The sequence below is a fragment of the Nicotiana tomentosiformis genome, chromosome 2 (assembly GCF_000390325.3).
Source record: "Nicotiana tomentosiformis chromosome 2, ASM39032v3, whole genome shotgun sequence".
NCBI lineage: Eukaryota > Viridiplantae > Streptophyta > Magnoliopsida > Solanales > Solanaceae > Nicotiana > Nicotiana tomentosiformis.
The window spans coordinates 29716246-29788334 of NC_090813.1; the positions used below are offsets into that span (position 1 = coordinate 29716246).

Consider the following 72089-nt stretch of genomic DNA (forward strand, 5'->3'; position numbering starts at 1 on the left):
AATAGGGCACTACATATCACAGTGCAATTTGAGGATAAATTTATCGACAGCATCCTGATAGATGGGGGTTCGAGTCTTAATATATGTCCACTGACCACTCTGAAGAGGTTGGGTAAAGGCCTGCATGAGATACGAGAAGAAAGCATGAATATGAAGGCGTTTGATAGATCTCAAAGAGCCACAATCGGAGAAATCAACCTCAATCTACAGATGGGCCCAACCTGGTTTGATGTTGAGTTTCAAGTGTTGGATAAATCTGCTACCTACAATCTATTGTTGGGACGACCCTAGATATATGCCGCTGGGGGCTTGGCCTCTACTCTGTATCAGGCTGTGAAATTTGAATGAAACCACCAGGAGGTGATCATCCACGGAGACGGAAGTAATCCCATTTATACCAATTAGAATGTTTCGGTCATCGAGAATAGGAAGAAGTTAGGTGGAGAAACATACCATCACATTGAGCGTGTTAGTGCAATTGAAAAGGACAAATGATGGAGCAACAAGATAGAAAGAATACTGCTATGGAGAGGGTATAAACCTGGCAAGGGTCTCGGCAAGAATCTCCAAGGGATCACCAAACTGGTCATGGTACAACTTTCGGACTTGGGTACGAATATACTTGGCAAGAGTGCCAGGATTGGTCGCCACCATGGTGCGGTCCTTATTATCCGCTGGGACAATCGGTACCATATTTTCACCAGATATTTCATCAAGCTAACATGATGTGGGGGTCTGAGGAACATGAAGCCTTAGCTGGCATAAGGAAGCTGTTTCTGTATGACGGGGACATGGATTGTAGTGCGATAGTTGAGGAGAGGGGGGAGGAAGACATTACCATTCAGACCGTTGAAAAAGGAGTTATTCTCAAGAATTGGAATGCTACACCATCCTGGGCCCGTCGAGTTCCTGGGTAGCCTGAAAATTAGCATCAATTATTTTAAAGTAATTTTTGAGCATCTAAGACATTTTCAGTATTTTGTTTTGAACGTATTTTGTTTTGAAATAATTGCTCAAGTCATCAAGCCATACTTGTTGACGTTTTTCAAATTTTTATTAATGCATTGCTATTTTTAGTATTTATTGTTATTCTTTACATTTTCTCTCTACAGCATTATTATTACCTATCCCGATGAACCTATGATTGTGACATGTAATGAGGCAACGCGACATAAGGATAATGATTCAGAGGATCTAGAAGACGACATAATACCTGAGGAAATTGTCAGAGAAGTGAAAAACATTGAAAACAAGCCTAAGTCCAACTTAGACGAGACTAAGACAGTTAACTTAGGGGACTCTGAAGTGGTCAAGGAAACACGTATAAGCATTTACCTATCACCATCAGAGAAGGAAGAGTATGTTTGATTCCTAAAAGAGTATGAAGATATCTTTGCATGGTCCTACGATGATATGATTGGTTTGAGTACATCCATAGTGGCTCACAAGCTACCTACCAATCCCATATGTCCACCGGTAAAATAGAAGCTCAGAAAATTCAAGTCGGATATGAGTTTGAAGATAAAAGAGGAGATCACCAAGCAAATCAAAGCCAAGATTCTCAGACTGGTTGAATATCTGACTTGGTTGGCCAACATTGTGTCGGTTCCGAAGAAAGATGGAAAATTCAGAGTGTGTGTTGATTACCGAGATTTAAACAGGGTGAGTCCCAAAGATGATTTTCCATTGCCCATATACGCATACTGATCGACAATTGTGCCAAGCATGAACTCCAGTCCTTTGTGGATTGCTTCGCAGGGTATCATCAGATCTGGATGGATGGAGAGGATGTTGAAAAAATAGCCTTTATCACACCATGGGGAATGTACTGCTATAAAATGATGTCGTTTGGTTTGAAGGATGCTGGAGCCACTTACATGAGAGCCATGACAACATTTTCCATGGCATGATACACAAGGAAATAGAGGTGTACGTGGATGATATCATCATCAAATCCAAAAGAAGCACAGATCATATAGCAGACTTGAGGAAATTCTTTGATCGGCTTTGAAGGTACAATCTGAAACTGAATCCTACAAAGTGTGCCTTCGGAGTCCCTGTCAGAATATTTCTAGGATTAATCGTCAGTCGTCAAGGGATTGAATTGGACACGTCAAAGGTCAAAGCTATCCAGGACTTGCCACTGCCGAATAATAATAAAGATGTGATGAGATTCTTGGGGAGACTCAACTATGCCAGCCGTTTCATAGCACAATCAACTGTGATCTGTGAGCCGATCTTCAAAATGCTGAAGAAAGATGTTGCAACAAGCTGAACTGAAGAATGTCAGAAAGCCTTCGACAAAATCAAGGAGTATTTGTCTAAACCACCTGTTCTGGTCCCACCAGAACCAGGAAGACCTTTGCGGCTTTATTTGTCTGTACTAAATGGAGCTTTTGGTTGCGTTCTGGGACAACATGATGAGACTGGAAGAAAGGAGCAGGCAATATATTATCTGAGTTAGAAATTCACACCATACGAAGCCCGATACTCTTTGTTGGAGCGCACCTACTGCGCTTTGACATGGATAGCTCAAAAGTTGAGGCATTATTTCTGTGCATACACCACATATCTCATATCAAGGATGGATCCGCTGAAATACATCTTCCAGAAACCCATGCCTACAGAAATGTTAGCAAAATGGCAGATATTGCAGAGTGAATTCGACATCATCTATGTAACTCAGAAGGCGGTCAAAGGGCAAGCATTGGTAGATCATTTGGCAGAAAATCCTGTAGACAGAGAATACGAACCATTGAAAACGTATTTCCCCGACGAAGAGGTATCATTCGTAGGAGAAAATATCACCAAAGCATATTGGTTGGAGAATGTTCTTCGACAGAGCTGTAAACTTCAAAGGAGCGTGTATCGGAGTTGTCTTAGTATCAAAAACTGGCCGACACTATCCAGTATCTACTCAGGTTTCCATGTACCAACAATATGGCAGAATATGAGGCTTGCATGTTGGGACTCAGGTTGGCCATTGACATGAACATTCAGGAGTTACTGGTGATTGGAGATTCCTATCTTTTGGTGCAGCAGGTTTTAGGAGAGTGGGCTACCAAGAACACCAAAATATTACCATATATGCACTGTGTACAAGAGCTGATCAAGAGATTCACGAAGATAGAGTTCAAACATGTTCCGAGGATTCAGAACGAGTTCGCAGATGCATTGGCCACTTTATCTTCCATGATACAACACCCAGACAAGAACTTCATAGATCCTATCCCAATAGGAATTCATAAACAATCCATTTATTGCACTCATATTGAAGAAGAAAGTGACGGAAATCCGTGGTTCCACGACATCAAAGAATACTCGGCAAAGGGGGAGTATCCGGAACACGCGACTCATACTCAGAAGCGCACACTCCGAAGATTAGCCAACCATTTCTTTCAAAGCGGAGAAATTCTGTACAGAAGAACTCCAGACCTAGGATTATTACGGTGTGTCGACACCAAGGAAGCATCCAGATTACTCAAGAAAATACATGCCGGAACCTGTGGACCGCACATGAATGGCTTTGTCTTAGCCAAGAAAATACTAAGACCAGGATATTTCTGGATGACTATGGAAACAGACTGTATCAAGTATGTCCTGAAGTGCCACCAATGCCAGATAAATGCTGATATGATACGAGTGCCACAAAATGAACTCAATGCAACAAGTGCACCCTGGCCTTTCTCCGCTTGGGGCATGGATGTCATCGGTCTAATCGAACATGCTACTTCAAATGGGCATAGTTTTATTCTGGTGGCCATAGAATATTTCACAAAATGGGTCGAGGCCGCATCTTACAAAGTTGTAACTAAGAGGTCGTCGCAGATGTTATTCGGGATCGCATTGTTTGTCGATTCGGAGTGCCAGAGTCAATCATCACCGACAACGCCGCCAATATCGACAGTGATTTAATGAAGTCCATGTGTGAAACTTTCAAGATCAAGCATAAGAATTCCACAGCATACAGGCCACAGATGAATGGAGCCATAGAAGCTGCCAACAAAAACATCAAAAAGATACTAAGGAAAATGGTAGACAATTACAAACAATGGCACGAGAAGCTGCCATTTTCTACGCTCGGGTATCGTACCACGGTTTGCACATCAAATGGGGAAACTCCTTACCTGACGGTCTATAGTACGGAAGCGATTATCCCTACAGAACTAGAAATCCCTTCTCTAAGAGTCATATAAGAAGTTGAGCTCAGCGACGTAGAATGGGTACAGAGCCGATATAAATGATTGGCTCTCATCGATGGGAAAATAATGAATGCGGTATGTCACGGTCAACTCTACCATAGTAGAATGGCAAGAGCTTTCAACAAAAAGGTCAGACCAAGACAATTCACACCGGGGTAGTTATTGCTAAAACGGATCTTCCCACATCAGGACGAAGCCAAGGGGAAGTTCTCACTCAACTGGCAAGGTCCCTACATGGTTCATCGAGTACTAACAGAAGGAGCACTCATACTTGCAGAAATGGACCGAGAGATTTGGCCAAAACTTATCAACTCAGATGCAGTCAAGAGATACTATGTTTAGGATTGTTTACATTCCTTTACTTGATGTAACTGAACTATGCTTGACCTGATTCCCGTTTAAGAGGGGATACATAGGCAGCCATGTGGGTTCGGTCACATCTTAATAAACTCTTCATTTTCCCCACAATCAGAAACTGGGGCAAGATCGCAAGTTCAGCCAACTTCGTCATATGCGAAACAGCCAAAAGTATTGTCGGAAGTATGCATCTAAACTGGGGCAGAATTTTGAGGGGGGGCTCAAAATTTTAAGGCAAGGAGGTCGCAATGTCTCTAAAATGTGTCATAGTCACCGGTTCATCTAAACTATTTGATGTCGCATAATACTACATTTCAAATAACTATACTTATCAAATGCATTGCATATGTTTCGAAAAACAATTTCTATGACAGCCAGATATTGCGTAGGGTAACTCAAACAGGATCCCAAGACAGGAGCAAAGGCCAAGCAAGAATACAAAAGCACGAACCGACCTTCGCCCTCACAAAACTCATGATTTTTCTTTGGATGCAGGCACGATAAAACAACATTATCCGCAGATACATCAAGTCACTAACTTCATGACGACAAATTACCTAGCGCAGACACTTCCAGCTATGAAATACTTTACTTTGTCACTGCCTTCCCTTGCATGAGTTTGAGCACTGTCTCCCTAATTGCATAAGGCTAAGCATTGACTTTCCTTGTATGAGACTAAGCATTGTCTCCTCTTCTTGCATGAGACTAAGCATTGTCTCATCTTCTTGCATAAGGATAATCCCTGCCTTTCCTGCATGAGACTAAGCATTGTCATCTCTTCTTGCATAAGGATAAGCACTGCCTTTCCTGCATGAGACTAAGCATTGTCTCCTCTTCTTACATAAGGCTAAGCATTGCCTTTCTTGCATGAGACTAAGAATTGTCTCCTCTTCTTGCATAAGGCTAAGCACAACCTTTCCTGCATGAGACTAAGCATTGTCTCCTCTTCTTGCATGAGGCTAAGTATTGTCTCCTCTTCTTGCATGAGCCTAAGCATTGTCTCCTCTTCTTGCATAAGGCTAAGCACTGCCTTTCCCTGCATGAGACTAAGCGGTCTCTCCTTTTCTTGCATGAGGCTAAGCATTGCCTCCCTAATTGCATAAGGCTAAGCACGACCTTTCCCTGCATGAGACTAAGCATTGTCTCCTCTTCTTGCATCAGGCTAAGTATTGCCTCCCTAATTGCATAAGGCCAAGTATTGCCTTTCCTCGCACGAGACTAAGCATTGGTCCCTCCCCCCCCCCCCTTTTTGGCATAAGGCTAAGCATCGCTATTTCCTTGCATAAAATCACATACTATCTCCACTACGCTACCTAAGACCTAGCACTATTCCTCTGTTCGCCTAGGGCTAAGCACTGCCCTCATCTTACACAAGACTAAGACTTGTTTTGTCTCACCTTCACATGTGACCAAGCGTCATGTTTTTCCATTTCATGGGCTGAAACATCACCGTTTTGTCCAAAGGTGTCATAGTCTGAAGGCATCATCCTCATAGCGGGGAGACACCATGCCATGGCCTGAGGATCTCTCAATATTGCACATCATAATTCAAAGGTGTCATAGCCTAGAGGCACCGTCCTCATAGCCCGAGTACACCATTTCATGGCCTACAAATCCTTGTCATGCGCTTCATGGCCCAGTACGTCATGGTCTAAAGATATCATCCTCACCGTCCAAAGACAACCTTCATTATCCAAAGGGAATTTGCATCATGTTTTAAATTTTTGCAATAATCCATATATATATTCGCATGTACCGTATTTTAAGTTTTGCAGGTAATCCATGAGGTAACCGTTCTACAAAACGGGAGAAATCTTCGCTCCGGTTTCCGTTCACAACGTTCACATCCTTCAATTGTTTCAAACGCAACCGACCACCAGCAATTGATCATGTTTACTCTATGAGCATTCAGATATTTGCTCTATGATACATTCGTAACATTTTAGATTCACATGTATGACTCTGCATAAATTCATCTGATACTATCCTACCCAAAAAGAACCCTCTCCGAAATATGCGAACACTCTTATAACAACCCCATCGGTTTTGTTCATCGTTGGGTCCAAAACTATACACGGCCTGATTCCCGTAACACCGGGGATATGTAGGCAACTCAGGAACTAGGGTTCGGCCCCCATTTTTCAAATCACATCATTCCTCACTCAATTCGGCCAAAATTGGTCATCATTTGCTTTACCCGATAACTCTTTCATCATTCCCGGGTAAAAAGGGGCAGATGTTGATACCCAATTTTGCCCTTATATTTTCTAGAATAGTATATATATTTTCAAAACATCATTTGGCATAATTATTTAGTTACAAATCTATACAAGCATTTTTCTATAATTTTTCATAATTTTCAGAGCTTTAAAATTGATTTTCCTACATTTAAATTACTTGAATATTTATTAATTACTCCTTTCAACTATTTTGTGATGACTTAATTACCTAAAATTATTATTTTACATCTATAATACTTGTTTCAGATATTTTACTCTATTTTTTATAATTACATTAGTATTTTTAGGTCATTTGCACAATCTTGCAATAATAGCATGTATTTTACAATTTTATTGCATTTGTCATTTTATTTAAGGTCAAAATTATATCTTACATTCTTATAATCTTCTACTTTTATTTTAAAATATTAATTTGCATAAATATCATTTTTATTATTATTAATTTAATTATTTTATTTAAATTATTTTTCCATTAATTTCCTATTTTTAAAATCTGGCCCAAAATTAGGATTAATTTCGGACCAGACAAGCCCCAAATCCTTAGCCCAATCCAAACGATCATTTTATCCCCAATCCAGTCCAAAAAAACCCGACCCAGCTTGATAGCATCAAGGACAAGGATAGAGTTATGGAAGCTCCAAGGCCATTTATAAGATCTCAAGCTAAAGAGTTGCACTCTAAAGTTGCTAGACATCAATGGAAAATAAAGAAGCTTTTAATTGTAGAGGAAGAGATCAAGCCCAAAGTAGATGAATTATTCAAGTTTTACAATTATGTGGTGATCCAAATTGAAGTCCAAGAGGAGGAAGATTGGGCCATCAAATCAGTACTTGAAGTCCACCAAAGGGGCTGAAAATGAGCTTAAAAGAGGTCCAAAATGGGGTCTTTCAAAAGGATCCCAATTGGAGTCTAAATCGATGGCCCAAACTAGTAGTTTTTAGGTCCAAATCTGCCCCAAAGGGATTTGGCCGCCCCCACCTAATTGTAATGACTTTTCTTACTTCTTAGCAACCACCCTACCTAATTGTAATGACTTTTTATGCCTTAGCAACCACCCTACCTAATTTTAAGGACTTTTTGTGCCTTAGTACTCCTATAAATAAGGAGTTCTTCTCATTCATTGAGGGACTTCATTATTGACTAGTTCTTCTCATTCATTGAGGGACTTCATTATTGACTAAGTATATCATACTTTGAGAGTTCTTTTGAACCTTAATTACTTGTGCTTTGAGATTTATCTTTCAACCTTTACTAGTTCATAGTTCAAGGTAGTAAGATTACTTCTCTATTGTGATATCTTTGATTCCTTTGTGGTATTCTTAAAAGGCGATTAATACTAGTTATTAATTGTTGTCTCAAGTTACTCGTAAAGCGGTCAAGATCCGAATCTATTGTTTTGATTTGCTTTTAAGTAAAGGCATTTGATTTCTTCAATAAATCAAGACGTTGTTGCTTTGATCTTGTCAAGGCTATAGAACATGAATTCTTGGAAGTTCTTGGAATTCTTTCCTTGAATTTTCCCATATCCTTTATTTTCTACCCTTTAGTTCTAGTTGTTTAATTCCTTATTGTTATTGCTTCTGCATTCACTTTTCAAATTCTTACTCTAGTTTGGAATCCCGACCTAGTCGTTATCAAGTGGTATCCGAGCGGTTCTATCAGGGTTTCGTTCTTGATAATTCTGGGAATTTCTTGAATACTAAGAGCAAAAAAAAAGTTTAAAAAAACGAAAATCAGTTTAAAAAAAATAATTTCTTGCTCTCCTGGAACTTTCTTTTGTATCTAGTTTGTTTCCAAACACTATCAAAGGAAATAAGAAGAGGGGATCCTAGATTATAAAAGATAAGACAAAAATTTAATTTTTCTTACTCTTTCTAATCTAAATATATAATCCTTTACTTTTTGTTCGTGTCTTATTTCAACCGAGCCTAATAGTTTTAGAATTTGGTTTTTCTTTTATTTGTTTCCAAAAAATCTATATTTTACTACTAAGAACTTTATACGAGTTGGGTTTAACTATAAATCTACAAAGTATTTTGTTCAAAGGTTATTTCGAGAGAGAAAAAATAAGGCAAAGTGTGTAACAATTGAGGAAAAAGTCAATTTGTCTGATACAGTTTAATTATTTAAGATGTCACGTACAGGTAGTGATAATGAATGAAGGGTTCTTCAAGAAGCCGAAATCAAAGCAAGAAATGATTTTACGGTGCAAGTTATGCATCAACAATTCGAAAGATGGAATTTGCAACTCCAAGAGATAAGGGACACCATTGCTGAGCAAAATGATACAATAGCTGAACTTAGAAGGGAAAATAATGTTAGGCACCAAGCTAGGAGAAATGTACCCTTTGCACCCATTGTAAATCAAGAAAACCCTATAGATAATTTTAATGTTGATTTTGATAGGGTGGGAAGAGATAGGAGGGGACAAAGAGGTAGAGTAGAAGATGATAATATAAGTAGTATAAAGATGAAGATGTCAATCTTTCAAGGGAACAAGGGATCCAGACTTGTACCTTGATTGGGAGAAAAAGGTTGAAGCCATCTTTGACTGTCACAACTACCCTGGGGGTAAGAAGGTTAAACTTGCTATTGTTGAGTTTTCTAACTATGCTGCTATTTGGTGGAAAAAGCTTACTAGGGACAGATTGCAAGAAGGACAAGCACCAATTTCTACTTGGGTTGAGATGAAGAGGGTGATGAGAAAGAGATTCATACCATCACACTTTCAAAGAGAGCTACAACAACGCCTTCAAACATTGAAGCAAGGGTCCATGTCTGTGGATGAGTACTTTAAGGCTATGGATATGGTTATGATCCAAGCTAATTGTATGGAGGAAGAAGAGGCTACAATGGCTAGGTTTTTAAATGGTTTAAATAAGAAAATAACTGATGTAGTAGAATTACAACAATATATAATAATAGATGAGTTAGTTGATTTGTTTGTAAAGGTAGAAAATCAAAATAAAAGAAAACAAACTAGCTCATGGAAAGGTCGGTCAAACGCCATCTCTAAGAAGCCATGGTCGAATCAAGAGATGAAGAGTTTGTCTAGACCTAAAGAAGACAAGGATAAAGGTAAATTTGAGAACAAAGAGGGAGGTAAAACCTTTAACCCTAAACCTTTTACATCTTCTAGTTCTATTCAGTGTCATAAATGTAAAGGAAGGGGACATATGATGCATGAATGTCCAAGTAAAAGAAACATCATTCTTAGAGAAGATGGAGGATATGAGAGTGAAAAAAGTGAGGGAGAAGAAGAGAGAGATGTGAGTAATGATGATGATATAGAACTGCCTAATGATGACATGATTGAGGTAGTTAGGAGGATTATGACTATCAATTTAGGAAGCAATAGTGAAGAACAAAGGGAGAATATATTCCATACTAGGTGTGGGATAAGGGGAAAACTTGTTCTATGATCATTGATAGTGGCAGTTGTGCTAATGTGGTGAGTTCATACTTTGTGGGAAAATTGGGACTTGCATGCATGAAACACCCTACTCCCTATAGACTCCAATGGTTAAATGATAGTGGTGAACTAAAGGTAAACAGACAATGCATGATTTCATTCACTGTGGGTAGATATGAGGATGATATTCTTTGTGACATAGTCCCTATGCAAGCTTGTCATATCTTACTGGGTCGTCCTTGGCAGTATGATAGGAATATTTTTTGTGATGGAAGGAAGAATAGATATTCTCTTGAGCTAAATGGCAGGAAATTTACTCTTGCACCTTTATCTCCTTCTCAAGTATTTGAAGATCAAAATAGATTAAGGGAAACGATGGGAAAACCAAGGGGAGGGATAAAAAGTGATCTTGAGAAAAAAGAAAAGAAAGGAGGCCAAGAGTTAGAAAAAAAGAGAGATGGCCGAGAGAAAGAGAGAGAGAGGGAAACAATTTGAGAGAAGAGATAAAAAGGGGCTTGAATGAAAAAATAGAAAGTCTTGGTGAGAGGAAAGAGGCTAAGGAAATAAAAAATAGAGTTTTTATATAAAAGCCAAAGAGTGTTTAAATGCAATAAAATAGGGGTTACCCATAATACTACTTACTTACAAAGAAGCTTTGATTAATTCTGAGTTACTAACTTCTTCTTTACCAAGTAGTATTTCTTCTCTTTTGCAGGATTTTGAAGATGTCTTTCCTGAAAATATTCCTAATGGATTGCCACCTTTATGTGGCATTGAGCATCAAATTGATTTTGTGTGTGGATCACAAATCCCAAATAAGCCTGCTTATAGGAGTAATCCAGAAGAGAAAAAAGAGCTTCAAAGGCAAGTTGAGGAGCTGCTTGAGAAAGGCTTTGTGAGAGAGAGCACGAGCTCTTGCTCTGTTCCCGTCCTATTGGTACCCAAAAAGGATGGAACTTGGAGGATGTGTGTGGATTGTAGAGCAATCAACAAGATAACGGTAAAGTACCGCCATCCTATTCCTCGTCTTGATGACATGTTGGATCAATTACATGGATCCAAAATCTTTTCTAAAATTGATCTAAAATGTGGTTACCATCAGATTCGAATGAATCCTGGAGATGAATGGAAAACTGCTTTTAAGACCAAATATGGGCTTTATGAGTGGTTAGTTATGCCTTTTGGCTTGACTAATGCACCTAGCACTTTCATGAGATTAATGAATCATATATTTAAGGATTTTCATGAAAAATTTATTGTTGTGTACTTTGATGATATCTTGATCTTTTCTAACACTTTAGAAGAGCATGTAGAACACCTAAAACAAGTTTTTGAAGTTCTTAGAAAGAAACTCTTATTTGCTAATCTTAAAAAGTATACTTTTTATGTGGATCGTGTGATTTTTTTGGATTTTGTGGTTAGTTCTAAAGGAGTTGAGGTTGATGAAGAGAAAATTAAAGCAATAAAAGAATGGCCAAAACCTAAGAGTGTAACTCAAGTTAGGAGTTTTCATGGACTTGCTAGTTTTTATAGGAGGTTTGTGAGAGACTTTAGCACCATTGCTTCTCCTTTAACTGAAGTTATTAAAAAGGATAAGATTTTTACATGGGGAAAGCAACAAGATGATGCTTTTAACTTGTTGAAAGAAAATTTATGTTCTGCTCCATTGTTACAATTGCCTGATTTTTCTAAATCCTTTGAAATTGAATGTGATGCTTTTGGCAAAGGAATAGGTGCTGTTTTGATGCCAGATTCTAAACCTATTGCCTACTTTAGTGAGAAGTTGAGTGGAGCCACATTGAACTATTCCACTTATGACAAAGAGCTATATCCTTTGGTAAGGGCTTTAGCCACATGGCAACATTACTTGTGGCCAAGAGAGTTTGTCATTAAAACTGACCATGAATCCTTGAAATACTTGAAGAGTCAAGGTAAGCTTAGTAGAAGGCATGCTAAGTGGGTTGAATTCATTGAAACTTTTCCTTATGTAATTTCTTACAAACAAGGGAAAGAGAATGTTGTTGCAGATGCACTTTCAAGAAGGTATGTCTTAGTTTCTACCCTGACTTCTAATATGATGGGTTTTGATCAAATCAAGGGAATTTATGCTAATGATGTTGATTTTGGCAAGATTTTTGCAGATTGTAAGTTGGGTCCTTTTGAGAGGTTTAACCTCCAAGATGGGTTTCTCTTTAAGGAAAATAAGTTATGTATCCCTAATTGCTCTTTACATGAAGTATTTGTAAGGGAAGCACATTGTGGAGGGCTTATGGATCACTTTGGAGTCCCAAAGTCATTAGACATACTTGCTGAAAAAAAAATTTGGCCTGGAATGAGAAAAGATGTTGAAAAAATGTGTGCACAGTGTTTGGAATGTAAACAAGCTAAATCTAAAGTGTTACCACATGGTCTTTACATGCCATTACTTGTTCCTACTTCACCTTGGATTGATATTTCTATGGATTTTGTGTTAGATTTGCCTAGAACAAGGTATGGTAAGGATAGTATATATGTTGTGGTAGATAGGTTCTCCAAAATGGCTTGTTTAATTCCTTGTCTAAAGACTATGGATGCTTCACATATTGCTGATCTTTTTGTAAAAGAAGTTGTCAAATTGCATGGTATACCTAGAACTATTATTAGTGATAGGGATGCTAAGTTTTTGAGCTACTTTTGGCGTGTATTTTGGGGGAAGTTAGGCACTAAATTGTTGTTTTCTACTTCTTGTCACCCACAAACTGATGGACAAACTGAAGTAGTTAATAGAACCTTAGGAAACATGTTGAGGGCTGTTTTGAAAGGTAAATTAACTTCTTGGGAGGCTCACTTACCTATGATTGAATTTGCTTACAATATAACAATCCATTCTTCTACAGGTATGTCTCCTTTTGAGGTTGTTTATGGTTTTAATCCCTTCACTCCCATTGATTTATTACCATTACCTACTAATGATATTGTTAATCTTGATGGTAGGACAAAGGCTGAGATGATAAAAAAAATTCATGAACAAACAAGGCTTGCAATTGAGAAGAAAAATGAGCAAACTGCCTTGAGAAAGAATAAGGGTCGAAAATAAGTTATTTTTAAACCTGGAGATTTAGTTTGGGTTCACTTTAGAAAGGAGAGATTTCCCTCCAAAAGGAAGTCAAAGTTGCACCCTAGAGGAGATGGCCCATTTCAAGTCCTTGAAAGGATTGGAGACAATGCTTACAAGTTGGACCTACCTGGTTAGTTCCAAGTAAGTGTTACATTCAATGTTGCTGACTTGTCTTTGTTTGATGTAGGATCGAATTCGAGGATGAATTCTTTTCAAGAAGAGGGGAATGATAGCATCAAGGACAAGGATAGATTTTTGGAAGCTCCAAGGCCATTTACAAGATCTCAAGCTAAAGAGTTGTACTCTAAGGTTGCTGGACTTCAATGGCAAATAAATAAGCTTTTAATTGTAGAGGAAGAGCTCAAGCCCAAAGTAGATGAATTATCCAAGTTTTCTAATTATTTGGTGATCCAAATTGAAGTCCAAGAGGAGGAATATTGGTCCACCAAATCAGCCCTTGAAGTCCACCAAAGGGGCTCAAAATAAGCTTAAAAGAGGTCCAAAAGGGGGTGTTTCAAAAGGATCCCAATTGGAGTCCAAATCAATGGCCCAAACTAGTAGATTTAAGGTCCAAATCTGCCCAAAGGGATTTGGTTGCCCCCCACCTAATTATAATAACTTTTATTACTCCTTAGCAACTACCCTACCTAATTTTAAGGACTTTTTGTGCCTTAGTACTCCTATAAATAAGGAGTTCTTCTCACTCATTGATAGACTTCATTATTGATTAAGTATATCATACTTTGAGAGTTATTTTGAACCTTTGTTACTTGTGCTTAGAGATTTATCTTTCAACCTTTACTAGTTCATAGTTCAAGGTAGTAAGATTACTTCTCTATTGCGATATCTTTGATTCCTTTGTGGTATTCTTGGAAGGCGATTAATACTAGTTATTAATTATTGTCTCAAGTTACTCGTAAAGAGGTCAAGATCCGAATCTATTATTTTGATTTGCTTTTAAGTAAAGGCATTTGATTTCTTCAATAAATCAAGACGTTGTTGCTTTGATCTTGTCAAGGCTATAGAACTTGCATTCTTGGAAGTTCTTGGAATTATTCCCTTGAATTTTCCCATATCCTTTATTTTCTACCCTTTAGTTCTAGTTGTTCAATTCCTTATTCTTATTGCTTCCGCATTCTCTTTTCAAATTCTTACTCTAGTTTGGAATCCTGACCTAGTCGTTATCACAGCTCTTCTTAAATACCAGTTGTTGATCAAAGCAATCAACAGCTCACAACAATCCTCCCCATTCTCCTTATATTCCCTCACCCAAACCCCAATCCCCATTTTCTAAAGACATTCGCCTCTATTCTTTGTCACGCCCTTCTCCCTCACAAACCCTAGTCGTCACACCCCCAATTATCTCTGATTTCGACCTTAATATGGAATTCTCTTACAATTTGCCTTCTATATATGCTCCATCTCCGTGTTACTTACACGATTTTTGTATTACTTAATACTTGCCTATTTTTGGCAAGTACCAGACCTGGAATCATGTGGAAATCGTCTTCAATCTTAAAGATGTAGACGGTAGATACATTTATATCAAGGATATATGGGTCCGATTAGCCAAGATCTCTGACCAATTTTTGATTTCTGTCAACTAGGGTTTACCTAATTTTTCTCTAATCTGACTTTTACTGATTCTGCATGTTATTTTTTCCTTGTTTATGTTGATTTTATAGTATTTCCTTGATTTGTTTATTTGATTTCTACTACTATATAAACAAATCCCCTTTCCCCTTTGAATGAGACTTTTAATTACCCGGATTCACTAAAATAATCAAAGCTATTACTTTATTGTGCTCTTATTATCTTGTTCTATACTCTGGTTCTTGGCCAGCTGAAAGCCAAGGCCACCGGAATATGATTTTTAACTTTTCTTGGTGCGAGCACTGCCCGGGGTTCATTTGAAGCCCTTGGGAACTCTGACGCATTAATAATCTGGGTTCTTGCTCTTTGTTGACATTCAGAGCACTGTGGAATTCGTTCTTTCTTTTTGTCTGTTTCTTCAACTGATAACTGGTTAGTCTCGAGGCCTTACGATTTCATTCTTCTATGTTTATGTCCTGCATATTCACGCCTCTGAATTTCATGACCTACTGTGTTCTTAGACCATCTCTGTCTGTAACTTTACTAGCATTAAACCTGCCTTACGATCTGAACCTCTTTAGCACTTGATATTTACCTAAAATTTCCAATTTTGAGAGATGTTATTTGAATATGCTTTTCTTGAATAATTTAGACCCTCTTAAGTTTATTTAGCCTAATGTATTGGCACCTGAATGTCTACATTACTCTTTGGCATTAGTTTGCTTTCACACTCTACTTCGAATTACTGCAATGACTGCCTCACATATGTAATGTGTTATAATCTCTGACTTGCTCCTCTGCTATTGTGTCACTCGGCATGTCTTTGGCTTACTTGATTCCGTATCCCTTTACTAATTATTTGAGACTTTAGAGTAGCTATCTTAATTTGTGTTTCCCTACCATGTTTGATATTGTTTTTCTTCACGATGTAAGTTAGCATGTCTGTCTTTTGATTTGTGATGGATACTTAGCATAATTTGGATCCTTAAGCTTTAAACTTTCTAAGTTAGTGCCCTACTTAGACTTATTTGGTATTATGCACCTTTGTATGTTAATCTTGTAATCTCGGGAAACTTGATTCTCCTCTAACTCTCTCAATGTGTTTTCTTCCAATATGTTATTTCTTGCTAAGTGTTAAACCTGTAATAGCAACATGCCTCTAAGTCTTGTTGACCCTCTTAACTCGCATGTTATGTGTTTTAAGCAACTTTGCTATGTCTGCTTTCTAAAATACAAGTGCATCTCTCCAAATTATGTCCCTTAATCACTATTCTCTCACTCTCATTGGTTACTTACACTATTCTGAATCTATCACTCTTGGCCGGCTGAAAGCCAAGGCCATTAAGACTCTCTCTATTCACCTCCCTAGTGTGAGCACTGCTCGGGGTCCATTTTAGACCCTTGTGAACTCTGACACACTAGGATTTGGGGTTCGTTGGCCACTCTCTTTACTACTGAGACCTTAGCTGTCTCTGACACTCAGTTCTTTCCTCATTCTATCTACTGAATATGCAAACTGGTTTGTTTAAGTGATTTCTGTGTGATTCAATGTTTGGGTCGTATGATCAATCTGTGGCTGTTTGATTTGGTTTGAGTTCCTCTATGGTTTCTGGGTTGTGCTGATGAATATAGTCCCATGTTGGGATCTGGGTATGCTATTTGGGAAGAAGGCGTTTGTTGAAGGCCCAAGCAATACTGGGTATCTTCCTTTGGGGACTGCTATAGGCCTACTGTTATTGCTTATATAATATTTTGTAATTACATTCATCATTGTGTCTGTAATAATTTTGTAATAAACAATTGGGGTGTTAGTGAAATCGGGAAAATGGGCATACTCTAATGTTTGCATGAAAGGGTAGAAAACATGCCTATAGGGTTCGTATGATCTACTTGTTATTTTATCTAACCTGTCGTATATGCTATTCAATTTTCACATACACTGGTAGAAATCATGCCATTAGGAGAATCGCACACTCACGCAACCTGTCTACTATTAATAAGGATATCCAAAGGGACGGGCCATCCCGTCCCGTCCCGTCCCGGTCCCTCGTCCAGTCCCGGCCGGGCCCGGCCCACTTAATTCTAAACGGGATGGGCCCATGTTAAACGGGACACGGGATGGGACGGGATGGCCATTTCGTCCCGTTTGTCCCGTCCCGTCCCGCCTGTCCCGCGTCCTTTTTTGTTTTTGAATTCGAGTCGTTGGGCAACGGCTTCAATTGCAAAAATAGTCATTCCCAATGGCCAAAAACGGCTATAATTGGCCTCCACTACCCCAAAACATCCCTACCTCCCCCTTTCCCCCCCCCCCCTCTAAATTTTAATATAACCCCTATGTTTATTAAATTACACTTTGGCCCTATTTTCTACTATAAATACCCACATCCTTCTTTATTTTTTCCACAAAAATCAATCATTCTCTCTCAAATCTCTTACATTCTATCTATATTATTCTCTCAATTTTCTCACTATTAACTATCACGTGATAAGTTTCAAGTATTTGGGCAAATATTTGGAGAAACTTTCAAGCTTCAAATTAATTCGTCAAGTATTTGGAGCAATATTTTGGGCAATTTCTTCAAGTTTCAATATTTAATCACGGTGCACTAGTTCCATCTCCTAATTTTAATATATAATTTTTGCGTATCATTTTTGTGCTTATTTTTTGTGTTTACTTTATGTGTTTTATTTTCGTATTTCATTTGTGTGTTAACTTTTTAATTTAATTTCATATTTAAATTATGGCACCTAAAAATGTATTTACCTTTAAAAAACTAGTAAAAAAAGTAGTAAAGGTGAAAGTAGTAGTAATCCTAATCCTAGTCCTAATCCTAACTCTTCTCCTAGAATTAGAAAACATATAGATGAAATGACTCATGTTGATGAAACTTTATTTTTCAAACCCCCCTCGTGTTATAATATTAATTTCGGAGAACAACTAGATCATGAAACTTTAATAAGACAATTTGGCAATGATATTTTTATTGAGGACGAAGAAAATGAGGATGAAAATAATGAGGAAGAAGATTTAGATGAAACACCCACTAGTCCCGCAATACAAGCTCCAACTCAGATTGAATCTCGGTCTGGAGCTTTACCCCCTGTACCTCCTGTAAGGGGTAAGCCTAAGGGTGAACGTCCCAAAACATCACTTGTATGGACATTTTTAAAACATGATAAAGTCAATCAACGTGCTATATGTGGAATATGTAAGCAACACTTTGCGCACACCAAAAGTGGTGGGACGGGGGGTTTAACTAGGCACTTAGGTAGGGAGCACAAAGCTTTATGGATACAAGCTAAAATAGAAGCCGGCCTAATAGCGAATCCTAGCACCGGTACTGGCACTCCTAGTGGGTCTGGCGGGGGTTCTAATTTTTTACAACAACTACTTGACCCTACTTCTGGTACTATTTTACGCCCCTATAACAAAGATAGAGATCGTGAGAACTTAGAAAAAATGGTGCTTGTCTGTGGCTTACCTTTTACTTTTCCTTCTCACCCTGCTTTTGTGCATTATATACAAGAAACATATAATCCTGCTTTTCAAGGTTTTCCTAAGACCACGGTTAGAAATGATATTTTTAAATTTCAAACCGAATATCTTCTGTATATTCGTTGTGTATTTTTTCACTTAGATTGTAAAGTGTCTATCACATCTGATATAGGTCGTAGTCCTAATGGTTGTGATTATTTAACTATTATATGTCATTGGGTTGATCATCACTGGAACATGCAAAAACGTATTATTGGTTATAAATTTGTTGATTCAAAACACACTGGAACATATATTGCAACTACTGTTCTACAAATTATTGATTTTTATGGACTCATTGTTAAAGTTTTAACTATCACCTTAGATAATGCTTCTGCTAACACAGTTGCAGCAACTAGCTTAAGAACTAGATTTTGTCCAATTAATCCAGCAATTTTTCATGTTAGAAGTGCATGCCATATTTTTAACTTGGTTGTAAAAGATGGTATTGATTTATTTTTGGATGCTTGTAGTAAAGTACAACATGCTTGCAGCTATATTTTTCGTGATAATAAAGCGAGTACAATTCGTGAATTTTCTCAATAATGTGCTAGTACTAACCTTCCATATAGAAAAGTTCCAAAAGATGTTTGTACTAGGTGGAATTCTACTTATGAAATGCTTAAAGTTGCTTATGATTATCGGGTGCCTATACAAAAGGTATTTAATATGCATAATGGCATCCCCGCTGATCAAATTGTTGATTCTGATTAGGATCATATCAAAGAGCTTACTAAATTTTTAGAAAAATTTTATTATGATACAAAACAATTTTCTGGTATATATTATCCTACTGTTATACAAATATTATGGTATATTTGTGGAGTTTCTGTTGTATTTGGTAAGTATAAAACTAATCCAACTTATGCACCGGCCATTAATGAAATGATTGCAAAATTTAAAAAGTGTTTTTTCCTTATTCCCCAAGTTTATTTAATTTCTTCTATACTTAACCCATCTTTAAAATTAAGAGGTGTAAAGGGACTTGTTCGTAAAATTTATGAGAATTTAGTAATTCAAGAAAATGAACAACCATCTCTCGAAGACTGCCAAGCTAGCATATATTCTTATGTTAGATCAATGTTTGATAAATATAAATCTATGAAAACAACAAGTGGTGAAACTGCTCCTTCTACTTCTAAGTATAGAGTAGAAGTTCTATGGGAAGATATGGATGATATAATAGGTTTTGATTCCTCTATTGATGATGAACTTGATTCTAATCTTAATCAAGGATTGGAAAGTGTTAAAGACGAAGAAGGCAACGAACAACATTTGGCATGGTGGAGGGAACGTGGCAAGACTTTTCCAACACTTTCAATAATAGCCCGAGATATCCTTGCTATTCAAACATCATCAGTAGCATAGGAAAGTGCTTTTAGCGCGGCAAGATTTCAAATCGGAGATTATAGACATTCATTAGCGGAGGACAGCCTAGAGATTTTCGTATTATTCAGAGATTGGATTAATTCAGAAAGAAGAAATCTTGGTTTTGAAAAATTAACCACTAGGGAAGAAGAAGAATACAATGAGATACTTAGCACTGTGAGCGATGACGGCATGGAACTCATGAAACATCAATCAACATTGCCAATTCTAGAACAATGTTCGAGAAAAATTATAGATAAGTTACAACGAAGTTATATAGGAGCTTACAAATATTAGTATGATAATTTGTAATTGTCTACTAAGAGACCTAGTTCAAACAGAACCCTTCCTAAAAGGTGGATGCGTAGATTAGGTGCTCTTCAAAAGAATTATATTTGTATGTGAGATTTGAAAGTTCTATTAATAAAATAAAAGGCTCTAAGCGTTGAATTTTTTTTATGAATTGTCTTACACTCTTACTTAGTTACTTAATGGCTTAAAACTATATTAAATTACTAGAATATTTCATTACAAGTCTTTTGTTTTAATAATTTATAATTCTTTACTTAGTTTCCTAATTTCTGTTTAATTTTTAATTTTATTAAATAAGTCAAAAAACTAGTCGTTGCAAACTTTAAAAACTTAGTCATTGTCAAAGAAATAGTCGTTGCCAAACTTAATGCTTAAATAATTTTTTTTTTAAAACGGCACTTAAGGCCCGCGAACCCGTCCCGTTCTGTCCCGTCCCATCCCATACCGTTTGTTAGCGGGACAGGATGGGCCTGCCGTTTCGTCCCGTTTGTCCCGTCCCGTTTCCCCCCGTCCCGTCCCGTTAATTTTGTCTCGTCTTGTTGGATAGTAAGTGCTTTATTTATTCCTATGTCTACTGCCATGTGTTACTAGACAACATGCCTATAGGAAACAAATGTCAATAACCATTCCTTCAATAACTGCAGCATATTCATTAGATACCATGCCTATATGATTATACTAGCTTATGTTCTATTGATCTTCATCCAGAAATCATGCCTATAGGACTTTAATTGATTAATTTTCTATTGTTATCATACTGCTCACCTAAAAACATGCCTATAGGGGCTAAGTATAAAAAATCAGTTTCAATCGTTAATCGTTAGAAATCCTGCCTATGGAATATTACCACTCGCTTTAAAGTGTCAATAATGAACTTTCAAACATTGTTTCATTGCTTAGTCATGCCACTATTAGAGAGCATGCCCATAGGATCAAACACGAGTAATTCTGAATATTTTCGATGGTTCTCACTGCCCCCCTCCCCCTAACTGCATAAATCACCTAGATATCATGTCTATAAGCTTAAAGTGGCGTCTTGCATCTGAAACTGCCTGCACGTTTGAATCCAAGGTCATATAGAAACCATGTCTATAGGGCTTAAATGGCTTTAATTTGTCTCAGTTCTGAAACTGTCTAACGCAATGTGAGAACCTATTTTGTGTGCATTTGTTGTTTAAGTGTGGAGGCTAACTTGATCCCCTAACTGTCCTTACATGAAGTCTAACTTGTTTTGTATGTCGCCAAGTTTTATCATTTGAGCAGCCTAAGTAAAGTCTAGAACCACCCTAAATAAAGGTCCAATGCCTCCTGGACCATAGGTACGGGACGGGCAGTGCACGCATAGGGCACGACTTAGAATTGAATTAGAGCGCTTAAGTAAATAACTTTAACATAGTAATCGGGTAGCAGGAGATGATAGTCTGTGCTCGCTGAATAATATGAGTAATTTCCTACCTCAAGGGAGTTGCGAAGTATTATTTATGTTGTACGGGGTGATCCTTTAGGCTAAAAAACTTAGGACCCCCCCCCCTCCCCCTCTTCTTTATACTTTTAGCCGTCTAATATAGACTGTCATAATTATATCCTTGTAATCCTTATTTCTCATTGTATTATAATAAATTTCTTTGACCCTTACTCTCTTTGTTTATCTTGCCTAATTATAATCCACATAATCTTAAGTTCAGTCGGGACCCACTGTTGTGGACCTCGAAGAGTGCCTAACACCTTCCCTTCAAGGTAATTTGAGCCCTTACCCGATCTTTGGTGGCGTTGGCTAGTCAAACAGAGTTATCTACATAATAGGTGCCCTAACGCACCTCAAAAACCGTTAGGTGGCGACTTTTAGCACTCTATCTCCCATCCAAAAGAGTTGTCACAATGTCGAAACCCGCTTTCGCGAGAAACGCGCGACATCCATTATGTATCCCTAGATTAGTTAGGTCAAGTCATGTAACTTTAGTTAATTTTTTTATAAGCACTATTAGGGGGGATCAAGCAATCAAACTTTCTAGCAAGCAAACAATTACTTGTACTGGTGTCTCTTCCCTCGACACCGTGTTGCTTTTCTATAATAGCTTTCATTAATGCAATTAAGCTTTCTTTCATTCTCAATTCTCATTTCTATTCTCTCAATTGCAATTGACATTGGTTTTTTTGTACGGCACTGACAATCTCATCTAGCATACGGAGGGGACCTCAGTTGGCGGATAGTAACTGCACTGACATCGGTTGCTTAGCCTTAGATCTCCATTCCAAGGAATCTCAGGAAGGCGTCGCGTAACAGTTGGTATCAGAGCTTAGGCTCGACATCGGACGAGGGAACACATTGTCATTACCACCATTTCTGACCATGGTGAATTGTGGGGACCGCATTGCGGCCCTTGAAGGGACGGTTGACATATTACGATCCATCGTGGATACAGTGCCTGATCTAAGAACCAACCTAGTGCAAAGGATGGACGACCTGGACCGCAGGATGTGGCAGGCCGAAGGTGACATTGCGAACATCAGTCGCGACTTTGACGGAGACCGGCAAACGTCAGCCACAGAGGCAGCCAAAAATTTTGGTAAATTCAAGGGCCTCCAATAGGAGCGTACCGAAGATTTAGCCTACTAGGCACAAAAGGCAGACAGGGTGACTGCCATGCAGCAAACTATAAACAACTTGACAGGCCAGCTCAATGTTGTCAATGCTGCACTACAAGGCCTACTTCGAGGAGGCGAAAACCAGATTGGGGGTGTTGTGAACCTCGCCCCTGTGCCACAAAAGCTGAAGATTCCTGAGCCAAAACCATACAATTGATCTAGGAATACCAAAGAAGTGGAGAACTTCATCTTCGACATTGAACAGTACTTCGATGTCGTGAGGGAGTTAGAAGAAGCAAAAAAGGTAGCAATTGCTGCCATATATCTTCAAGGTGATGCTAAACTCTTGCGGCGGGTGATATACGAAGCCATCAAGGCCTGTGAAGATACTCTCGAGACATGGGCAGAAATAAAAGCAACCATACGCCTACAGTTCTTCCCCGAAAATGTTGAGTACAATGCATGGAGAAATCTACGGGAGCTCCGCGAGACCAAGTCAGTGCGGGATTACGAGCAGGAATTCTCTGTGCTCATGCTGAACATACGGGGATATGGGGGACAAAGACAAACTCTTTACATTCCTTGAAGTTTTGAAACCTTATGCATGTATGGAGCTGCAAAGACAAAGGATAGACATCTTACCCAAGGCGATCCAAGCAGCGGAATGCCTTGGGGACTATCAAGTGGAAGCTCGGTTGGATAGGCCTCAACCGCCTGTCCGAGCGGGGTACAAAGGGGGCCAGCCTAGCAATTGTGGCCCTAGCAGAAGTGGAGGAGATCGGAGTGCAACTAAATCTAGGGCTATTTCCTCAGGCAACAATAGTGTTGCATCAAACAACAACGATTGGGGTAGAAAGCCTCCTTCAGGATGCCGTCATTACGGCGGATCACATTGGAACAATGAATGCCCATATGCACAGATGAATGCCCATCAAAATTTTGATGATGGGACGAATGACGACACAGATGATGCTGACCAGAACAAACCAATAGGTGCTTTCAATGCATTTATTTATTCTATTTCTGAGGCCTTAGCGAGAACCAGTGCTGGTGTCCGTAAGAAGAAGGACCCATGCCCAACAACAAAGAATGGGAAAAAGAAGGCGGATGAAGGGCCTTCTCTTAACCAAGGGAAGACATTAATATTCGTCGAGATGAAAATTAATGGCAAGCCCATCCGGGCGATGATAGACACGGGCTCTACTCACAACTACTTAGCCTCAACTCAGGTAGAACGCCTTGGTCTATTTGTGGGGAAGGGCAGAGGTCGTGTCAGGGCTATTAACTCACCATCTCAGCCGGTGGCTGGAATAGCCAAAGGAGTGCCACTGAAGCTCGGCCCTTACGAAGGAAAAGCCATCTTGCGCGTTAGATGACTTCGAGCTGATAGTTGGGTTGGAATTCATGAGGCAAACCAACACCATTCCAGTACCCTATGCCGACATGCTAGTGATGATGGGAGCAAATGGGGATAAGCCCTGTATTATTCCATGCACAACCATAAAGATGGTCGTTGAGAACATCTCGGCCTTACAGTTGAAGAAGGGAGTCAAAATACATGAACCCACGTTCATGGCTACCCTTTGTATTGAAGATATAGAAAGCTCATCGGGTCTCATTCCTACACCCGTGAAGGAGTTGCTATTGGATTTTGAAGACGTCATGCCACACGATATGCCAAAGCGACTCCCGCTTAGGCACATTGTGGACCATTAGATTGAGTTGGTGCCGGGTGCGAAGCCACCCGCCCGTGAGCCTTACAAAATGTCACAACCCGAGCTCACCGAGCTTCGGAGATAATTCACGAAAATGCTAGACACGGGGATCATTATGCCCTCCAAGTCCCCTTATGGGTCCCCTGTGCTATTCCAAAAGAAACAGGATGGAACCTTATGACTCTATGTGGATTATCGTGCCCTAAACAAAATCATCGTGAAGAACAAGTACCCTATCCCGCTCATGGCAGACTTGTTCGATAGGTTGGGTGGTGCCACAGTGTTCACCAAAATAGACCTGAAGACAGGTTACTGGCAAGTCCGAATTGCTGAAGGAGATGAACACAAGATGACCTGTGTGACAAGATATGGATCATACGACTTTCTGGTCATGCCATTCGGCTTGACTAATACTCCAACCACATTTTTCACATTTATGAACCAAGTCTTCCGCGAGTACATTGATGAGTTCGTAATAGTCTACTTGGATGATATTGTGATATATAGCAAAACATTGGAGGAACACCTGGAGAACCTGCAGAAGGTCCTAACCCCACTACGGGAACATGAACTATATGCGAAGCTGTCCAAGTGTGCATTCTCCCAAAAGCAAATTGACTTCCTCGGACATGTCATCGAGGAAGGGCGGATAAAGATGAACCAACAGGAGATTCAGGTCGTCACAGATTGGCCGCCGCCTAAGGATATCCATGCCTTGAGGGAGTTCCTTGGCCTATGCAACTTTTATCGGCGATTTGTGAATAATTACTCTCTCATTGCATTGTCATTGATAGAACTCCTGAAGAAGATCATGCCTTGGGATTGGGGTCCCATGCGAGAAAATCGACTATGTCTAGTAGCCCCGTCTTGGCCCTTCCTGATTTGGCCAAGCCATTCGAAGTACAGAAGAATGCCTCTGACTATGCTCTAGGCGAAGTCTTGCTACAAGAGGGGAATCCAGTGGCGTACCGGAAGTTGAAGGATGCAGAACAGTGCAATGCCGCCCAAGAAAAATAATTATTGGATGGCGTCCATTGCTTACGCCTTTTGAGGCACTATCTGTTGGGAACCACGTTCATGGTCAAGACAGACAACACAGTTGTTAGCTATTTCATGACCCAACCAAAGCTGAATGCACGACAAGCCAGGTGGCAGGAACTCCTAGCGGAATTTCACTTCAACTTGGAGTACCGAAGCGGAAAAACCAACCAAGTTGATGATGCGCTCAGTCGAAGGGCTGACTTAGCATCGGTGTGCCTACTTGCCACCCTCAGGGGGATCGAAGTGGCCACCACTATAAGAGACCAGATACAAGATCTACTCCCAAAGGATCCCGATGCACAATATTTGGTCGATTTGGTAGGACAGGGTAAGACTCACCAGTTCTACATGGAAGATGGGTTCCTGAAGGTGAAAGGGAACTGACTTTATGTTCCTAAAGGATGAGATCTGCGAAGGACTCTTCTGATGGAATGCCATGATACTTTGTGGGCAGGCCATCCAGGTGAAGAGCGCACCATGGCATTGTTGCGTCGTGCTTATTATTGGCCTCAAATGGCCAATGATGTTGCTCAGTATGTGAAGACTTGCTTAGTATGCCAGAAAGACAAGTCAGACCGCTTGACACAAGCGGGTCTTTTGGAGTTATTGCCTATTCCAAAGAGACCTTGGGAAAGCGTTTCACTGGATTTCATCACCGGGCTACCTAAGGTCGGAGATCTCACAACTATCTTAGTTGTGGTAGATCGGTTTTCCAAGTATGATACATTTATAGCTGCCCCACAATATATATCAGTAGAAGATACAGCCCAACTCTTCTTCTCTCATGTTGTCAAATACTGGGGTCTGCCTAAAGACATCGTTAGTGATCGCGACTATCGCTTCACTAGCAATGTTTGGGCTCAGCTCTTTAAGTGCCTTGGGTACAAATTGAGCCATTGTTCAAGTTTTTATCTGCAATCTGATGGCCAGACAGAGCGGTTCAATAGCATGTTGGAGGAATCTCTCCGTCCTTTTTTTACCGGATCGCAGAAGAATTGGGTGAAGCTTCTGGATGTTGCTCAACTGTGTTTCAATTCACAAAACAGCTCTAGTACAAACAAAAACGCTTTTGAAATTATTATCGGACAGCAATCGCTACTCCCACACACTCTGAATGCCCCAAACATGTCGAAATCTCCTTGAGTTGATATCTTCTCGAAGGAATGGAAGCGAAATTTGTTGATAGTGTGGAGCTATCTGGTCAAAGCCCAAAAGCGGATGAAGAAGCATGCTGAACAAAATCGTCGCTTTGTTGAATACCAAGTAGGAGACAAAGTGATGGTGAAAATTCCGAAGCGATACTTGTTTGCAGGGGTCCATGACCCTCGTCTATTGCAAAAATACATTGGACCTTTGTCCATTGAGAAGCGCATTGGAAAAGTTGCATACCGGGTGGATACCCCAGCCTGGTGGAAGATTGATTCAGTCTTCCATGTCAATCTTCTGAAACCCTTTCGGGAAGACATGGAGAATCCTTCACGGAACCAACTCACAATACCCAATATTCGAGGCCCTAATTCAGTCGGAAAAAGGCGGGTAGAAGCTATTCTCGATGATTGAGTGGTTCATTTTTCAAGGAAAGATCACCAAGAGTTCTTGGTGAAATGGCAGGGTTGTGATGCAGAAAAGAATACTTGGGAGAGGGGAACAAACCTCAAAGCCTACAAGAGCCTGATCGATGATTATCTTGCAAGTAAGGCGCCGAGGACGTCGCCAACTCAGGTGGGGGAGAATGTCATGGGCGGCTATCCAGCCATGCCCCATGACTCCTTGGACGCGCCCCATGGCGTCCTGGTAAGCCTCCCAACGCCTAGCGTCATGGTCGACCATGTGGTCCTGGCCGCGCCAAGTGACAAGCGCGCCTGTGACTATGTCGCCCCACTGATAACCCTCTCCAGCGCCCAGCCGCAGGCAGATGCCAACAGAGTCGTGTGTGCAAACGGTGCCCCGCGCGCAGACCCTGATGCTAAAGACAAGGTTGCTGCCAATGGATCGGCTTCTATTTTGTAGAAATCTAAGTCCTTTTCATTGTAAATATAGAGTAGTTTTATTTCATGTATTTCTATTATGTCTCCCTAGCTTAGTTAGGTCAAGTCATATAACTTTGGTTTATTTGTTTTAAGCACTATAAGGGAGATCAAGCAATTAAACTTTCTAGCAAGCAAACAATTCTCTGTACTGGTGTCTCTCTCCCTCGACACCGTATTGTTTTTCTGTAATAGCTTTCATTAATGCAATCAAGCTTTCTTTCATTCTCAATTCTCATTTATGTTCTCTTAATTGCTCTTGACATTGGTTTTCCTATACGCACTGACAATCTCGTCTAGCGTACGGAGGGGACCTCAGTTGGCGGATAGTAACTGCACTGACATCGGTTGCTTAATCTTACGTCGCCCTTTCAAGGAATCTTATGAAGGCGTCGCGTAACAATACGTGTTCTTTTCATTTCCCTTTAGTTTATGCATTTTCAAAGGTAACTGCCCTATTCTCCGGATTAGACAACACCATTTGCTAATATAAATATTGCTTTTGGCGATGGCCTCTTGCGCTCGTCTCTAATATTCACATCCGTCCTTCATCACTTTCCCTTCCCTAAAATAAAAACAGAGAGGTGGCTCTACGAAGCTATTTGCCACTGTTTTCCTCATGCTGGTACTTATTCTGGGCAGTGGTAATTAACTTCTTGCGTCTCCCTTTAGTTCTAGATTTGACACTTAGCTAACGACAACAACAAACGTACCTAATATAATCCCACAAGTGGAATTTGGGGAGAGTAGTCTGTGTATGCAGACGTTACCTCTACCTTGCGCAGATAAAGAGGCTGTTTAGACCCTCAGCTCACACTCAGCTAGTACAGTCAAATACAATAGTACGTTTGCACATATATAACTGCTTGGAGGATACTGCTACAATTAATTAAGCTCTATTCCAAGAGCATCCACATCCTAATTGACGTACGTATATAATTCGTTTTCATCCTACAAATTAAACATTTTAGTATTTTACTATGAGTATACATTTCCTTAAGGGACGTTCATAGGATCATGAATAAACTTAAATCCCTTCTTTCCAACCCGTAAAGGTCTGAATAAGTATGATATAACACTATTTTTTATGTATATAAGTATAGTCAACACTTTAATTTCCATATATAATGCGATATATTGGTTTAATGGATGTGTGGAGGCAAAATATGCAAGAAGCGGAGCCAAAACTTCCATGGGCGGTGCCACAGCCGGCAAAAGTGTGCTGATATTTGCCACACTGAAGGCTTTGAAAGTGGCCACTGTAAAGGCTTTTTCAGTCGCCGCTGCAACTGCACCAATCCTTGCTAAATCGTTATAACCTCATGAAAAATAATGAAAGGGTTGCTCAGAAATAATGGATGTTGTTTTCGTGGTAAAATGGTTGTAGTTAACCTCTTTGATGGCTATTGTTAGTGGAAACTTTAAAAAAAAAACGTTCACCTTTCTTGGGGAGTCTCTGTATAAAAAGTAATATTTGACCTATTGTACACAATATTTCGACAAAGGGTGTTCAACTAACCATCCTTTGTCGACTATAACTCCGCCCCAACGCCCAACACACCCTTCGGCCGCATATTAAGGAGATTTATGAACATGCTAAAAAAAAAAAAGATGTGGCAGAGAGCAAAAGAATGATGATCTTCCAGGGCAATTAGAGAGAACGCACATTTGATTATGAAAAAACACGCATAAATCAGCAATTTGGCCAATATGAACAAAGAAAATGGAGAAAGACACATGACCATTTTATACACTGAATTTATATTACCTTTTCAATAGCAGCACTAAAATAAAACGAAAATGTGACATTTACTGCCCCCATCTAGTGCATGCCTTTGATAAATTTGTCAATGGTTGGACCTAGTTTTGGAGAGTTTTCATGAGCAACAACTACTCTGTGCTGTTTGGCGTTCTTGTTTCTGTTTCAAGATATTTTTCTTCCCTGGAGCAGATCCTTCTTCCAGAAGACTTGGTACCTCCATTATCTGGGTACAGTATAAGATTAACAAAAAGGTGAATCTTGAATATCTATTCAACAATAACAACAGCAATATACCTAGTGTATTCCTATAGTGTGGGTTTTTGGGAGGGTAATATGTACGTAGACCTTACCCTACCTTGTGGAGATAGAGAAGTTGTTTCCGATAGACCCTCATCTTGAATATCTCGTCAACATCTAGAAATGGCCGGAAGGCATGTTCTTTTGTAATTTTCAAGTAATATATTATAGTTTGTTTAAGTGTAAAAAGATGTCATGGCTTTTGGAATACTTGCACCAATAGATTCTTAAAACGTCAAGGTATTCCTTGTGTCATGAAACAAAAATGGGTGAATGTAAATTAGGACAGGAAACAGTAGCAACTCAAAGTTAGGGAGACAAAGGGAACAAAAGGGAAAGAAAAAGGAAGTGACAACAAGTTTCCAAAGTGTCTACACCAATCATCAATTTGGATTTTGGTTGGGGTAATGGGGATTTCCATGAGCATAAATAAACTTGCTTGTCATAATCTTCTGTCAAAGTCTATATAATGAAAACACCAGCAAATATCTCATTAAGGTAACATTTTGTAAAGGTTTTCCATCAAAGGTCAGTTAAAGCACCTATAAACTGATCTAATACCAATTACCAAACATCAATATTTTTAGATCTGTATCCACCATGATATTAGTTTGAATTTGATTCGGATATGAATATAAAGAGATGGTAGATACATTTTCTCATTCATAAAAGCGATTAATTTAAGCCTAAATCCTAAAATAGGAGAAGACTCACAATCCAATTTTATAATGCCAAAGTGACACCGTATTCAAATCACGAGAATCAGTATATGTTCTTGAATATGTCTAGAATTAATTCTTGCATATCTACTTCTATTTGTTTTATGGGTTGGGAAAGGTGAAGATTTTCAAGAAAGGGAATCATATGTCCTTGACTGTATTTGCAATTTATTTACATATCGACCAAATTTATGAGGTGCAAATTCTGCAGATTTCTATGTCAGTAGCAGACATCCAAACTTAAGGAATCCTTCTCTTTTTTCTTTTTTTCTTTTTTAATGTTTTTCTCTATTGATATCTCTGGGCTGATAAACCTTTTTTCTTCAATCTGTGGAAAGGGTATTGGGGCCATGACAAACATCTCTTCTGAATCCTACGGAAAGAGTAAAGGAGTATCATTACCTTTAAGGTAAGCTCTTCAAAGCATTGCTCTACATTTGCTCGGGTTTTAGCACTGCACTCAAGAAATAAACTTCCAAGCTCTTTTGCTAGAGCAACACCTTCCTCCCTGCTCACAACTCTCTCAGATTCCTGAAATTCCATGCTAAAAAGAATCAGCTAAATAGGTCCTATAATTCATCTAGATTTATACAAGCATCAAATAATCTTATAGTGAATGGAATGAATGTAACTGCTAATGTTAATGTTAAAGGTACCTATTAACACATGGATAACAAGAGCAAGATACATCAAGGGTAGAAAAAGAGTACGTCCACGAAGTGAGTCAAGACATGCAATTTATAGATCATATTTGGTTTGCATATATAGGCAGAGATTAGCCTACAACTCAGCTCCTAAACGGAATTAATACTGTATATTCATGTTTAAAAGGTGGCCTCATTACTCGTTTTCGCTAGAGCATTATATCAATTGTCTATCAAGAGTGATGGTTTCCTATTCTAAGAACCTTCTCAAGCAAACCAGACGCTGCAGCAGGATAAAGTGCACTCCAAGCATTCAAGATCGTACACAAGCATATTCACTCTCGCAGGACTTACTCTGTCAGTTTTGTTTCCAACCAGCATCTTGATACAATCCTCATTAGTACAGTAAAGCTCCACCTCTTTTGCCCACACATCAGATAGGTTTGTGAATGTGTCTCTCCTTGTCACATCGTAAACTGTGATTTATAGTAAAGGCGATCAGATATTATGAACACAGAAAAGAAATGCAATGACAAAGTATTGCATAACAAATAATGCAGGAAAATGCTTCGTTTGTTGATGCAACTAGGAAAGCTTAAGTTCGTTGACAAGTATTTGAAGATTATCCGGATTAAAAATGAAAATTCATCATTTGCATGTCATCATATGTTTCCATTAGGTGCTCGTAAGAGCCAATCAACAAACTCAGATAACGGGACTTAGGAAGACGACAGTCAGTTCACATTTCTGTTGCAAAAAGCTTCTAAATGTTTGTAATGAAGATGCTCATTCACAGACACTTTTTCAGTGTACTTTGCTGGACAGAATTCCAACAGGGAAATATAGAGAAAGAAATATCGAGTGATATCCTAGGGCTTACTGTAATAAAACTTTTGAAGAGTTCTAAAATCATCCACTCTAAACAACAAGAGCATTCTCATCTTGGTACGATGTAGGTTCCTTAAGCACTAACATTTCATTTAGAAGCATAAATAGAATTCTGAAGACATTGACATGTAGCCCCTCTAGCATGGTATGAAATATTTCTTCATTCATGACATACCAAGAATGATTCCCTGAGCACCTCTGAAGTAGGAGTTTGTCAATGTCCTGAACTTCTCCTGTCCAGCTGTAGAAAATATGCTAAGAAAAGTCACAAGCTTGCCATGGCATCTAGGCAAACGTAAAAGGCACATGCCTTTATGATGTTACTGAGGAAGAGATGATGCAACAATTTAGGTTATTATGTTGGAGTAGAACAATGACAGAAGTTATGTCCGTGATAAACTTCTATCATCAATTTTGTTAGAAGTTAAACTCTAACATTCTTGAGATTAAAGCAGAGCATTATAGATTTCATTTCACTGGCAGAGTGATCCCAGTTTTGCTATATTAACACAATAACTTTAATTCAAAATCCAAAACTGTAACAGCCTTTGTGCGCCAAGAGTATATATAGGAAGAAGATCAAATTCAGCAGGTCACTATTGACGAACAATCTTACTATGGTCTATATTACGGGAAGACATACTACCAAAATAAGCACATGAATTCACGGTGGCATCATACAGGAAAAGAAACAGAAAACCATTGGGGAAGAAATTCCAATGGTCTCCAACCGTCTTTCAAAGCGTAATACACCATATTCGTTAAAGCCTTAGCTGTTAGAGAATACAGGAAAATCTTACCTGTGTCCCAAACGGTAAGCTTCAATCTTTTCCCACCAACAGTGAGCGTCTTGATTTTAAAATCGACACCTAGTCATTAGGGAAAAGAAACAGAAAACCATTGGAAAGTCGAGTTAGAGAGAAATACACTATCATTTAAAGACCTCTAACTTAGCAATCAGCGAGATAGAGACAGAGAAGTAAATAATTAAGCTCAGTTAGTTGAACTTCTAGCTTGCTTCTCCTTCTTCTTCTCTTTTCTTTTTAGATTTACTTGTTCTTATATTCTTTTGCTGATCAGGGTGCTCTCCTGAAGATTTTGTACTTAAGCATCCTAATCCAAAATTTTATTATGAACAACTTAACATATTGTTCGTTTCTATATGTGAAACAAATAGTATTTTGACATTATTTTATACCACATGACATATTCGAGGAGTCAATTCAACCCAAAGAAAGCAAAAATTGATACTTGGTATGGTTAGATGGATGAACAAGGACTCAAATGAACTAAAAACCTATGTTGCGTGGACTCTCCAAAATGTTGCCGCACCCGTGTCGGATCCTCAAAAAATATTCTACTTTTGGAGGATCTGACACACACCCGAAGACAAGACATTTTCGAAGAATCTAAGCAACATAGCTAAAACTTCAATCCATGACCTGACATAGAAAATCATGAACGTAACAGTGAAACAGAAATTTAGGATGAAGCAAAGCAACAAGCAGCCATCACATAAGATGGAGAAGGTTGAGTGCTGCATGAAGAATATGATAAAATATTCGAGGCAATTAAGAGTCCAACACTAAATTAAAGCTTCTTGACTACCACAGTCCACAAGGAAGGACCATATGTGTACATAAAACCACTATAAATCACTCAACCAAGAACAATAGGGAAATTAATCACAGCCATTATTTTATACAGATGTTCAATTTAGATGCTTAAAAACAACAGCTACAGATCTAGAAAAGTTCATAACAACGTACGATAGGATGCAGAGTATTAGGTTTTCAGCAACAACTAAACTTTTTCAAGAGAAGTATATGCACAGTTGAATTCAAACTCCGAGCTTTTATGCACACTTAATCACTGAAGATCATAAAATCCAAATTTTAGGAAAATATCAAATCATAAAGCTAGACAAAAATGCAAAATACTATATTTACACCAGGATGAAAAATATATACTCCTTCCGTTCCAATTTATATGAACTTATTTCTTTTTTAGTCCGTTCCAAAAATAATTAGCCCTTTCTAAATTTGAAAACAATTTAGCTTAAACTTCTAATTCTACTCTTAATGAGAAGCTTTTATAGCCACTTTTTGACTTGTTTAGGACCACAAATTCCAAAAGTTTTTGTTTTTTCTTAAATTTCGTGTCCAGTCAAACAGGTTCACATAAATTGGAACGGAGTGAGTATTATTTACACAATCAAGTCATCTAAATACTAGTTGAAAGTATCTATATATTTTACTACAATAGATATAAATTGATACGTCAAAAAATATAGCACGTCACCTGTTACAACCTGTTAGAGAACTTAAATTATTGAATACTGGATTGAGATAAGTTTAATTTGAGCAATGTTCATATTTGACAAGACCCTAACTAGTTTGGATTGAGAGGTAGCAGTAGCAGTAGTAATTGTACCAATGGTAGGGGTAATATCGTCAATAGCATTAGAAATGAAACTAAGGAGCAAGCTGCTCTTGCCAACTCCTGAATCACCGATCAATAATATCTTAAAAGACAAATCATAGCTGCTGTTGCTGCTGTTGCTCTGCGCCGCCGTTGATGATCCCATTACCTAACACTCTCTTTCTCTCTCAATGAAAAACTCTCTCTCTCTCTCTCTCTCTATATATATATATATATATATATATATATATATATATATGTATGTATAGGTTTTGGAGAGAGAGAGAACGGCAAGCTGAAGAATGAGGACAATGTCATTGTTGTCATGCAAGTTATGCTTTTATTCTTTTCTCTTTCTTTTTTTTATTCTGCTGAGTAGCAAATAGAGAGATTCATTACAGAACATGATTCTGTTTCTGAGTGACACGCATTGCACCTGAGAGGTGGAGTGGCATTGAGGTAAATAAAGAATGAACCAGGGGTGAAGAGTTAGTGCGATTGGGCTCCAGCGTCGTCTTCTACTCCAAATCAAAATCTCTGTGGTATTGGGTTGGACCCAAGACGTTTTCTTGTGTAGGAAATTACGCCGGGTGGATTTTTTTTTAGAACAACGTTTATATTATGACCCTGTTAAGAAAATTTCATTAAATACCCTTGTTATCAGAATTTTGAAGTCACTGACAGAATTTTTCCGTATAAATAATTCTGATGATTGACATATTTGTGTCGAACCATAGTGATCACTATATGAAAATGTCTGGCGATTGCCTTTGTAAATCCCGGTGATGACCATACGAAAATTTACCATGTTTTGTTGCAAATCTTGATAACCACCATATGAAGAAATTTAGTGACTGCTATGTTTTTATAGCAAATCTATGATCACCATATAAAAAAATTTGGCGATAGCTAGGAACGCTTTCCAATGGAGAATGGAATGAAGGCAAAACTATGGAAATTGGAATGAAAAAGATTTGAAAATAAAGTTTGAAATAATAAATAAGGAGGCTATTTATTAGTTTTACAACGACGGTTCAAAACTGGTAATGGCCGACCGTTGACTGACGCGCATTAAATACTCGAAAAACTGTACCGACGAGACGTTTCGGTCACTCCTGTTGCTTATGTCACGACGATTACGTCATGATGTATCGAGGTGAAGATCGAAGGCTCAAATCGTTTCTTGTCATTACTCTCCAAAAACTGAAGGGACTATCTGTATACGGTCAAGATTTTGTATGGTTAATCGAGACCGAGAAGGATAGAGATCTAGCGAGATCGAAGGAAGCCTCATAAGTCGAATAACAGAAAGCCGAGAAATCCGTGATCGAGCGAGGATTATGGCGGAGATCTCGGCATGTATCAAGTCAAGACCGGTTGATTAGCCAATTAGGAGATTTCCTTCTGTATTTAGAATTGTACCATATGTAGAACTACTCTAGTATATAAAGGGGTTCCAATCATTTTGTAAGGGGAACATTCACGTATAACAAAATAATATATTACATTTTCTCTTTTAAGCTCTCTTATTCAGTTGTTCAGTTCTTGCATTTCAATAATATACTCAGTTGGTTCGAGGGCGACCTAGCTCGAAATCACATATCCTTAAAACCACTTACAAATTTAATTGTTATCTGATTTTAAGGGTAAACAGTTTGGCGCTCACCGTGGGGCTAAAGATAATAGTGATTGTCTGGTGCTAATTTTCATAACACACAATGTTTTACACTTGTTCTTGTACGCGTTTTTGATTCCAGGATCAGCATGTCGAACTCTCGAGCAGTACCCACACACATCGATAATGGCCTTGGTTTTCATGGTGAAAATGACAACGTAGCCGCCGCCCCAAGGAAATGAAGTGCCTCCAGTTGACCTCGAGGGAGCACCAGTTGCAGACCCCATCGACGTCAGTTCCCATGATGCCCTGAATGCAAATCTGGGCATCGACCCCGAAAATAGCGTTCGCAGAGACGTTCGATCAGCCGGTCAGAACGCACAGGGCGGCGAAGAAGGCGGAATCAGCCTTCGAATAATATTCGAAATGTTGCAGTCTCAACAAGCTGCAATAGCACAACTTCAAAATCAGAACCACGCACTGAGTATGGTCGAACCCGAGCCATCACAGGAAGTTGTTTACAGGGACGAACCAGTGCCGGGGAGGTCAAATGTGAATGAGTCAGGGACCGACCCCGGTATCTTGAAAATATTCTAGGAGCTGACAAAGCGAATTGAATTGGGGGAGAAGAAGATTGAAGCGAATGACAAAAAAATGGAAACATATAACTCTCGAGTTGATCAAATTCCAGGGGCACCACCGATTTTGAAGGGTTTGGATTAAAAGAAGTTCGTACAAAAGCCATTCCCTTTGAGCGCAGCTCCTAAGCCCATTCCGAAGAAATTTTGCATGCCAAAAATTCCCAAGTATAATGGAACTACCGACCCCAACGAGCATGTCACTTCTTACACATGCGCAATAAAGAGGAACGATCTAGAGGACGATGAGATTGAGTCTGTACTGCTAAAGAAATTAGGAGAAACTTTATCAAAGAGGGCGATGATATGGTACCATAACTTGCCACCTAACTTCATTTATTCTTTTGCCATGCTCGCAGATTCCTTCGTTAAAGCACACGCCGGAGCGATAAAGGTCGAGACTAGAAAGTCGGACCTCTTCAAAGTAAAACATAAAGACAACGAGATACTCAGAGAGTTCGTATCTCGGTTCCAAATAGAGCATATGGATTTGCCCCCGATCGCCGATGATTGGGCCGTTCAGGCTTTCACTCAAGGCCTAAACATATGAAGTTCGGTAGCCTCACAATAGTTAAAGCAGAACTTGATCGAATATCCAGCTGTAACCTGGTCCGATGTGCATAATCGGTACCAGTCAAAGATTAGGGTCAAGGATGACCAGTTGGGGGCTCCTTCTGGGTCCGTTTATCCAAACAGGACCATCGATAGAGTTAAAAGGGATATTGACAGGGAACCATGGTCAAACAGAGATCGATATCAGCCATACGGTAGAGATCGGAGAAATAACGGGCCTGGACGCAACCCCGTTCGAATTGATAGAAGAAATTATCGAGGACAGAGCTCTCGAGGGCTCATGAGTAAGAGCGGTTTCGACAAAATTGTTGAACCCAAAGAAGCACCACGACTATCGAAATACAACTTCAACATTGATGCATCAGCTATTGTATCGGCCATTGGGCGCATCAAAGATGTCACCGGTCTGAGTGATTTGGAGGCTCCGAAGAAGAGCTCGGGCGAGGCTTCCTCGAGTTTTAAACTGACCAATCAATTTTCGGCCCCTAGTGTCAATCCTAGGCATAAGCGAACAATCGTTATCACGATTCCAGAGGATGCCCGGGTTCTTGTTGCCCCCGTAGGGGTGGCTAGATACCTCCAATGTTTGGTCACGGAAGAAGACCAAACCCAGATGCATGAGGTGGGAGCGCCTTGTCTTTTCAACAAAGCCCAACATGCCCTGAACGGGGTAAGTTCATATTTTCTTTGTCAATTTTCATACTTATACTTTTCTCCCCTTGTATAATTCCTTCTTTCTATTTTTGTAGGCTTTTGTGCTTCATCACGAGGCTTTCTTCAGATCCCGAGGGGAGATGAGCCGGTACGAAGCCGAAATCCGAGGGCTTACTGAGGAGAGAGATGCCTTCAAGCTTCTTAGTGAGCAGAGAGAAGGGAAGCAAAAGGACTTCGGGATGAGCTAGAAGTAGCTGAGAAAGAACAAGATGATCTGGCCGAGCAGGTAAAAAGAATCTTTGAAGTTAATGACACTAACTCGGGCGTGGTGGCTAACATTTCGGTCCCACAGGTCCAGCGAAAGCTCGATGTGATCGGGCAGCTTCGTGAGGAAGTGGACGTAGTGAAAACGGAGGCCGAGGCATGGAAGAAGAACATGGACCGCCTTGCCTCAGAAAAGGAGGTTGCCCGAGCTCAACTGGCCTTGGCTGAGACCCAACTCTGAAGCTTGAAAAAGAAGGCCTTGGTGCAAGCTAAGAAAATTGAGGAGTTCCAATCTCGGTTGGGTTCAGCAACTTTCGATCGAGAGAGGCTGGCCATAGAACTTGCAGCGGCCAAATCGAAGGTTGAAATGGCCAAGGCTAATGCTGATGCAATGGTGGCCGTCTACCGGTCCGACGCTGAAGCTGCTCAGGTTCGAGCAAAAGAGGTTGCCGAAGCTGCTCGGGCTCGAACAAACTGGGTTATCGAGTATGCTAAATGCCAGTCTCGAAGGGAGACTCTCGAGGAGATCCATGCTCGTGGCTTCAATCTTACAGCCGATCAAGAATGCTAAGGAGCTTGAAGCTGAAGCCAAAGTGTTGGCCTTTCCTGATGATGATGATTCTGGGAGTATGAGCGTATATGAAAGCGAAGAAGGCCTCGAGGGCGAAGATGTTTCTTCTGGAGAAGACTATGTCCTTTAGGATTAGTATTTTTTTTGTTTCTTTTAAAACCATTTCGGTCTTTTGTAGAGAAATTTGATAGGGCCATGCTGTCCTTGTAAATGATTTTTGACATATATATATATATATATATATATATATATATATATATATATATATATATTGCTCGAACTCGAAGTAAAGTAATCCTTAGATTTTTTATTTGAGCGAGGATGGTCTCTCGAACTCAAAGCAAAAAACAGCCCTTAGGCTTTTGTAAAAAGATTGTTTATGACTTTCTCCTCTTTTCGGCTTGAAAAAGTTTTTTATCATTTGTATTTGCAAAACTTGTAATGCCTTAGCATAAAATAAGGAATTGTTCGAGAGTTCGAACAATTTTCTACTCATTAGAGTTTTCGAGGCTTGATATTATCGAAGCCTTTTATGATTTTGTCGAGGGTAGCCTTTTTAACTGGTTTATGAAAGAATTCGAAAGCCTGTTTTGTTAAGGAATTTGGACGTCTTCGACCCGTGTTAATTCGGCCATAGACTCTTTAGTTCGGGATTTGCCCCTTGGGATTATTTTCCAGTTTTACTTCGAGCATGCCCGAAGTGTCAGTCCTTGAGTGGGGTGGTCGTGGTCAATAAAAATCGAGGGTTGCCTATAAGGTCTTATGATCTCGGAGTTTTAATAATTCGATCTCGTTTATTTTTCGGACGATAGTCCCCAAACGTGGGGGTAATTATCCGAACTCTGGTTATGATCGTCCCTTAAGCCTGTTTACATAATAGATCGAGAGTATGAAATTGTAAAGTAGAAAAACTTTTCTAAGGCATAAGATATCGGTAAAGAAAAATACTTCTCTTTATAAATGATTATACATGCGTACATGTTCTGTTCCAGGACTCGAGTAAACTATGCGGGCATGGTTCGTTTGACCGTTTGGCCCTTACAAATTTTTCCTATCGAGACCATGCTGCCATGAAGTAACTTCCTCGCATCAAAGTTGACATTCGAGGGCAATGCCCCCCAGTATTTGAGGTTGATTGTAAAGAAGCCTCGGATACTGTTGAATTGTTCTAAGTTAGCACGATCAATGGTTGCCTCATTAAAAACCTCACTGGAAAACCTATTTGGGACAAAACCGGTCTAAGAAAAAAAGAGTGCAACGCGTGCTTTCAGACCTAAAGGCTTCGTGTCAAAGAATCCATCGTTGTTTCTGGTCGAACACCTGCAAGGGTTAGTTTAAAATATAAATTAAAATGAGAGAGGTTGTACCTTAGCAGTAGTATCGTTTTAGCTGCGATATGTTCCAATTGCTCGGGATTTGTTCACCATTGATTGTGCCGAGCTTGTAGGATCCTTTTCCGATGATTTCGAGAACCTGGTATGGTCCTTCCAAGTTCGGACCCAGTTTCTCTTCATTCGGATTTCGGGTGTTGAGGGTGAATTTTCTTAGCACCAAGTCCCCAACGTTAAAATGTCGAGGATTGGCTCTTCTATTGTAGTATCTTTCGATCTGCTATTTTTGGGCAGCCAATCTGACGAGAGCGGCTTCGCTTCTTTCGTCCAACAATTCTAGGCTCGTATTTAAGGTCTCGTTATTCGACTCATCTATTGCATATCAAAACCTGATGCTAGGTTCTTCGACCTTGATCAGGATCAGAGCTTCGGCGCCATAAACTAACGAGAACGGTGTTATTCCGGTACTGGATTTCGATGTTGTGCGGTATGCCCATAGAACCTCGGGTAGTATTTCTCTCCATTTTCCTTTGGCATAGATTAATCTCTTCTTAAGATTTTGGATGATGGTTTTGTTGGTCGATTCGGCTTGTGATCCTCAAGAAATTTAGTTACTTTGCTGCCGATGAATTGTTTTCCATTATAACATACAATCTCGGAGGGCATCCCAAATCGACATATGATGTGGTCCCAAATAAAGTCTATGACTTCCTTTTCTTTGACTTTCTCGAAAGCTTGTGCTTCAACCCATTTAGAGAAATAATCAGTCATAAACAAAATAAACTGAACCTTACCTAGGGACGATGGGAGAGGGCCAACGATCTACATTCCCCATTTCATGAAGGGCCGTGGGGACAGGACCGATTGAAATAGTTCCCCGGGTTGATGAATCATAGGCGCATGCCTTTGGCATTTGTCGCATTTTCGAACGAACTCCCTTGCATCCTTCTCCATATCGGTCCAATAGTACCCTGTTCTGATTACTTTGTGGACCAGCAAATCGGCACCGGAATGATTTTCACATGTGCCCTCATGAATTTCCTGTAGGATGTAGTCGGTAACTCCCGGTCCTAAACATATTACCAACGGTCCATAGAACGTCCTTTTAAATAGCGTTCTGTCTTCGGACAAAGTGAATCGTGTTGCCTTTGTGCACAAAACTCTCGACTCCTTTGGATCTAATGGAAGCTTCCTGTTCTTTAAGTACTCTATGTATTTGTTTCTCCAATCCCGGGTTAAACTTGTGGAGTTTATCTCGGCGTGACCTTCTTCGATTACTGATCTCATGAGTTGTACGACAGTCCCCGAGTTGAGTTCGTCATCTTCAACCGATGAACCTAAGTCTGCATGAGCGTCAGCCTCGTTGTTCTGTTCTCGAGGTACATGTTGCAAGGTCTATTCCTTAAATCAATGTAGAGCCACTTTTAGTTTATCCAAGTACCTCTGCATTCGATCTTCTCGGACTTCAAAAGTCCCGTTAACTTAGTTTACCATGAGGAGGGAATCACACTTAGCCTCTATGATCTCCGCTCCCAAGCTTCTAGCTAGTTCGAGACCTGTAATCATGGCCTCATACTCGGCCTCATTGTTAGTCTATTTTTTAGTTCTGATAGACTGTCTAACTATATTACATGTGGGTTATTTTAGTACGATGCCTAGTCCGGACCCCTTCGCGTTTGAAGTACCGTCCGTAAAGAGGGTCCAAACTCCCGAAGATGTACACAATTTTATCAGTAGTTCTTTTTCAACCTCGGGTACGAGGGCCGATGTAAAGTCAGCCATAAAGTCCGCCAAGATTTGAGACTTGATGGCGGTTCGGGGTCGATACTCAATATTGTACCCACTGATTTCTACGACCTATTTGGCCAATCGACCCGAAAGCTCGGGCTTGTTCAAAATATTTCGAAGAGGATAAGTTGTTATAACACATATTAGATGACATTGGAAATATGGTTTTAGTTTCCTAGAGGTGCTTGTTAAAGCAAGCGCTAATTTTTCTAAGTGTGGATATCTAGTTTCGACCTCACCTAAGGTCCGACTAACATAATAGACAGGGAATTGCGTACCTTGCTCTTCTCGGACCAGGACTCCACTTACCGCTATCTCCAAAACTGCCAAGTACAAGCAAAGTTGTTCGTCCACTTTCGGGGTGTGAAGCAGCGGCGGGCTCGATAAATACCGCTTTAGTTCCTCCAAGTCATGCTGGCATTCCGGAGTCCATGCAAAATTGCTCTTCTTCTTAAGCAGCGATAAGAATCGGTGGCTCCTATCTGAGGATCTCGAAATGAATCATCCTAGGGCGGATATCCGCCCCGTCAGCTTCTGCACGGCCTTTATATTATCCACTACCGTGATATCCTCGATAACTTTAATTTTATCGGGATTGATCTCGATTTCCCGATTGGACATCAAGAAATCAAGAAACTTGCCCGAGCCAACTCCGAATGCACACTTTTCGGGGTTGAGCTTCATATTGTACTTCCTCAATATATCGAAAGTATCCTACAAATGCTTTAAATGGTCCTCTGCTCGCAGGGACTTAACTAACATGTTATCAATATAAACTTCTATTGATTTTCCTATTTGTTCTTCGAACATTCGGTTTACTAAGCTTTGATAAGTTGCACAAGCATTTTTAGACCGAATGGCATTACATTATAACAGTATATACCGTACTTAGTGATAAACGAGGTGTTTTCCTGATCCTCCGAGTTCATCTGTATCTGGTTGTACCCGGAGTAGGCATCGAAAAAACTGAGAGTCTCGTGGTCGGCCGTGGCATCGATCATACGATCGATATTAGGCAAAGAAAAAGAATCCTTGGGGCATGTTTTATTCAAGTCTTTATAATCTACACACATTCTAAGTTTGTTTCCCTTCTTAGGTACTACCACTATGTTTGCTAACCATTCGGGGTACTTTACTTCCCGAATAGATCCTATTTTCAGAAGTTTGATTACCTCGTCCTTGATGAAGGCATGTTTGACCTCGGACTGGGGCCTTCTTTTTTGCTTCACCGGGCGGAATTTAGGGTCCAGGCACAGTTTGTGAGTGGTAATTTCTGGTGGGATCCCTGTCATATCGAGGTGGGACCAAGCAAAGCAATCTGTGTTAGCTTTAAGAAAATGAATAAGTTTTTTCTTGAGCTCGGGGGTTAACCTCATGCCCAGGTATACCTTTCATTCGGGTTGATGCTTAGCCAGTGTGACTTGTTCTAGATCTTCGACCGTTGACTTTGTGGCATCGGAGTCATCGGGAATTATGAAGGATCGAGGGATCCAGTAGTCGTCATCCTCGTTGATCCCTTGCTCCTGCAATTGGGTCGAGGTCGGTGTCTATGGTTTCTATTTGGCCTCCTGCTTTCCCTTCGAATCTGATCCCTTCGTTGATGAGAGTGCCGATACCGCTATCACTTCATCGACTAAAAATATCTCCTTGGCGGCGGGTTGCTCCCCGTACACTATTTTGACTCCCTCTGATGTCGGTAACTTCAGAACTTGGTGAAGGGTCGAGGGTACTGCCCTCATATTATGGATCCACGACCTTCCGAGCAGGGCGTTGTACCTTATGTCACCCTCGATCACATGGAACTTTGTTTCCTGGATGGTCCCGGCCACATTCACTGGCAAAGTAATTTCACCTTTGGTGGTTTCGCTTGCCATGTTTAAGCCGTTAAGTACTCAGGCTATGTGCACAATTTGATCTTGTAGGCCAAGCTGTTCTTTGACCCTCGATCGAATAATGTTGGCCGAGCTACCTAGATCAATCAAAACACGTTTAACTTGAATTTTATTCATAAGGACAGATATTACTAGTGCGCCGTTGTGGGGTTGTAAGATCCCCTCTGCATCCTCGTCATTGAAAGACAAAGTCTCTTCTGGTACGTAGTCTGGAGTCCGTTTTTCCCCACTTGCAATCTTTCTTCACCTGGTCAAGGAGGCTTTTGGATATCGAGCATATATATCTCGATACAGGCTCGCATCGACCCGGAGCCAATGAGGGTTTCTCGACCTTAAAGTCGGAATCAATGACACACCCCCGGGAATAAGTTCCTCAGGGCATGGCTCCACCACTGGTTTCTCGCCGGCCGGCTGAGATGAGGAAGCAGCCTCTTTCTGCAAAACAGTTTTAGATGTTTTGGCCATTTAGTTTTTGTGGGCAAAGAAGAATGGAGATTGAAGTATTTGGTGTTTTAGGAAGAACAAGCAAAGAAACTCAAAAACCTGAAGATAGGAAGCTTTGAGAAGGCAAAGAACTATGGAAATTGGAATGAAAAAGATTTGAAAGTAAAGTTTGAAATAATGAAGAAGGGGGCTATTTATCGATTTCACAACAACGGTTCAAAATTGGTAATGGTCGACCGTTGACTGACGCGCATTAAATACTCGGGAAACTCTACCGACGAGACGTTTCGGTCACTCCTGATGCTTATGTCACGACAATTACGTCATGATGTATCGAGGTGAAGATCGAAGGCTCAAATCGTTTCTTGTCATTACTCTCCAAAAAATAAGGGGACTATCTGTATACGGTCAAGATTTTGTATGGTTAATCGAGACTGGGAAGGATAGAGATCTAGCGAGATCGAAGAAAGCCTGCTAAGTCGAATAACAGAAAGTCGAGGAATCCGTGATCGGGCGAGGATTGTGGCGGAGATCTCGGCATGTATCAAGTCAAAACCAGTTGATTAGCCAATTAGAAGATTTCCTTATGTATTTAGAATTGTAGCATATGTAGAACACTTCTACTATATAAAGGGGGTTCCAATCATTTTGTAAGGGGGACATTCACGCATAACAAATCAATATATTACGTTTTCTCTCTTAAGCTCTCTTATTTAGTTGTTCAATTCTTGCTTTTCAATAATATACTCAGTTGGTTCGAGGGCGACCTAGCTCGAGGGTCAAAGTTGCGCGTTACATTGGTTTGCTTCATTTTATAGTTAATTTTTAACTTCAATTCTCATATTTCTCAGTTTGTGCCAAACGAATTCACATATCCTTAAAATTACTTACAAATTTAATTGTTATCCAATTTTAAGGGTAAACAATGGTGTATTTTGATGTTTCTAGAAACCCATCTTATTTCTCGCATAAGTTTTGGGAGACATTTGATGCTAAGACCATTTCTTGCATTACGAAAACTAATATCATTGAGTAGATCCAATGCTATCATCCCGTTTTAATTACATGACCCTTCAAAAGCATTGATCAAAAGATTTTGGTAGTTGTAGCTTTTCTATCACTTTTGTTAGCTCATTTTTACTCACTATAAAACATTAATTAATGCCAACCCATGGCAAAGACAATGCGAAAAAGAATATCTTATCAAATGTATTGAACCCTGCCAAGTACATTAATTTCATATAACTATCACTTTTTTTCATCAAAGTCATATAACTTTATTTTCTCACACAAAAATCATATAATTATGACTTTTTTTCATCAAAGTCATATAACTTTGTTTTCTCACATAAAAATCATAAAAACTTTCACTAACTCACACAAAAATCATAGTGGTCGAAAAACAAATTTTTCGATAGTATTTTCTTATTTTACGTTTTCTAATTTTTTATTTTCAATCTAATAAAGAATTATCCAATTAAAATAGGAGAAATATGAGTATATTTTTAGTCGTTCCCAAAAATAATAGCCGATAAAATATATTTTTATATATATGTGTGTATTATATACATATAATATACACATTCTATAATGTTTTGAAGGATTTACTATTCACTTTTAGTATTATTTTAATTTTTATATATGAGTATTGGGTCGGGTGGGCCAGGTCGGATTGGCTAATCCCTATTTTAATTGGATTATTATTTATTAGACCGAAAATAAGAAAATAAAAAATCACAAAATAAGAAAATACTACTGAAAATTATATTTTCCAATCACTATGAATTTTGTGTGAATTAGTAAAAGTTTTATGATTTTTGTGTGAGAAAACATAGTTATATGACTTTGGTGGAAAAAAGTCATAGTTATATGATTTTCATGTAAGAAAACAAAGTTATACGACTTTAGTGAAAAACAGTTATAGTTATATGTCCATTTGTGAAATTTACCCCCCAGGTACAAGTACAACGTAACTATTTGCCTTTTCTTTTTCATCTCATCCTCTCACCATTACAGTATCAATCAAGCTACACTTAAGATGCCTACAAGGAATAGCCACTTTGCAAAATAATTATGAGGGTATCCTCTCACCATATTGGAGCCTAGGCATGAAATGATGACTGCTATTGCTTTAGGGCAGGCAATGTAATACATACCGACTTCAAATATCAGAAGTGACCTGGTGCCTTAGCTGCTGCTCCACGGAAATGAAGGCTTATACTTGTTTAAATTTAATCTTCTCAATTTTCAGGAGCCAAATCTGAGTTAATAAGATACATTTGTATTTAAATTGTCAGTGAATCAATCTACCTTCTTGGCAGATTCTTTTTATTTATTTATATTTTCGTTGATGTCTTGGGAAATTAGCCTGCATCATCAGGCATATCCAGGTTGCCAACTTCCATCTCAACTTGAGAGTTGCCTATCTACTAAATTGAAATTCAACTCAGTGTGTTGGTGGTATCTTCATAATGTTAATGGTGTACAAAATGCAGAAACATTGTTGAGAAAATCAAATGACAGCAAAGAAAAGTTTTTCCATTGTTGCCAGAAGAGTTTATATTTACTTTTTTCCAGAAAAAAAAAAAAAGAAAAGGAAATCACTAGATACACTATAAACCCCTGTAAGCCGTCTAGCGTATTCTCAATAAGTGCAAATAGTAGATGCATATTTGTCAACCCATGAGGACGCTACAAACAAGTCATGGGATTAGTTGTTTAAGGGAAAAGATGAGGTATAAACGACAATATATACAAACTCTTCTAATTTACTACTGATTTTGCAGGAAACACCTTTCGGATGAACTGTAAGAAACGCTGTGAATAAAATGTTGGCTCCACAGCAGAAATGGACATAGAATCAAACTGAATAGATTTGTATGCATATTCTATCTTCTTACTTAGGTTGTATTCTTGCAATATGTCAATGATCCCGAGATATAATACAACATCGTATACTTTGAGAAACACCAGTGCTTCATCTTTCCTGGGCATATATTCTGCTCTTGCTGGCATATTCACTCCAAGCTGAATCTGGAGTCTGCATGGGGATACGAGGGAAGCTACTTTTAGAAAATATCAACAGAAAAAGGGATCAAAATTATCAACAGATTACATGAGATATATAGCATAAAGATGCGGCGAACTTTCTTGCCTGTATAATTTCTAATTCTGTTTTTATATTGTGTTTTGAGTATCAGAAACTCCTATACACTAGTATTCACACTTAAACCTATTTGATGCACTGTGGTTCTAGCAACTGAATCATGCACGCTATCCTGGAATGAAACTTCTAAGTGAGCTGAAAGTACCATGTTCAAGATTTTTGAAGATACCTTGCAGTCCCAGGAAGGAGGAGATCCACTTCCTCGTCACCTGTAGCAGATGCTGCTCGCAATCGGCTGCCTCTGACATGAGGTCCTACGACTACATTATTATCATCTGCACCACGAGGGACTAAAACAAGGCCCTGGGGTGATATTTCATCCTCCAGAGACTCTGTAATAAATAAAATAATAAAGTTTCAGAAACAGTGATCAAGCACGCTCATTGATTAGAAAGGGGGATCAGTAATTTACATTAAAGAAATGATCACATAGATTGGAAAACACATGAAACATTCATAATCTTTCAGAAACAAACATACCATCTTCTGCAACATTTCCTAGTCCTTCTGCTGTTGTACGTCCACTGCACGAGATGGGAGATCGTAGGTGCTGGGGTGCTCTATAATGAACACCTAACAAGAGGCTGTAATCCATTATGTGCTGCTCCTCCAAAAATTTACTATCGATCTCTATCTGCCTGTACAAGTACATGAATGTCCACAAACAAAGTGAGAGCATTTAAAAGGATTTCCACTGAACTGAAAAAGGAAATTTTATTTCAAATCAATTATTTTCAGTTGCGACACTATTGAAAATGGTTATCTCCTTAAAGAAACATCAGACAATGCAAGTTACTTCTACAGTAGTAAGTGACATTCTACTCTTTCTATGGCATCTTAAGTTCAAAAATTCTTTCCCCTCTTGATCTCTTTAAACTAACAAAATAGGAATTTATCATATAATTAAACTACGGAATGAGAAAAGCTATTTACACATACCATTGTTTACTTGTTACCACAGAAATGCGCATGAATTCAAGAAGATTCTAGTATCATTTTAGAGTGAAGTCTGTGACCATATAAAAGAGAAACACTGTCTTGTTTCCAGTGCCAGTACCAGTATTACTTGATTCCAGGTTAAAGCACCAGATAAATGCACACGAACGTTACTCGGTCTTATTAAACATGCAGAAATACTTGAAGTAATTTGCATGAATACGTAAAGGTTCTAGTGAAGTCAGTGATCATCAAACATAAAGAGAAACACTCTCGAATAGTTTTTGAATGCCAGTTGTAACTGCTTCCAGGAAAAGTACTAAATAGATCCATGCACTCTAAGCCTTACTCTATCTTATTAAACTTGCAAAAATAACAGACTGATATGAGCACAGCAAGAAATTTCCACCATATTTACATAGATGAATCATGTGGAACTGTTACAAAAGAAATACGACTATAGTGGCTGAGAATCGCTAATAGCCTAATACAAGGAAACAGAAAATGTCAAACCAGTAAGTCATGAAACTATTCAACTGACTGCAATATATTGGAGTTTTTCCTTTGTTACAGAATGAATTGCTACATCTATCAAAAGCCCTCGAAAGTATCATGCTAATGAGACAGGCGTTAACTGAAGGGCTAACTGAACCACTTTGTTCAGTACAGTAATATTACCAGTAAAGGAAGGCTGTTGCTGTTTAAATCCTTGGATATCTAACTGCACAAGGTACCTTCTAGTTTAAATGCTAAATAATTAAAGGACTTGATCAAACTTAAGAATGGATTTTTTTTAAAGGTAGACAAAAGATTTTAAGAAAGGAAGAAGTCCTAGCACATGAACGTTCACTAATGTTTACAAGAAGCTCTATGGAAGATCAACCATTACGGGATGGCAAGTAAACCTTCAGATATTACTATAGAGATAAAGTGAAGACCTATGAAGATAAGGAGGTAAGAAGCAAAGAAAAAGTTAAGTGCATAAACATCATAGGAAATACATGCAAAATAACGAATATTTTACCAAAACTCACTTTAGTAAAGCTTCCTGCCAAGAAGGCTCCAGATAAAAACAGTAGTTCAAATCTAGATCCTTAAGAATTGTGTTCTCGTCAATTTCGACCTTGTCTGCAGATCGTCCAAGTGAAGAACCTTTAAGATCAAATCGTCGGTGGATTCTTAACTCTGTGCAGAACATATTTCCCATTACTACAAAACAGAACTGCAAATGTTATTGGGAAAAAAATGAGTTAGTTTTGACATGCAAAAGCCTATATGTTCTTTCTTCAAATGATAGCATGCATGTAAGGGAAAATGTTCTGGAACCAAACCACTTGTCAAAAATTTTACTCATAAACATATACTTGTCATTGATGTGACTAATAAATACCTAAACATGTAAGTCTCTACGTATCAATTTATAGTATTTTGAGATGTGTTATACGATATTTTATGATTAGTCATTTTTATTTCAGTGATAAGCCAGCTTCCTACTTAATTTTGTAAAAAAAAAAAGAAGAAAGTTTTTTCTTTCATTATTAAACGGTAAACATGTTTGATGTCAAATAGCTTCTCAAGCTATCCTAACTTTACCTTCCGCAGCTTGTAGAAACTCATAAGTACAACAAAGGAATGATGAAACAATGTGATTGTTTTACAGTTTATACCTTTTGTCCGCTTGAAGGCTTTATCCTGTGAAGGCCAAAAAATTTAGTGATGAGAGTATTCTCATATGCCTTGACATGACGATGATAATCTGGAAGCATCCGCAGCAGAACCTACAAATGAGATGAACGTTAATAAGAATTATAACCGACACTAATTGAAAGAGTGCTCTTTTCATATACCTATCTTACAAATATCAGAGGAACGCTGATACATTAGTCAAAGGTTTACAAAAATGACATGTTTTGAGAAGTTATTGTAAGCACTATCTTATTGCTTCTACGCAACAAAATTACTTATCAAAAGAGAGACTTTATAAATATAACGAAAACAAGAAAACATGCCAAGCATTAGGAGGCATAGCTCTTCAAGGGAATGATGAAAGAGAAGGAAGCAGAAATTCCAGGTTAGCTATTTCCAAGGCAATATCACGAGATAAAAGAAACTACAGATGAGGAAGTACTTCAATTGACCCCCTCTCAGCCTCTTAAATGATCTTTTCCCATTACATGCAGCTGCTTTCCTGAACTGAACAATCATGACTACCACCCTGGTAAAATAGTTTAAGAGGCGGTGTGATCATTTAAGCTGAGATTGCACACCTTAACTTCTGACTTTCGTAATGTCTTAATCATGAAACGATCATCTTGAGACAGGAAAAACACACTGCCACTTTTCCCAGGAGAAGAAAGTTCTCTAAGTGCATCATTTCCACAGATGGACATCATATAGTCAGCAGTATCAATCTTAAACATCTCCCTCAGATTCCTACAAGAAGGTCAATCTGTTTCAGTTATTCTACATATACAAATATTAAATAAACAAACAAAATGGCAATAATTAGCTTAGACTTCTATGACACCATTAATTTCACCCAGAATATGAATATACATAAGGGATACAGGGGGGTAGCTCAGTTGATCAATGGTCGAAGATCAATGAATATCAGAAGATTCTCTTTCTTAACTGGTCAGCAAAGGAGAAGTACGGCTGATAGAAGGCATAAAAGATATGAAGCTATGATTTACAGATATATCCTGTATATTAATTCACTTGGGAAATGTACATTTACTGATCAGAATTCTGTCGGAATAGATCAAGCTATTTCCTCACTGTTACACATAATGACATGCCTTCGAGAATAAAATAAAAAAACAATGGAATTGACAACTGAAAATTATATCTAGCGGACACAAATTGTAATTGACTTTGCAGGTAGAAGATGGTAAATGACCAACCTGAAAACCACTGGACAATAATCTTTCCACTTGAAATCTTCTGATTGATGAGAAGGTGTCAGTTGAGATCCTTCTTTAGGAAAATACATCCAAAAGCTCGAACAGGCACCAAAATCAGAGGCTCCCACTTCTCGTCTTTGTACCGGTGTAATTTTCCCCACAGAGTATCTGGTCACATTTCATAACCTTTCAACATTCATAAACTAGAAGCTTAACTGGTCATAAAGGTTGATATAAGATAAACAGGAGGGCAGAAACATGTCTTTCTTTAGACCTCACATATATGGACCGTGGTTTCTGTTATGTTGAATATTTCATGGGAGTTACCAAGAACCATGGATGAAGCAATGTCAATATGCTATAAACAGGATGGAGAGAGAAACAAGGGAAACAATTGCTGTAAGTAGTGTACCTGATCCCAAGCTGCAAACTAAGCATTACATCATAACGCCTATGACCCTTAATAATTGCTTCACCTGGCCTCTTTGATTCCCTTGCAAGCTTTCTTTGTCTCCTTTTTGCTGCTCTTCTAGATTGTGGTGAGAATCGATCATTTAGGACAACCTCACTGATTAGTACACCTTGCATGTATTCTCTTTCCAAAATTGGAGTATTCATATCATTACCAATGTCAACACCATCTATATCATTTCCAATTACCTTCTCAATAGCTACTTCAAGACTCCATCGTCTTTCCAGGGTAACATTACTGGGCTTTGACTGCTCATGCTTTAATATGTTCCCCTTCGGGAGCCTATTGTATGAATGGTTTCCACTTAATTTGACATTCCCTATATCTACTGAAGAGGCGTGAGAGATATGTGAGACTCGTTTTTGTTTTCTCAAATCTGGAAGTAATCCTCGTTTTCTCAAAGCATTGAGGTACAATTCCTGACCAGCTGTAAGTCTGCTACCACTAGGATAAAATGTTCCTTTTCCATCTTTTATCCCATGTGTCCACGTTCCAATATAGCAGCCACCATCACTCCATGTATATGCACCAACACCGTGCATTGTACCATTTAACCAGCTTCCTTCATATGAATCTCCACTCATCCAAGTGAGAGTTCCTTTTCCAGAAAAGTTCCCTCCCTTCATATTACCCGAGTAGACATTCCCATTCGCCCATGTATACTTACCAGGTCCTTCAGGGGTTCCTTGGATCCAGGACCCTTCAAAAATATCTCCATTGGGATACACTTGATGCCCTAAACCATGTTTGAGGTTCAACCGCCAGCGTCCCCTATATGTCACCTTATCAGGTGCAATATACGCCCCCTCACCATGCATATAACCACCTGAAAAATGACCATCATAGACAGCAGAAGTAGGCCATTCTAGCTTCCCATGTCCATGCCTCATCCCATGTCTCCACTCACCCTCATACCGACAACCATCTGACCAGATATACTTTCCTGAACCCTCAGGTATGTTTCCAAGCAGCGATCCAGAATATGATTCCCCATTTGGTAAGAAGATATCCCTAACTCTAAAGCTGGTGCTTCCAGAAGTATGACAGACTTCACCATTTGTCCATTTATTAGAGCCGTTATTGTCAGCAATTAACACGGCGTCCAGAGACTTTGTCCTATCTGACAAAGAAAGTGTTTTTCCAATATTATCAACAATGGCCACAAGACCAGACATGCAAAATCCCGGGAAGTTTCAGTTTTATATTGGATGAGGAGAGGCCAAGATCATCTCACTAGCTAAAGCACACACCCTGAATGTAAAATGATTTGATGAATTTCCCCTGCTTTGACCTGAAAGAAAGAAAAGCACAATAATTGAACCTACTGATAGACAAATTCGACCTATAGAACAAAATTACAAAGTAAAAGAAGAAAAGAAATTGAAATTAGGAAGCTAGACTAGAATTCCAATTATCCATGCACTCTTATTCAAGAAATAATAGCCTTAAAGGCCATACTCAACACCGTATATGCCACAGAAGGTCCATGAATTGAATATTCATGAACAGATAGGTAAATCAGATCATATTGACCGCAATCAGATAAACAAGTAGAGTATGCGACCTAGTATAACATCCTAACCTCTAGTAGTGACGGAGCCAGGAATTTATGCGAGGGGATTCGAGGAAATTACTAGATTGTCACACTTGGGATATAAACTTGTGACCTAAAGCAATATTACTACACTAGAATCTTCCCGTATGCCAAGGAATTCAAAAGTTTATATACAAACCAAAAAACTCTTTTATTGCCGCGCAGTATAATTTTCCAATGAAGGGGATTCAATTGAACCCCCTTGGCTCTAGATAGCTCTGCCCCTGACCTCCAGGAAATCCAAATGACGAGCTAACACTATCTTAACTATCAAGATTCAACACAAGGAGAGTAGACAAAAACCATAATCTCAGAAACATAGAACAATTAATCAGCTCCACGGAATTGTTGTTCTCAAGTCATTACCCAAAAGATGCTATCAATTTACATGTCATAGCTACTGGTAGCCCAATACTGCTATAGAATTTGGAAAAGAAAAGGGAAAGCATGAAGAAATACACACGTGGAGTCATTAAAATTTCTTATGCTCCTCTAGTCTCTAGACCATAACAAAAAAGAAGAAGAAAAATTGTCTTTTCAGCATTTAACTCCATTTCTATTCCTTAAAGCAAATATCAAGCAGGTAGCTTGTACACAATTACAAAAGGATTGCAAAATGAAACACATACACTAAAAAGCAAAACTTCACAGAGATTTCTCTGCAAATATTTCAATTTATTCGCCTTCGAGCCTTAAGCGTGCTGATTTCAAGTTCGCACGATAAACCATATCCAAAAGAAAACAAGCAAAACTTCAACTCAGAGACGCAAAAATACAACACAACAATCTACATTATACTATCCAAATATTTGTTTTCCAAAGAAAATAAGATTATATTCAAACATAATCATCATCAATAATCATAGGTTTGAAAAAAAAAGGTGCCTTTCAGTTTCAGTAGAGAGAGAAAGGTACCGCGAAGGTATAGAGAGAGAGAAAGAGAAAGCGGAAAGGTAAGTTTGGGAGTAGTGAAAAAAGGTGCCTTTCAGTTTCAGTTTATGTTTCGCTTTCTGAAGATGAAATTGCGGTTTGTTTATACCGGAAAAGGACCAACAATACCCCTAACTTATTATTGAAAATGGTTCAAAAATATCATATGTTAATTTTTTGATCCGTAAATACTCCTAACGTTTGTTTTTTGGCTTAAACTTACCCATGTATCTAACAAAAGACCAACAATATCTCTAACGTATTGAAAATGACTCAAAAATACCTTATGTTAACCTTTTGGTTCGCAAATGCCCCTAACGTTTGTTTTTGGGGTCAAACTTATCCATATATCTAATAAAACTAACCTGGTCAATTTTTTTACTTTAACTTCGTCATGTGACATTTTCTTAACCCGCCACATATATTATTTGTATTAAATAAACTCACCTGTATTTTTTAAAATACCCAACGATCCTGACCCGCTCCTATATATTTGGACAGTCGACCAAAAATAATTACATTCGCTAGTTAAATATATATATATAAAAAAATACACTGATTATATATAAATATATGTATATTATGCATTAATATTTTAATATATATTTTACATTACATTATTTTTAGGAAAAATTATACGGTGTAGTTTTTCCTTCAAATTTTGCAGATCTTAACAAGTTTAACAAATATAAATTTTAATTTGCAAACGTAAAAATGATAATGTTCTATTTATATGATTCTAAAGGAGAAGGAAAGAAACGGATGGAAAGAAAATTATTTAAAACTTTTAATTATATACATATTCAACTACTTAGCACATTAATGGACTTCACATGATATTTTCAATAAGAACTAATAGTGTTTTAATATATAACGATAGAGCTAAAATATTAGCAAAAACTGTCGTTTCATTTTCATATTTGCTTAATAAATTCGAGTTATAGATCATAATTAATAGGGAAAACTACACCGTATAATTTCTCCTAAAATTAATATCATGTAAAATATACATTAAAATATTAATGTATAATATATAAATTTTTATATATAATCAATGTATATTTTTTTATATATTTAACTAGCGAATATAATTATTTTTAGCTGATCGTCCAAATATATAGGAGCGGGGCCAGGGTCGTTGGGTATTTTAAAATATACAGGTGGGTTTATTTTATACAAATATTATACGTGGCCGGTTAAGAAAATACCACATGGCGAAATTAAAGTCAATAAATTGACCAGGTTAGTTCTGTTAGATATAGGGTAAGTTTGAGCCCAAAAACAAACGTTAGGGGCATTTGCAGACCAAAAGGTTAACAAAGGGTATTTTTGAGCCATTTTCAATACGTTAGGGGTATTGTTGACCCTTCTGTTAGATATAGGGGTAAGTTTGAGCCCAAAAATAAACGTTAGGGATATTTGCGGATCAAAAGATTAACGAAGGGTATTTTGAATCATTTTCAATACGTTAGGGGTATTGTTGGCCATTTTCCGTTTGTTTCTATGAATCGCAAAAGAGTAATTAAAAAAATACTGGATTAAAAATCCCAAGCAGAAAATTTTAGAAATCGAGGCATAATACTTCATTTAAAATCTATTTACTGTTTTTTTAATTAAACAAGGTTAAATAATATTTATTAAAATATTTTAAAAAATTACCTATTAAATAAAGATTAAAAAAAGAGATGTATTGTATACTGTCAGCTAAACTCTATGAAAGTGAAATATTTTATTTAACACAACTTAAAGGTAAATTGTGATAGGTGTTAAAAATTGAAAGAGTAATCTAAGGATGCCGACCAAGATATTGACATTTTTTGTTTTTAAAAGTGCATGATGTAAAGAAGTAACTAAAAAATTGCCTAATTGACGATCAGATTAGTAATTCTTTAGCAATGATTAGATGGCAATATCTTCACTCAATAAATCGGGTAGATACACAAATAAACATTGGTAAATTTGCTATTTAAAGATTAATCAGTACTTAATTTATTGTGATATTTTAAATCAAAAATTTTAAAATTAAACTGAAAAACTAAAACCTCGACCCTGAGTCCTGTCGATAATGTAGAATTCAAACTTTGCTAGTCTGTGCAAGCATTCAACGAGATATTTATTTACCCTAAAAACGGATAACAATTAAATTTGTTAGTGGTTTAAGGATACGTGGATTAATTCAATATAAACGGTAAATATTGCTAGATCGAACAGATAAAAGATGTAATATATTGCCAAACCACTCGAAAACAAAGGGAAGGGGATGATTCTGGACTTGACTGCGGCCTCAATGAGATATCTGTCCTCAATCCCACACTTACAGTAATGGAACACTAATCAACAAGTGTAAGACTTTGAATAATAGAAAAATAATACTATATTGCATTGGTATGCGTGTTACCATTTTGTACAATGAACAATCAGACCCCCCCCCCCCACCCTTTATATAGTAGGGAGTCCTACTCTAGGTACAATTCCATAAAAGGTAAAAAAACCTTTCCTAATCATCGGATTTCTGTCGGTACGTACCGAGATCTACGCCGTGATACCTGACTGGTCACGGATATCACTGCCCTCTTTTAATCGCGTTAAGTTGCCCGATAATGTTCTCTAAAGTCTTTTGGGATTTGGAGCGATCCAGCGGTCATGGCTCTGATATTCCCGAAGGCGGGTGTCGTGCCCCCGGACCCTGTCTCGATGAGACCCTTGCCTCGATTCTGGCTCCTTATCATCACGTCTCTTGTTTGATTTACCTTATCGGAAACTGGGGCATCCCGTAGTCTCGATTTTACCCGTATATAGATAGTCCCCTCGTTTTTCGGAGAGTAAGTTTTACGGAAACGACGAGGAACGACATGAGTTCTTCGATCTCTTCTTCAACACGCCGTGACACAAAACGACAAAGAAACTGAAACGTCCCGCCAGTCGCGTCATAATGACCCCAAACATGTGTCATCCATCGGCAGGTCATTCATGGATGCGAAATGGCTCAAAGCCTCTATAAATACTCTTTCATTCGTTCATTTTTAACTTTTGTCCAAGCTTCTACCTTCGATCCTTCAAGATATTACTACCTTCCTTCATTCTTCAATATTCTTACCTTCATTCTTCAAATTGCAATCTTTCTTTTACCTTTCACGTAAGTCAGCGTGCTTGATTTTTTCAGCAAGTTTTACACTTTATCTCCCCATCTTCCTTCACACATTCAAACATTTTACCCAAACAAAAATGGCGAAGACTTCCAAAACCGTTCCCCAGAAAGGCGCTTCCTCGGTCTCACAGATGACCACTGAGGTCGAGGAGACTGCCCCTGATGTGGTTTTCCTCTAGAGGTCTGCTCCCGGCACAGCCAATGATGAACCAGCGGTCGAACCCCCCTTGAAAATGTTCGTCCTCGGGGGGGTGTTCGGTTAGTGACGACTTCAAGGCTGTTGCGAGGCGGTGTCACGGTACATTTGCTTCATTACTCAGGTCGTTCTTCATGCGGTTCGAAAGGACTGCGGCTGGATGGATAAGGACGTAGTGATTCCTGGGCCTGACGACGACATTACTACCCATGTTAAGGGATATCTGAGTGTTTACACTTATCTCTTTACATTGGTCCCGGTGGGCCCGGTCATCTTGGACTTCTGTAGGAGGTATGAAGTATGCCTCAGCCAGATCCACTCATAGTTGTGGAGGATCATGATTCTCCTCTGATTCTTTGTGAACAAAATCAACTCATGCATGTTCACCATTGATCATCTACTCTGCTTTTATAGTCCCCGAATCCTCCGGGGGGGACAGATAAAGCTTGTACGTCGGGCCAGCAAAGTCGCATTTTCAAGTATCGACAAGGACCGGGATCGGGGCTGGCAGGACGCTTTGTCCGGGTGAGGACCGCAGACTTGATCCCTGCCGAGTGGAGTTCATTCCCCGATAAGTGGAACGTATCACGTAAGTATAACTCCCTTTTAAATATCGATTTTATGTTTTATCTTCCTTTTCTCATCGGCATTTGCTGTGGTGCAGCCACCGCTCGAGTCCCAAACGACATTCCTCGGCTTAAGGACTGGATCGAAGGTATTTGTTCGCAGATGCCTTATGCCGAGCGCTCATGGCGCGAGCTCTCGAAGGGCCGCTGGGACGCCCGTTCTCACAGTAAGATTCCTTTTCATGAATAAGTAGCACTAGACTTTCTTTTTCAACACTACGTCTTCATTGCTTCTCTTCTCTTTTTTGCAGGCTTGCCTAAGACCATCGAGCTTAGGCCCTTGGTAGGAGGAGAAGATCTGTTTGTTGATCCTTCTGCTTTGGGATAGCCTGGAGCCGCAGCAGGAGAGAAGAAAAGGAGGAGAGCTCCGAGTTCCCCGAGATCGGAGAAAAAGAAACCGATGAAAAGGTTGGCTCGTAAGCCAAAGGAAAGCTCTAGCTCACGAGTGCTTGAATCGGACTTACTCTGCTGGCTCAGGGACGAGCCTGAGGAGGATGAACTTTTTTGTATCATGTGAGTCATCTGTCCCCGAGGAATCGGTGACAGACGAGGGGAAACAACTGAGACTAATCCCCCTCAAGTTCATGAGGTTGGTGCAGAGGTGAGGTCCGATACCCCTCGAGACATTGGCTCCATCCCGCCCTGTATTATAGAAATTTTGGGATCGCCCTCGTTTACATAGTCCATGTTCGATGAAGCCCGAGCGATGAAGGATTGATCAACTGAAGGGGTTCATGGAGCGGATGATCCTCTTCGCTGCTTCTTTTATTATGTGGACTCAACCAACCTATAAGACTTCTCAGGGTTGCGCAACTTAGAGGTGCCGAGGAAAAGTCCATCCTCGGAGGTTGGTAGGCCGAACATGAGCCCAAGATTGATCAACCGGTTCCCCGCTTTATGCATGGATCCTGGCCGGAAGCGATCAGTTATTATCACAGTCCCAGAGGATGCCCGGGTTCTTTTCGCCCTTATCGGGGTAGCTAGTTACCTCTGATGCCTGGTAACCGAAGAAGACCAGGAGAAAATGAATATGGTGGATGTGCCATGCTTGTTCAACAAAGCACAACAGATGCTAAATCGGGTAAGGTGTTATTACACTCTTCATCTTCGAATTTAGTTTTTGTAAACTCTAATGCCTTTTCTTTTTCACATTTTTGCAGGCCTCGGTACTCCACCATGAAACCTTTCTCTGGTATCGGGCTGAGCTTATCCAACTCGAGGTTGAGGTTAAAAAGCTTGCTGAGAAAAGGGACATGTATAAGATTCCCAGCGAGCAACGCGAAGGAGATGTCAAGAATCTCCGGGTTGAATTGAACGCAGCTTAGAAAGAACATGTCGACCTGATAGAATAGGTAAAGATCTTTGAAGTTAATGATGACGAGTTAGACATGGTGACTAATGGTCAAAATCTGCATGTCCGGCAGAAGCTCGACTGGATCGACCAGTTTTAAGCCGAGATGAACGAGGTCAAGGTCATGGCCGAAGAGTAGAAGGGCAAAATGGACCGATTGGCTTTAGAGAAGGAGACTTCCCAGGAGCAGCTGGCCTCGACGGAGGTCTAACTCCTAGCGGCGAGGGAGAAAGCTGAGGCATGGCCCCAAAAAATCGAAGACCTCCAATCTCAACTGGACTTGACTGTTGTTGAACGGGATTAACATGGCAAGGAGCATAAAATAGCTAAGGAAGTTACCGAAACAACCAGGGCTGATGTTGAAGAGATGGTGGCCCACTACAGAGCCGACGCTGAGGCAGCCCAGGACCGCATGAAAGTCACTATCGAGTATGTGAAGTGGCAATCCCGAAGAGAGGCTCTCGAGGAGGTCCATACCCGAGGTTTCGACCTGTCGGCCGAGATCGAAAACGCTAAGAGGCACGAGGCCGAGGACAAGAAGTTGGCCGATCCCGAGGACGAGGAAGGCTCTGAGGGCTCCGGCGAATCCGAGGACGAAGAAGACCCCGATGGCCTCGGTGACGAGGCAGGCTCCAGCGAAGATCAGGCTTAGGTGCCTTGTAGATTTTTCTTTGTTTTTGTATTTTTGTATATTTTTTAAGGCCATTTGGCCCTTGTAAAGATCTTTATAGGAATATTTATATATAATGATTTTTTCCCTTTGGTAATTTTCGAGTATGTTTCTTTCGGCTCCTTTTTAAGATTGCAAAGATTTTGAATGCCTTAGCACGGAATAAATCATAGTAATAGGGTCTTGTTCGGAGGTTCGAACAAGGCTTGTTCTCGATGTAACTTTGTTTAAAGCTCGTGGGGGCCTGGTATGACCGGAAGCTTTCCCAAAAAGTGCTTACTTAGATGTTTTTAGATTATAATTTTGCCCAGGGTAGCCTTTGAACCGGTTTGGAATTTTTGAAGGCCTTACGTTTTGGTTACGGGCTTCGGACGTCTCTGAGCCATTTCTAGGATGGTCGTAGCCTTTTAAGTTTGGGTTTTGCCTAATAGGCTTTGTACACCGGGATTCGATACCCGAGCCATCCGGGCTTGCCTAGGATGACAGTCCCTGAGTGGGGTGGCCGTAGCTTTTAAAGTTTAGGCATTGCCAAATAGGTTTTTGTGCCCCCAGGCTTCGATAGCCCGAGCCGTCCGAGTTTGCCTTGGACGACAGTCCCCGAGTGGGGGTAATCTCTTGGATCTGGATAGAGGCGGCCCTTGGGCTCAATATCCTTAGGGAACAAAATGTAATAGTTTTAAGGGGAAATATTATGTATCCGCAAGGTAGAAACTTTCTTTCATTTATGTGTGCAACATACAAGATTGCAAATGTGTACAAGCTTCGGGTTATGGCTCAAGTGGTTTATGTGGGCACAGTCCGTTTGACCGTTTGTCCCTTACAATAAATCCTATCCATCGAACCTAGACTATTCAAGCAAAAAATTTACTTCCTTGCTAAAATCATTATCTAAGGGTGATGGCGCCCAGTATTCGAGGCCGATCGTAGAGAGGACTCGGATACTGTTGATGTGATCCTCGACTCTGGTTCATAATCAGCATTCAATTCTAAGTTAGCGCGATCCATATTGCCTCGTTAAAAACCTTGCCAGAAAATTTATTTAGGACAAAATCGGTTCAAGTGAAAAAGAGTGCAACGCATGCTTTCAAGCCTAAAAGTCGCATCATTCTTTGGTCGTTGCCTACAAGCGTCAGTCCAATTCGTAATATATGTAAAGAAAAGAATGAATGGGGTTGCACCTTAGCAGTGGTATCGTTTTAAGTGGGGTTACGTTCCAGTTGTTCGGTAGTCACTCACCGTTCACTACTTTGAGTTTGTATGATCCTTTGTCACTCATCTCGATAATTCGATATGGACCTTCCTAATTTGATACCAGTTTTCCTTTGTCCGGGTTCCGGGTGTTTAGTGTCACCTTTCTTATCACTAAGTCCCCAATATTGAAGTGTCGGAGGTTGGTTGTCCGGTTATAATACCTTTCGATCCGTTATTTATGGGTGGCCAACCGGACGAGGGCGGCTTCGCGCCTCTTGTCCAATAGTTACAGGCTCGTGCTCATAGCCTTATCGTTTGACTCTTCGATCGCATATCGGATCCTGAGACTCGATTCTCCTACTTTGACCGATATTAGCGCTTTGGCACCGTAGACTAACGAGAATGGGGTGGCCCCGGTACTAGATTTTGAGGTTGTACGGTACGCCCATAGGGCTTCGGGCAAAATTTCCTTCCATTTTCCTATGGCGTCGGTCAACCTCTTCTTAAGATTTTGGAGTATGGTTTTGTTCGTAGACTCCGCCTGCCCGTTACCACTAGGGTGATAGGGTGTTGACAGGATCCTTTTGATCTTACAGTCCTCGAAATATTTACTCACCTTACTGCCGATGAACTGCTTCCCATTGTCGCACACAATCTCAGCCGGTATTCCGAACCGGCATATTATGTGGTCTCAAATAAAATCAATAACTTCTTTCTCCCTTACATTCTCAAATGCTTGGGCTTTCACCCATTTAGAAAAATAGTCAATCATACATAATATAAAATTAAGCCTTACCGGGTGCCCATGGTAAGGAACCGACGATGTCAATTCCCCATTTCATGAATGGCCAGGGTGACAAGACCGAATGTAGTAGCTCTTGGCTGATGAATCATTGGTGCATGCCTCTGACACCTGTCGCATTTTCGTACGAACTCCTTTGCATCTTTCTCAAAGTCGATCCAGTAGTAGCCGGCTCTGATTATCTTACAAACCAACGATTCGGCACTCGAAAGGTTCCTGCATGTGCCTTCATGAACTTTCCTCAAAACATATTCGGTATCTCCCGGTCCCACACATATGGTGAGTGGGCCATCGAACATTATCCTGAATAGGGTGTTGTCTTTAGACAGGCTGAACATGGCTGCCTTTGTGCGCAAAGCTCTCGATTCTTTAGGATCCGAGGGCAGTTTTCCGATCTTCAAGTAATCTATGTACTTGTTTCTCCAGTCCCAAGTTAAGCTTGTCGAGTTTATTTTGGCGTGGCCTTCTTCCACTACTTATTTCATTTGTTGTATGACCGTTCCTGAATTGAATTAATCTTCATCAACTGATGATCCCAAGTTAACAAGAGCATCGGGTTCGCTGTTTTGGTCCTGAGGTATACGTTGCAAGGTCCACTCCTTGAACCGATGTAGCGTTACCTATAGTTTATCCAGGTACCTTCGCATTTGTTCCTATTTGACTTCGAACATCCCATTGACTTGGTTTACCACAAGGAGGGAATCGCACTTAGCTTCCATCACCTCGGCGCCCAGGCTTTTAGCCAGTTCGAGACCTGCAATCATGGCCTCATACTCGTCCTCGTTGTTAGTCAATTTTACAGTTCTAATAGATTGCCTAACTACATTACTTGTTGGTAGTTTTAACACGATGCCAAGACCGGACCCCTTTGCATTCGAGGCACCATCCGTAAAGGGGTTCCAGATTCCGTAGGAAGTCCCCGAGTTCAGTAACAATTCCCTTTCGACCTCGGGTATTAGAGCCGACATGAAGTCGGCCACGAAGTCCGCCAAAGTTTGAGATTTGATGGCGGTTCAGGGTCGATATTCGATACGTACCCGCTAATTTCCACGGACCATTTGGCCAATCTTCCTGAGAGCTCGGTAAGTAGTCACGACATATATGGTATGGCATTGAAAATACGGTTTTAACTTCCTAGATGCGCTTAGCAATGTGAGCGCCAATTTTTCCAGGTGAGGATACCTAGTTTCGGCCTCGCCTAGAGTCCTGCTAACATAATAGATAGTAAATTGCATACCTTCCTCTTCCCGGACTAGGAATCCACTTACCGTTATCTCGGATACAGCTAAGTACGGGTATAACTGCTCGTCTGCCTTCGGAGTATGAAGCAAAGGCAGGCTCGAAAGGTAGCACTTGAGTTCTTTCAAGGCTTGTTGGCACTCTGGGGTCCATGAGAAGTTATTATTATTCTTCAATAACGAGAATAACCGATGGCTCTTGTAGGGAGAACCTTGAAATGAATCGACCCAAGCCGGCTATACGCCCGGTTAACCTTTGAACCGCCTTGACATTGTCCACCACGGTAATGTCCTCAATGGCCTTGATTTTATCGGGATTGATCTCGATTCCCCGGTTGGACACCATGAATCCAAGAAATTTCCTGGACCCTACTCTGAATGCGCATTTCTCCGGGTTCAACCTCATATTGTATTTCTTCAATATGTTGAAGGTTTCCTGCAAATGTTTCAAATGGTTCTCTGCTTGCAGGGACTTAACTAACATGCCGTCAATGTAAACCTTCATTGATTTTCCCATTTGCTCTTCGAACATCCGATTTACTAGGTGCTGGTAAGTGGCACCGACATTTTTTTGTCTGAATGTTATTATGTTATAACAGTAGGTGCTGTATTTAGTGATGAATGACATTTTTTTCTTGGTCGCCCGGGTCCATTCGAATTTGATTGTACTTGGAATAGGCATCGAGAAAGCTGAGTATCTCGTGGCTGACCGTCGCATCGATCATGCGATCGATGTTGGGTAAAGGAAAAGAGTCTTTGGGGTATGTTTTTTTCAAGTCCTTGTAGTCTACACGCATTCTTAACGCATTCCCCTTTTTAGGGACTACTACTACGTTTGCTAACCAATCTGGGTACTTAACTTTCCGAATGGATCCTTTTGTAAGGGGCTTAGATACCTCGTCTTTGATGAATGCATGCTTGACTTCGGACTGGGGCCTCCTTTTTCTGTTTGGCCGAGTGAAACTTCGGATCCAAGCTTAGCTAGTGAGTAGTTATTTCTGACGGGATTCCTGTCATGTCAAGGTGGGACCAAGCAAAATAATCTATGTTAGTTATAAGGAATTTAATGAGTTTTTTTTTCCTAAGCTCGGGACTTAATCCCGTGTCCAGGTATACCTTACGATCAAGCAGGTGTTCGATCAATATGACTTGCTCCAATTCCTCGACCGTTGATTTAGTGGTGTCGGAATCGTCGAGGGCTATGAAAGACCTGGAACTCCGTAGTCATCATCCTCGCCCGTCCCCTACTTTTCCCGTTGTTATTTGGTCTTTTCCTTGGTAACCGAGCTCGGATCCTTTGGTGTCGAAAGTGCGGATATCGGGATCACTTCGTCGACCGAGAATATCTCCTTTATGGCCGGTTGTTCTCTACAAATTATTTTACTCCCCTTTGGTGTTGGGAATTTCAACACCTGGTGCAGTGTCGAGGGCACTGCCCTCATGTTGTGAATCCATGGCCTCCCGAACAGAGCATTGTATCTCATATATCCTTCAATCACGTAGAACTTCATTTCCTGTATGGTTCCGACAATGTTCACCGGTAGTGTTATCTCCCCTTTAGTTGTTTCACATGCCATGTTGAATCCGTTTAGAACTCGGACTGCATGCACAATTTGGTCTTGTAGACCCAGCTATTCTATAACCCTCGGTCTGATGATAATTAATTAACACATGCTTAACTCTGGATTAATTAACACATGCTTAACTTGAGATTTATTTATGAGCAGAGATATTACCAGTGCATTATTGTGCGGTTGTAAGATGCCTTCAGCGTCCTTGTTGTTGAAAGATACGGTTCCTTCTGCATGTAATCCCGAGTCCGTTTTTCCTTGTGATGGACACTTTAGTGCATTTTAGCATCGGTCCATAGGGGACGTCGACTCTACCAATGATCATATTAATGACGTGCTGAGGTTCCTCTTGCTCGATCTGCTTATTGGAGTCCCTATTCCTGAAGTAATTTTTGGATCCATCGCTTAGGAACTCCCGGAGATGTCCGTTGTTGAATAATCAGGCTACTTCCTCTCTTAATTATCGGCAATCTTCAGTTCTGTGGTCGTAAGTGCCATGATATTTGCATATTAGGTTGGGGTCCCTTTGAGCAGGGTTGGACTGTAGAGGTCGAGGCCATTTCGTGTCTTTGATGCATCCAATGGCATATACGATGGCAATGACATCGACGTTGAAGTTATACTCTGATAGTCTTGGTGCTTCCTTAGGCCCGACGGATCTGTCAAAACCATTTTTTCTCTTGAGACCTCGGTTATTTTGACTTCGATCGCTTTTCCTTTCACTTTTCATGGGGTTTCGTCCAGACTCATTACTTCTTCGATCTCCATTGTATGGTTGATATCGATCCCTATTCGATCTTGGTTCACGATCAATGTCTCTTTTGGATTTGTCACCAGCTTTAATGGGGTAAACTGACCCGGAAAGGGGCTCAAGCTGATCATCTCCGACCCTGATTTTGTATTGGTAGCGGTTATGGACGTCAGCCCAAGTTATCGCCGAATATTCTATCAGATTTTGCTTCAACTGTTGTGAAGCCAATGAGCTCCGAGTATTGAGTCCTTGGGTGAAGGCTTGAACGGCCCAATCGTTTGCGAGCAGAGGCATGTTCATTCGTTCCATTTGAAACCGGGACACGAATTCATTGAGCATCTCATTATCTCTCTGTTTCACTTAGAAAATGTCTGACTTCCTGGTCTCGACCTTGATGGCCCCGGCGTGTGCTTTCACGAAGGAGTCTGCAAGCATAACAAAGTAGTCAATACAATTAGGGGGTAAGTTGTGATACCATATCATAACTCCTTTTGACAAAGTTTCCCCAAACTTTTTCAGCAAGACGAACTCGCTCTCATCATCCTCCAAGTCATTCCCTTTGATGGCGCACGTGTAGGAGGTCACATGCTCATTGGAGTCAGTTGTTCCGCTGTACTCAGGAATCTCGAGCATGCGGAACTTCTTTGGGATTGGCTTCGGAGCTGCGCTTGGAGGAAAAGGTTTTTGAACAAACTTCTTGGAATCCAGGCCCTTCAATATCGGTGGTGCTTCTGGGATTTGGTCGACCATGGAATTGTAGGTTTCTACCTTTTTGTCATTGGCTTCGATTTTCTTTTCTCCCAATTCTACCCTTTTTGTCAGTTCCTCAAGCATCTTTATAATCTCGGGGTTGGTCCCGGGTTCGGCTTCACTTGGCCTTTCTGCAATCGGTTCATTTCTGCGAGTGTTCACCCGGGATAGTTTGGTCTCGACTCTGCTGGAGGTGCGACTCTGGTTCTGCAACTAGGCTATCGTTGCTTGTTCAGCCTGCAACATTTCGAAGATTACTCGAAAGTTAATTCCATCGCCTTCACCATCGTGTGTATTTTGGGCTATCGAACAGACTCCCCCGCCGATGCTGTTCTCAGGATCGGTAGGAAAATTCGCATTGATGGCCACATGTGAGTTAGCATCGATCGGATCTGCGGCCGGAACTCCGTTGGGGTCGACAGGGGGCACCTCGTTACTGAGTGCCATATTTTTGTTCTCGCCATGGTGGCCAGACTCAACATCCACATTCAGAGGAGCAGATTAGGAGTTCGACATTTTAAACTTTGACCTGAAATTAAAAAAAACTAGTGTAATATAGGTGTGTTAAGGAGATTTGTATCAAATTGCCACTATTATCCTTAGCCCCACGGAGGGCGCCATACTATTTACCCTAAAAACAGATAACAATTAAATTTGTTAGTGGTTTTAAGGATAAGTGGATTAATTCAATACAAACGGTAAATATTGCTAGATTGAACAGATAAAAGATGTAATAAATTGCCAAACAACTCGAAACAAGGGGAAATGGATGATTTTGGACTCGACGATAGCCTCAATGAGATATCCGTCCTCGATCCCAGACTTATAGTAATGGAACACTGATCAACAAGTGTAATAACTTTGAATAACAGAAAAATAATAGTATATTGACTTGGTATGCGTGTTACCATATGTACAATAAACAATCAGACCCCCCACCCTTTATATAGTAGGGAGTCCTACTCTAGGTACAATTTCATAAAAGGTAAAATACCTTCCGTTTAACTAATCACCGGATTTTCGTCGGTACGTGCCGAGATCTACGTCGTGATACCTAGCTGGTCACGGATATCACTTTCCTCTGTTAATCGTGTTCGGTTTCCCGATAATGTTCTCTGAAGTGTTTTGGGATTTGGACCGATCCCGGAGTCATGGCTCCGATATTCTCTAAAGGCGGGCGTCGTGTCCCCGGACCCTGTCTCGATGAGACTCTTGCCTCGATTCCGACTCCTTATCATCACGCCTCTCGCTTGATTTACCTTATCGAAAATCGGTGTGTCCCATAAACCCAGTTTCGTCCCGTATACAAAACTCTTCTCCTTTACTTTAAAGAGTCGATTCCTTTTCTAACAAGCAAAGTCATAAAAGAACATCGAACTTGGTCCATAATTATATAATCAAATAGAACTGTGTTAAACAAATTGAAGAGTAAGGAATGGGTCATTGCACACATTTTGGAGGGGAACATTTCTAATGACTTCAAAACTATTTTATATACGATCCCCCTTCGTCGGTCACTAGTCAACTCCATGTAATTTTATCACTATTTTTCTTCATTAAGAGCTTGTTCGGATGGTTGTTATTCATCGTTTCATGATGAATCGTCATATTGAATTGTATTGTTTTGTTATTTTATGGATATGATATTTGGATAAATTATATCGTTTGCTATTATTTAATAATATTTTTGTTGTTTGGTTTGAGTGCCTTAATTAGACTATAATGGACAAATTTACTAAAATGCTTTTAACTACGATAAAATTTTGATTTTATCAACAATAACTCATAAAAGTGATTTAGGACAATTATTTTCGACTAATATAGCACCAATTAAGTTTTATAAATAAATTAAGTTATTAACAAACCATACTTCTCACCAAATACTTACGTCGTACAAATAAGAATTTCCAACACCATCATACATAGTTTTAACATAATAGGAGATTAACTACACAAACAACCAGGCATAGTTGCAACACGATAGGAGAACTAATAAGCTAAATTTCGTAGTATAGAGCTCATCAAAATTTGATAAAACACTATTGCATTTAGTGTTTTGCAATTTTGTTTCATTTTTGTTTTTAGGTTACTTTTGAGCTCATTGTAGGTTAACATGTGATGTTTCATTAAACTACATTATTAATTTTGCAAACTGCATTAACTCATCAACCTAACTTTAGTAAACAAAATTTTTCGAGGAAATAGGCCAATATCTTGAAAATATTTATTTGAACTGTATCATCGAAAAGTTTAAATTGGGCGTATACTATTTATTTGAAAGGAAATGCTTATGTGGCCCGTAATCGTGTTTAGACTAAATGTTAATTTAGGTTATTCGTCAACCAAATCATATTAATTTTTTAGTGCTCTGTCAACTAATTAGCCCTCCCTTTACATAGAAATGTTAAATCAATTATTAGCTTTTTTGGGTAGTTAAACACATAAGAAAATGTTATTTTAGTTACCTAAAAGTTTCTAGCATTACGTTGGATATTATCACTTTTAGCCCGCGCCAGAAACTATTTATATTTGGTAACCGAAAAGTGTATAAAATTTGTATAATTTTTATATATAACATACAGAATATATATATACAAAAAAAAATATACAAAAAATATATATATATTTTCAGCTATTATTTTGAGAATTGCTATACAATGTCATTTTCCCTAACCTCCTCTAAGTTTATGTGGCCCAATATTTCACTTCGGGTATCTTTCTCAAATTTTTATATCTTTAATTTTTTGGCTAGCTATAATATGTCCTTTTCCATCTATTGACAGGTATTTGATATTTGATTTGGATAAGATTTTCAAGCACAAATCATTAAAGTTAAGGAATGGCTATTATTTAATTATCCCTTCGCAGCTTATAATATTGCTTTAACGTTGTGCCTTCATTTCCCTTTGTTTTTTTTGGTATTTTTTCGTTCCTATACAATATTTGAAACGTATTTATTAAAATTATTCTAATTTTATATTTTACCCGCCCTGAACAAATTTTTCTTATAATTTATATACAACCACCCATTATTAGTGTCTTAATTTGAGAGATTCAATTACATATTTTTTTTTTTTTCTCTCCTCTCCACTTTCCCTATCATATTTTCACATTACACGTAGCTGGGGATATGCTAATTACTAACGTTCCGAAATTCATAGAATTTCATAAAATTAAAGCGTACCAACAAAAATCGAGCAACCGTATTTAAGGCTCCATTACGTCATTTTAACCATTTTTGAATTCTTACCCAGACTGCCCCAACTTCAATATAAGAGGTTCTAGATAAGTTGCATTGTCATACGTTATATAGAAATTGAAGTCTTTTGCACTATGTCATAGTGGGACAACAAGGACTTGTATAGATGTCGACTCAATAAATTTTGAAGGTATTTGACTCTCCACCATTGACAACCATTAAAAAGTTTTGAAGCTTTGAATTCAAATTTGGGTTTTCAAAAATCATTATTTGTTTGAATTTGGTGTTATTGCAAACAATTGAGAATATTGTTTGGAGTTTATGTCTCAATTTTGAGGGTGTTTGGTGAAGATTAGACTTAATTTTGGCTGAATTTTAGATTGAAACTCGAAGAAGAAGAAGAAGAAGAAGAATACATGACATATAATATACTTACGAAATTGTAGTAAAGATATAATATAATTGTATGTAAATTGTATTCTGTTGTAGTTATATATATCTTTTTATTTGAATGTTGTATGAAAGTTGAAAAATAGTTGTATAATATGAATCGTTGTATAAAATTTGTATTTAAGTTATCAATACTATCTTTTTACATAAAGTTATTGATATGTGTTACTCACTAACGCACACGCAAGTATACGTGGTTGTACAAGTAATAAAATGATAAGTCGAGTGTCGAACCCACAGAGACTTATATTAACTACCCACTAAATTCACTAAGATTGTTATTCAGTCAAGCCAATCCGAGTTCAAAGGTGTGATTATACTAAACAAGAATTATAACTACTAACTAAATTATCAAGCAGCAAAATGGTTGTTGTGTATTCAGTAGAGACAAATATTCCAGGGTTGTGATCGATTCACCAATCTTATTGTGTTTTAGTTAACTCTCCCTTTCATACAATTCACTCATGGTTGTTAATTAATCGAACAATTGCTCTCGTAGCCTTCTCCCGAAATACTACTCGCCTATTCAAAATAGATTAACACATATATTCCTATGAAATCAATCTATTAAGAACACATTAAGATTATGATATTTAATTAAGCACGGTGGCTAGGTATATTCCTATCCTAACCATAAATCCGTCCCTCTCCCCTCAGAGTTAAGATCGTGCTCTCTTCAATTCTTCTCTTATCTAAACATGACTTTCCCAAGCATAACACAGATAGTAAATAGAACCTAACCGTTGTCCAGACAATTAAACAAGTAATCACAGAATTGAAGAAACGACCATATATTGATGAATTGTAATCAAGGTTAAGTCAATATTAAACAATAATATTCATGGCTAAATCACAACCCCAGAACTATGGGTCTTAGCCACTCATGATGGTATCAAACAAATTCATAAGTGTTGGATAATTGAAAATATTAAGAAAAGATGAAGAAAACTGAGATCTCCTCGCTCCCGGATATTCCTCGTGTGTATTCTCTCTCCAAAGTGGCGTCTCCCCTCGAAAAATAAGCTTAGTCTTGCTTTTATACGCGTTGGGTAGGTCTAGGACCGAAATAACCTTGTCCCGGGCAAACTTGGATAACTTTTCCGTCACCGGCGTCTAGCCCAGCGCCCCACGCTGGCTTATTAAAGTTTCTGCTACTTGCGCCACAGGTGGCGTGGAGCGCTGCCTGTGGCGCTGAAAATCCAACTTTTCCCGTTTCCCTCTGTTTTGGCTCTGATCTCATACCTTTCGCCCCCAATTACTTCTGGATGATTCATACACATAAAAACCTCTCGAATTAATATAACTCAATAAATTTTACATCCGAAATCCACGAAATACGAGTAAAACATGAGGCGATATACATATAAATATATATACTTTAAGCTAAATATCAATATGTATCAAAATTTGTCAAAAGATTTTACGAGGTTAATAACTATCATGCGTGGCTAGTAAAGTATTCTGCTTCACTTGATTAGTTAACTTACTCAATACACTAATCTATCACAAATTAACGAAATCAATTTAAATCAGCACTAAAATAGATGCATCATACTTACAATTAATATTATATAATTTGATGGTACAACAACATACAAATTTAAATATAAATTTCATACAAATTTAATACAAATTGATATATCTACAACAACATACATACTAAAAATAAATTTCATACAAATTGATGAAATTCCATACTACTTCTTCTTCTTCTTCTCCTCTGAGTTTCAATCTGAAATTCAGCCAAAATCAAGTCTAATCTTCACCAAAATCCCTCAAAATTGAGATATAAACTCCAAACAATATTCCCAATTATTTGCAACAACACCCAATCCAAACAAATAATATTTTTTGAAAACCCAAATTCGAATTCAAAGGTTCAAAGCTTTTTAATTACTGTCAATGGTGGAGAGCCAAACACCTTCAAAATTTATTGATTGACAATTTCAATTTGAACACCAATTGTGCAACATGAAAGAAAATTGGTAAATTAAAACTCTATATTAAAACGATTTAAATCCATTGATGAATTCCATTAAAAATATATACAACATGAAAGGATAAAAAAATAGAGGACATCAGAGGAAGAAAAATTGGGGAAAGAACAGAGAATGAGAGATTGAGAGACAAAGAGAGACGAAGAGAGAGAGATCGCAGGA

The 72089-nt window shown here is 39.2% G+C and overlaps 2 protein-coding genes and 1 pseudogene across 4 annotated transcripts; 1 reads left to right on the top strand and 2 right to left on the bottom strand.

Moving 5' to 3' along the window:
* Positions 1-9014: 9014 nt before the first annotated feature.
* LOC138904538 (uncharacterized) lies at positions 9015-13562 on the top strand (annotated as a pseudogene).
* A 15574-nt stretch (positions 13563-29136) lies between these two features.
* LOC104095778 (ras-related protein RABC2a-like) lies at positions 29137-34730 on the bottom strand. Of its 2 annotated transcripts, XM_009601983.4 has the most exons (6): positions 34229-34490; positions 32596-32664; positions 31971-32036; positions 31262-31383; positions 30666-30794; positions 29137-29470 (listed from the first exon to the last, which is right to left on the bottom strand). In XM_009601983.4, exons 1-6 carry the CDS (start codon positions 34380-34382, stop codon positions 29363-29365), a joined length of 648 nt encoding a protein of 215 aa, XP_009600278.1. In that variant the 5' UTR covers positions 34383-34490; the 3' UTR covers positions 29137-29362. The 2 variants fall into 2 exon arrangements, with proteins under 2 accessions (XP_009600278.1, XP_009600285.1); XM_009601990.4 differs by lacking the exon at positions 31971-32036 and having other exon boundaries at positions 34229-34730.
* An 11773-nt stretch (positions 34731-46503) lies between these two features.
* Positions 46504-54092, bottom strand: LOC104104696 (phosphatidylinositol 4-phosphate 5-kinase 9-like). Of its 2 annotated transcripts, none has more exons than XM_009612839.4 (9): positions 53973-54092; positions 51404-52754; positions 50992-51159; positions 50356-50521; positions 49756-49866; positions 49123-49310; positions 47633-47790; positions 47322-47484; positions 46504-47026 (listed from the first exon to the last, which is right to left on the bottom strand). In XM_009612839.4, the coding sequence occupies exons 2-9, from the start codon at positions 52636-52638 to the stop codon at positions 46750-46752; spliced, it is 2466 nt and encodes an 821-aa protein (XP_009611134.1). In that variant the 5' UTR covers positions 52639-52754; positions 53973-54092; the 3' UTR covers positions 46504-46749. The 2 variants fall into 2 exon arrangements, with proteins under 2 accessions (XP_009611134.1, XP_009611135.1); XM_009612840.4 differs by lacking the exon at positions 53973-54092 and adding an exon at positions 53687-53954.
* Positions 54093-72089: the final 17997 nt, after the last annotated feature.

Bases quoted from the DNA above. Each gene is read 5' to 3' on its own strand.
- LOC104095778 (XM_009601983.4), bottom strand. From the start codon at position 34,382: ATGGGATCATCAACGGCGGCGCAGAGCAACAGCAGCAACAGCAGCTAT. The intron at 32,037-32,595 runs GTAAGATTTTCC...TATTTTCTACAG, and splicing joins GCTTACCGTTTGGGACACAG to CTGGACAGGAGAAGTTCAGG. The intron at 31,384-31,970 runs GTATGTCATGAA...TATAAATCACAG, and splicing joins TGCTCAGGGAATCATTCTTG to TTTACGATGTGACAAGGAGA.
- LOC104104696 (XM_009612839.4), bottom strand. From the start codon at position 52,638: ATGTCTGGTCTTGTGGCCATTGTTGATAATATTGGAAAAACACTTTCT. The intron at 51,160-51,403 runs GTACACTACTTA...AAATGTGACCAG, and splicing joins AGTTTGCAGCTTGGGATCAG to ATACTCTGTGGGGAAAATTA. The intron at 49,867-50,355 runs GTGTGCAATCTC...TCTCATTTGTAG, and splicing joins TACGAAAGTCAGAAGTTAAG to GTTCTGCTGCGGATGCTTCC.